Source organism: Cibotium barometz, chromosome 42 (genome assembly GCF_041138505.1).
Source record: "Cibotium barometz isolate CiBa-2024 chromosome 42, ASM4113850v1, whole genome shotgun sequence".
Taxonomy (NCBI): Eukaryota; Viridiplantae; Streptophyta; class Polypodiopsida; order Cyatheales; family Cibotiaceae; genus Cibotium; species Cibotium barometz.
This window is the reverse complement of record NC_141087.1, coordinates 14,416,197-14,488,285: the sequence shown is the minus strand read 5'-3', so window position 1 is coordinate 14,488,285 and position 72,089 is coordinate 14,416,197. Positions and strand designations below refer to the sequence as shown.

The 72,089-nt window shown below is 43.1% G+C and overlaps 1 protein-coding gene across 1 annotated transcript; it reads left to right on the top strand.

Moving 5' to 3' along the window:
* Nucleotides 1-28,613: 28,613 nt before the first annotated feature.
* On the top strand, nucleotides 28,614-67,572 carry PNSB1 (NDH-dependent cyclic electron flow 1). The gene is made up of 6 exons (XM_086780734.1): nucleotides 28,614-29,519; nucleotides 29,631-29,821; nucleotides 29,905-30,162; nucleotides 57,109-57,211; nucleotides 59,552-59,637; nucleotides 67,151-67,572. Exons 1-6 carry the CDS (start codon nucleotides 28,746-28,748, stop codon nucleotides 67,317-67,319), a joined length of 1,581 nt encoding a protein of 526 aa, XP_086636860.1. The 5' UTR covers nucleotides 28,614-28,745; the 3' UTR covers nucleotides 67,320-67,572.
* Nucleotides 67,573-72,089: the final 4,517 nt, after the last annotated feature.

Here is a 72,089-nt window from a genome sequence, read left to right as displayed (position 1 = left end):
AATGGGAGTTTGTACGATAAATTCCAGTGACAAAGGTCTTACAGGATGACCCACTTCAAGAGGTCTATAAGGACTCTTTAGAAGGATATTATGCCACAACTAGATTGCCAGAGCTAGATCTTCCTCTAGCACTTGTGGTGGTAGTCGAGAAGCTTGCAGAATACAAGAACCGAATCGTTGATAAATGGGCCAATGAATACCGAACCTTAGATTGGAAGGAGATTCGAGAGCTCACGTGAAAAGGACAACCATTATTCATGGAAGTGTTCTCAACAAATACAGCTAAACCAGGAGAGACAGCCTTTCTTGGAGAAACTGCTGCTCCTCCCCTACGAGAGTTCATTAGAGAGGGACCCTCAACATTAAAGTGGACCACTGCAAGTAGCCCAGCTCTAGCACCAAGATATTATCCTACACCAAAAGTGCGACCACAGATCACACCACAACAACGTTTTTCTCACTATGACAATCGGAGGGTAGAGGAGCCAACTCGGTCTCCCATAAATGCACCTCCTGAAATGCGGGTAACAAGATCTTTGGAGGGGGTTGGTGAGGCAGGTAATAGGGGACCCACACCAATTTGGGATGCATGTGGACCATCTTACCAAAGAGAGGAACAATTCTCACTGACTCAGTGAGAGGCCGTAGGCCCTATGATGAGTATTCAAGATAAGTAAGGCCATCAACTCTTTAGAAACTAGTAAAGAAGTACAAAGGGTCGGGAGATCCATATGACCATGTAGCAGCATTTAGGCAAGCAATTCGAGCTGAGCAAGTGGCTGACAAGCATACGCAAATTGAAGGATTTGGGCTCACTCTTGAGGGAAAGGCCCTTTCTTGGTTTCAGGCACTAGAGGCTTCAGACAAATCTTCTTTACAAGTTCTAGAAGAGAGATTCATTGTTGCTTTTTCCTTGATGGGGATTCAACATGACACGGTAGCAAACATCTACTCTTTCAAGCAAGGCGAGACTGAGAGTGTTAGAGATTGTGTAAATAGGATGAAGCAGTACACTAATCGTTGCCCAGAAGATGAGAAGCCCACCCAGAGTCGATTAATTTCTCTCTTCTTAAAAGGACTGAAAAATTCAACACTGCATACACATCTCTATGCAAAGAAGCATACAAATTTCAATGAGTGTTGCCATGATGCTATGGATTTCACAGATAACTTCAAATTCCAAGATGGTTCTGGCCCTGAGGTGCAACCTAGGGATCAGTGGGGTGTTGACCAAAGTTTAGGGTCTAGTGCGCTAGTAAATCTAGACCAGATAGCTAACCTAGTACTAAGGAGATTGGGACAAACCTATCGCCCACCCATGCAGCCACAACAACAGCAGCAGCGAATGAGGAGTGTACTACCTAACTACAGGTCCTCATCTTTGTGGAGCATGTGGCGGTAACCATAAAATCGAAGAATGTAATACCTTTTCTCCTTTAGTCACAAACCAACCCACAAAGAAGTGGTGCCAGGCTTGTGCTTGGAACTTTACCCACACCACACAGGAATGTACTCGCATTGCAAGAATGAGACAAGAGCATGAGCAGCAAAGGGGTGGAGTGACTCCACAAATGCATCAACAGTATACTAATTTTGAACGTAAGCCATCGATGGCACAAGAGCAAGCACGACCTGTTCTTGGAGCTCAACCTCCTGCTCCTGGGACTGCTCCTGTGAGGGTTGTTGACTACGACAATTCAAATATGTGTAGAGACTTGGTAAACCCAGGCTATGTGGAGGAGGAATATGCATCATATTCATCCAAGGAAAATCTCTTTGAAAGTCCCGCATATCCAAGCCAAGCACTAGAGGCTCAACCAGGGGAACAAAATTCTTTGATGTTGCTAGGCGGCTACCAACCTAGGACTTCAGGCCCCTCAGGTCAATAGCAGCAAAGGAAAGTAGAAGGCAAACTAATGGGCCCCTGTTATGAGTGCGGAGAACCCCATTGGGCTCGTGATTGTCCACATCACTCAAGGCAAGCAGCTCAATCCAATACAATAGTACCACAGTTTCCACCAATTGAAAGATATTGTCTAGGGTGTTGTGTAGAACACTTCCCAAAGGATTGTTTGCTGAAACCACATGAGGAAGGCACCTCTCAACCAAAGGTCTCACTCAACTTTGTAGGGGCAGTTCCATCGCCACCTTCATCAGAGAATGAGGATGTCGTGCCACTTAGAGTCATGACTAGATCACAGACACGAAATGCCGAAATGCAAACTGATGAGACACCTTGAACTAGGGATGCAAAGGCAAATCTAGTGGACAAGACCCTACATTTCAACCACTAGGAGGAAAAAGAACCGCAACAAGCGAACTAAAAGTGCATCCACTAGTTCTCAAGAAGCCTCTAAACAAAACATGAGGGATCAAGCTTTTACATCCCAAGAAGTGCATGAGGAGCATCAACCTCAACCTGGGCCTAGTGCTAAACAGGATGAGGCTAGTACGACCGAGGATAGTTCTGGGGGTTCTGTTTTTGTGGATAAGGTGAACAAGACTCTAGATGCCATCATCGATGCTCATAGAAGTCACATTGCAGCTTTATCTGAGCTACCCAAGAAGCTTCAAGAATACCCAAACCCTCGTGAGTGAGGAGGAGAAGATCAATCTAGCTGTACATCAGCAACTCATTAGGGACTCTCAATCAATACTTGAGGGACCACCTCCACCTATCCCTCGGGGCCCAACCTCTCTTAAGCCAACATTAGAAACCATACCAGAAGTGTCATCAAGTTGGGAAATGAAAAGTGAGCTCATCTCACAATCTCATAGCGAGAAGTCTGCACCAATTGCCACCCCATTGAAAGAAGGTATTCTGCCACCACCTAGCCTTGCCTTCCCATGCAATGATGAAGTTATTGATGCTAACGAGGACATGGCAAATGAGATGTGGGCAGTAGTTCATGAGAAAGTTAATGAGAATATGTCCTCTATTATTTCACCTCCATTATTTGAGGTGGATTTTACCAGGGACATAGAAAACAACTTTAGACGCCCAAGCATCCAGGAGGAAGTTCAAACAATTGTTTCTCCTAGAAGTAAGCATACAATGAAAACCTTACCATCATATTTGGGAGAATATGAGAACTGTTCTCAAACCTTGAGGATACCCTCCATGCATAGAAGGTTGACAAAGAAGATGGATATGGGTATCGTGCAAGCTATTTTGTTAGCACCAATGGCTTGTACCTTACCTTTGCTTGATTTGATAAAGCTTCGACCTGAGTTGTGGAATGATATTGCCACATGTTTGTCAAAGCGGGTATTGCTACAAAAGGGTCACCATCATTGTACTATACACCCTAAGACAAAGCATGTTATGCCAGTTCCTATCAACCAAGTAGGAAAATTTTGTGAGGACGATCAGGGAAATGCTACCCTCCTATTAGAAGTGTGAAAAGTAGCTTCAACTGCAATACTTGATAGTGGTGCAGGAGTGGGCATTGTGACAAGGTCCATTTAGGAAAAGTGGGGCAAACCAGCTATTAGGAGTACCAGGATGCGCTTGCACATGCAGCTAGCAGATGGAAGCTTAGAACATCCCCTTGGGCTGCTTGAGAACATATTGGTCACCACATGTGCGATTGAATATGAGCACACCTTTGCAGTAGTGGATTTTGGAAAACATCCAAACTATGAAGTGATATTGGGTAGACCATTCATGCGACAATTTCAAATGATTCAAGATTGGGGATACAATTATTTGTACCTCCAACATGATTCTGTCATCACAAGGGTCAACCTAAAGAATCACTCATATCGTGATGTAACAAGGTCTCCAATAGATGAGTTTGATTCTACTTCATCTGAGGGCTCAAGAGTTACATTGTCAGATGGGCGAGAAGATCTGTGGATGTGTGGAGCCTCATGTAGGGATTTCAACACTGAGAGACTTAAGGGTAATCGAAGTGTATCAGATGAGGCATACATTCCACAACCCTTCCCTGAGCACTTAATTGATCCACTAGAATGGAGTCATGTCCTTGCAACATTATCGACATGTGCTTTACCTAAGCCAATTCAATTTTGTGACTCAGATGGATATGACATTATTCCTATACGAATGGTACAACCACGTGACCTTCTAGATATTTTGTACTATGGGGATGCATCCACAACAGCATGTAGAGGAAGTCTCAGTGGAGGATTTAACACTCGAATCTGCTAATGATGCTGATAAGGAAGATGGATGGGACTCTGATTTTGATAATGATGTGATAATCCCTGAGGAAGAGTTAGGAAAGGCACGCCTACTCTTGAGAGGAAGGGAGGTTCAAGTAGAGATCCCTCGAAGCCGACCTAAACGTAAATGCTGTAAGAGCCTTAAGAGAATCCATAAACAAGATGAGAGGGAACGACGTGAGAGACTACAAAAAGAAAAGGAGTTTAAGAATGAACACTCTCGACCACCACCTCACTTCTCAGGAAAGAATGGATATCTATACTATGTCCAAGCATAAGATAGTATCAAAGACCAAGTAAAACGATCAGATGGATTCCAACCAGGAGAAAGGCTAAAAACTGTTAGCAAAAATCGTTAAAAAAATGAAGAAACAAAAACCAAAACTCAAGTCTAAAACCGATTCAAAAGAGAATGTCGGAAGTGCAAAGATAACGATTGAACAAAAAAATCTGATGCAAGATTGCAAAGGAGAGCTCAAAACCGCATGGTCTTCAATGAGTGATGACTCAAGTGGACAAGAACAAGGTCTCAATGTTCCCCCCAACTTCACACAGTACACTCTTCAAGATCGAAAGATTGTTCTTCAACAGCCCATGCGACAAAAGCCAAGCATGCCAGGGGTTTCATATGATGGTCCAGAAGATGCAAAAAAAAAATTTGATATCGCTAAGCCAGGAGAAGAGCTTCGCTATGTGTGGATTGCCACAGACTTGTCCTTAGATGAGGAGAAGTTATTAATTCAAACAATAAAGGAGTATCGTGATGTTTTTGCTTGGAGTTATAAAGACCTCAAAGGAGTTGATCCAAGCATATGTCAGCATACAATTCCATTACGAGAGGATGCAAAGCCTTCCAAGCAACGTCCTTATACTTACAATGAGAATTTTGCACGAAAGATAAAAGAAGAAATAGACAAGCTCTTAGAGGCAGAATTTATCTATGAGATTGAACACACTGAATGGGTCTCCCCTATTGTAGTGGTGCCCAAGAAAAATGGAAAACTTAGAGTATGTATAAACCTCAAGAAAGTAAATGCAGCTACTGTACGTGATCATTACCCACTTCCAATCACGAATCATGTTTTGGAACGAGTTGCAGGGAAAAAGGCATATAGTTTCTTGGATGGATTCTCCGGTTATAATCAAGTGTCAATTGATCCAAAGGATCAACACAAGACAACCTTTGCTACTGAAGATGGCATCTTTGCCTATCGTGTTATGCCATTTGGTCTAACAAATGCACCAGTAACCTTTCAGTGGTTAATGAGTCATGTATTCAAGGAGTACCTTAGGCAATTTCTTGAGATCTTCATGGATGATTTATGTGTTCACTCACAAGAGCGTGATGATCATATAGAACACCTCAGACTTGTGTTTCAAAAGTGTCAAGTTTATCATATATTCTTGAATCCTGACAAGTGCAAATTCATGGTAAGACAAGGGAAAATTTTGGGCCATATTGTTTCTCGCAATGGGATTTCAATAGATATGGATAAAATTGATGTCATTGTCTCATTACCTCGGCCTATCAACCCTAAAGGGGTACAAATATTCATGGGACATTGTGGCTATTATCGTCAATTCATCTACATGTACGCTGTCCTAGCCAGACCATTATATGCTCTTCTTGTAAAGTTTAATTGGACTGATGAGTGTGAGGAATCCTTTGAAAAGTTGAAGCAAGCATTAGTGACTGCACCCATCTTACGAGCACCAGATTGGAACCAAATCTTTCATGTCCATATTGATGCTTCAAACTTTGCAATTGGATGTATTTTGGCTCAATTGGGAGAACATAATAAGGATTTCCCAATCTCATATGCTAGTCGACAGTTGAACAGTGCTGAGAAGAATTATACCACAACAGAAAGAGAAGGTTTGTCCATGATATATGCAGTGAAAAAGTTTTGCCATTACCTTTTGGCAAACAAATTCATATTTTTTGTGGACCATCAAGCATTGCTATATTTGGTGAATAAGCCTTGTGCAACTGGAAGGATTGTGAGGTGGTTTGTCATCCTTCTTGAGTTTGATTTTGAACTGGCAGTCCGAAAAGGAACAACTCATCTTAGGGCATATCATTTGTCTCAAATCACCTCTGGCGAAGCTCCTATGGGTGTGGATAATGATATGTTAGATTCAACACTTTTCCTTGTAGAGACAGCTCCTAAATGGTCTGAATCCATCTTAGAAATTTTGACAAGTGGGCAGATACAACTAGCGGGTCCTATTGTGGACCTATGGCGACCATTCAAGTTAATCTCACGATAGAGATTATATCGTCAGGGTAATGATGGAGTGTTGCGGCTTATACCTAACCCTGACCAATATGAGGAGATCTTGGAATGGGCACATGCGGGTATCGGTGGAATCCATGCATCAGCTACTACTTGTGTGCGACGTATATCTCAGGATGGGCAATGGTGGCCTACCATGCATGCGGATGCTGAAAAATTTATTCGTAACTGTGCTTTATGTCAAATTCAACAGCCAATTCATAATGTCACATTATTCCAAATTTCAACTACACCAAGTTGGAGTAAGTATATTGTGGACTATCTTCAGCATGGTCATACTAATCAAAAAATTCCTAAACATCAAAAGCCTGCTATTGAAGTTAAAGCGGCCAACTATCTGCTGATAGAGAACCAACTCTACAAGAGGGGCAAGGATGGCAACTTACGCATGTGTGTATGTGAAGCTGACTACTTGAAAATCTTGACTCATGCACATGCAGGTGTTGGGGGTGGACACTTTTCGGGCAATACCACAGCTAAGTTGATTAAGTGGTTTGGGCTTTGGTGGCCAACCTTACAAATGGATGCCGAAGAATATGTAAAACGTTGTGACGATTGTCAAAGGACCAAACCTCCCATCACAAAGGACAATATGCCATTGTGGCCTATGTTAAGCACACGTGCTTTTGCAAAATGGGGTATTGATTTTGTCGGTCCCATTAAACCTCCAGCTCATCACACGCATGCCGAACACACGCATGCCGAATATATTATAGTCGCAACTGACTATTTGACCAAATGGGTAGAGACAAAGGCTACAGTTAAAAATGATGCCAGAACCACAGCCAAGTTCTTGTATGAGTACGTGTTTACACGCTATGGCTTACCTATTGAAATCGTTAGTGATCAAGGTGTGCACTTTGTGAATGAGGTCATAGAGTTTTTGCTTCAAGAATTTATGGTAATTCACAAGCGTTCTGCACCCTATCATCCCCAGACCAATGGACAAGCTGAGAGTACTAACAAGATTCTCTGCACAGCACTCACAAAGATTATTGAGGGACATAGGACTGATTGGGAGCAAAAGTTGCACTCAGTTCTTTGGGCATATAGGACAGCCTATAAAACATCTGTGGGCGCAACCCCATTTGAGCTTGCTTTTGGGCTAGATGCAATTCTTCCCATTGAATTTCTTGTACCTACTCTACGAGTTGCTAAACAATTGGACTGGACTGGTCATGAGCTTTCACAATGCATTGATGAATTGGAAAAGCTTGATGAGACCCGCTTATTGGCGGTAATGGGGATGTATGCCGAGAAGAGGAGACAAAAGCAATGGTATGATAGAAATGTAACAACTGGACGAGTGGTGATCAATGCAAGGATGCAACAAGATGGAGTTGAGCTCGAGGGGGAGTGTTGAGATATCGAGCTCATCTAGTGAGGCGGTGAACACAGATGACCCGCCTGGGGGATAGGCCCCACACTTACACCATTGGCGCATGGTTGGTGAGATCATAGGTGATATGGGGCCAGTCAGATGACAGGCTGTTGACAGCCATTCTAGAGACTGGCATAGTAGTGACAAGATTGTCACTCCAGTGCTTTTATTATAGTGGACCACACAAGATAATAGATTGTCATATCTAGAACACCCCGTCTCCAACAATAACAAACTACCAAAAATTTGAAACCCCTATGTGAGCAATGAGCATTATACCACTTGTTTAAAGACTATCCAAAACAAAACATAACAAAACTAAACACAACAAAATCAACACCACTCAACATTTTTATGTGTAATGGACGGTTAACCCACTGTACCATTAAATGTGTTAACATGGTTGCAAGCCAAGATGCAAAAACAAAACAAAATCTTCCAATGTTTAAACTTCAAAATGAGTCAAAGAAAATGTTATAACACATTAGATCAGATCTAAAGCTAAAGAATGAATCCCAAAAATCAAAATGGAAAGTAAATGGAGACAAACAAGTCTCGAAATAAGCAAAAGCTCAACCAAATAAAAGGGATCTAGAACCTCAGCCACCAGGAGCCAAACAAAACCAAGGGCAAGCAAATGGTGGAGGTTTGAACCAGATCAAATGAGGATAGGAAAATCAAAACAATATCATCAAAGGGAATCAAGTTAATTATCGATGTAGGAACATCTGCTACACAAGAAACATCAAAACTTGCATGTGAAACTATTGATATTGATAGCAAAAAATCAGTTTTGCTAGTAGACAAAGAGACTAGGGTGTAAGTGCTACATGGAAAGATACAAATAAAGACCCAAAACAAAACTTTGTTCTGTGCCACCATATGGAAAAAAGAGGGATTAGGAGCACGTGCACCCTTCCAACCAAACGAAGAAGTATTGACTCTAACTGATAATTTCAAGCATGAAACATGGGAGAGCGTGCACCAAGTCACCCGCTGACTACTCCCCATTAACTTCCAAAATGTTCATGCAAGAAACAAGACCAACACCAAGATTATCAATTTCCCTTTCAAAATGAACTAGACTTGCTAAATGAAACTCAACCTATGAGACAAGCTAACTAGAGAGATCTCAATGTGTTGTACGGAGGCAAAATAATATCATTAGCTTATTGCAATCATAAGCTACAAGCAAAAGAAACCAAAAGTGTCCATGCAAATGAGATAACAAGAAAATCAACATAACCACTGGGAAGGGGTAAACAATATGCATCTTTATATACAATCAGTGTTATGGACTCTTAAGAATGAACTTCAAATCCTTGATCAACCTTCTACGAATAAATGTAGACCTAAATTTTCTCTAGGAGAATATGAGCTTAGGGCTTAAAATAAAATGAATGAATCTAGAAGTGAATGGGAATCATTCCACTGATAAAGTTTGGTATAGCTTGCACCAAGGTAGCCCAATCCCCTCCTAGGATAAAATCTGCTTCTAGCACATGTTCTAACGCACAAATCTTACATTTCATGGCATTTATTAGTCTAAAGATGCCCAAATTATTCTCGAAACATTATTGTGAGTAGCATTGAGGCTAATCACTGCTTGTTTTTGTTGAATGTTTTTGCCCATTAGGACAGCATGGGTTGGCCTAAAGATGCCCAAATTCTTCCCGAAACGGTCTTGTGAGTAGCATTGAGGCTAATCACTACTTGCTTTTGTGTTGAATGTTGTTGCCCATTAGGAAATCTAGCCAAATTTTGATTGACAAGGCTAAGGCTGAAACTGATAGTAGAAAGTTCTTCTTAATGCCTGGCACATATAAAACTTTAGAAAGAGTAAATATGCCCCCATTTGCAACAGTGACCACAACTCTATCAACTCCTTTGATAGGATATGAGGAACCATTTGCATATGTGACGGTTCCTACACTTGGGACAAATTCTAGAGATAAGAACAATTTTTTTGTGAGGCAATGTGCTTACTAGCGCTACTATCAAAGTACCAAGCATCCGATTATGCCACTAACATGCATACATCATGAACAGAAGAGTCATAACTATAATGTATAGTACAAGCCCAATCATCTTGAGCAAAACTTACAGATTCCTTTTTCTGCACTTGGTGTAGATGCATCAGCCACCGCAGCCATGCCCGATTCTTTCTTTTTCTCCTTCTCTAGCTTTGTCTTACACTCATTTACGTAATGCCCTGGTTTCTTGCAATAGTGACACTTGCCCTTCTTTGTAGGCTTATCACCTTCTTTCTCTGCATCCTTACCTAAGGATTCTGATTTTGGCTTATAGCCACCATGCGAAGAAGCTTTACCTTTGCCTTTCTGGCTGGCAACAAAATCTTAGTCATCACCAACTCACATAATAGATCTGTTTTGCATAGACTACTCTTCTTATAAGAGTATTGAAACTAACTCATCAAATGTAAGGGCATTTGGATTTCCCTTCATCTCATGAGTCTAAGGGTAGATGCAAAACTGTGATAAAAATCTAGTAATGCATTGAGAACTATGGGCAATTGTAAGATTCCTCCCTCTAGCTTTTGAGGTGTGTAGGTATAAGAACCTCCCCTTCTGATCTTATAATTATTCCCCTCTCTGAAATAATAGAAAGATCCTATTTTGGCCTGGAGAGAGAAAATGTCTAAAGGGAGGTAATTCAAAATTAAGATATTTTTGGATATCAAAATCCTCCTAGTGTCTAAAATGGTTTCCCCTGAAATAGAAATTCAAAAAGAACTTTCCAATGTGCAATTGAACCTAATTGAAAATAGGTATGAAGGACCTTAGCCTAAGGGTCCAGATTTTTAAAAAAAATTGGATTATGGTCCAATTAAGGTTCTTATGGACCAATAAGATTAATCCAAATGTAGGGAGGAGATATATTGAAAAATAAAAGAAACCCCCCCCCCCAAAAAAAATGAGTAAATGCTCACATAAGATGAAGAGTGGACTAAGGACCAAAGAAAACAATTAAAAAACTGAATTCTGACACACAGAGTGGACTAAGGACCAAAGAAAACAATTAAAAAACTGAATTCTAACACCTCAGAGTGGGGATCTCCCTTCATGAAGGAGGCACCTTTTTTCTCATCATTACCCCTAATTTTTAATCAATAAAATGAGATAATTCATCTCTCCTCTCTCCTATTTCAAAACTAGATCCAAAAAGTAAGCTGAATTGACCCAAAAATGGTCAAAAATTCACCAAACTGATCTAGAAAATTCTATAATCAGTTTGCTTGGTTAGAGGCTTACTTTTTCCTATAAATAGAAGCCTCCCCCTTCGTAAAAGCTTAATGGTGTTTATGCACTGTTACTCTGCTGCTCCTGTGTCCTGAGCCATTTACATTGAATTTTTTAATAATTCAATTGTTTTTTGGCCTAATCCTCCCCAAAGTGAATTGGTGGCCACTTTTGCTTCAAACAAGAGTAGAACCCTCAATCCCTCAAGCCAAAGGAGAGCTTACAAGCTCTATGTAAGTTAATTTTCTTACTTGTTTAATTTTAAATCTATGGTTTTCTTGATTTTCATGTTTTACAGTTGATTGAATTAAATTCAAATGCTATGCCTTTGAGGAAAAGGCCACCCCCTTCTCTTCTTTACATTCCAACCTTTCTTAATCCTAGAAAGATTAACTAAGGGATTAATTAAACTCTTCTTATTGTTTACTCTCTTGAATTTAGAAAATTGTGTAGATTAGAGTTCTATGAATCTAATTTGGGTTAATTTAAGTTAAAAATAGAATGATAAAAATGAGAAATGGTCAGCCATAAAATTTTCTAGAATTTTGTGAAAAAGAAGGTTGTATTTATGTTATTCCAAAAGAGTAATTCCCACCATTTTTGCATCTAAAAGAAATATTCTAATTACTCCATGTACATATTCACCTATGAATACGCATGGATATCACTGATATTAATTATTAAATTTGATTTTTATGCATAGAAAGATGCATAAAGGAATTATTTTTATTTCAAAAGTGTTATTCTCATTAAATTTGATTTTTATGCATAGAAAGATGCATAAAGGAATTATTTTTATTACAAAAGTGTTATTCTCATTAAATTTGATTTTTATGCATAGAAAGATGCATAGAGGAATTATTTTTATTTCAAAAGTATTATTCTCATTAAATTTGATTTTTATGCATAGAAAGATACATAGAGGAATTATTTTTATTTCAAAAGTGTTATTCTCATTAAATTTGATTTTTATGCATAGAAAGATGCATAAAGGAATTATTTTTATTTTAAAAGTGTTATTCCTATTAAATTTGATTTTATGCATAAATAGATGCATAAAATGATTTTTTTATAAAAGTGTTATTCCCACTGAAGTTGATTTTTATGCATAAATAGATGCATAAAAATCATAAAGAATTTTTATGCATAAATAGATGCATAAAGAATTTTTATATCAAAATTAGAATTCTCTTAAATTCTATGTTTAAATTCTATGAGTATTTGATAAATGAATAAATAAAGACTCTAAGAGAGAAATTTCTATCGTTTTATGTTCACACGGATTGTAAAAAGAGAATTCAGGAAATCTATCGAGATCGAAATATTCAGATAAATGATTAATCTATTCCTCATTGGAATTCGTAACTAATAGCTACGCCGCTCATAATACGATTAAGAGTCTAGGAAGCAAAATAGCTAGAGCATGGGAAATAACGATCTCAGGCAAGAGCCATGCATAACGACTACTAGTGCCGGCTCTAGGATCTCCTGTAAACCCCCATTCGGTATATGGCGAATATTAGGGGAAGCAATGATGGGGACTACCTCGAAAGTGCTGCAGAGAGCCGGATGAGGGGAGACCTTCACGTCTGGTTCGAAGGGCGGTGGTATCTCGACCCTACTATCACTATGCTTTCGTTATGTTACTTAGATTAACTATATTCGTGACCTCTTTTGGTACGTGGAATTTTCTACTTTTTCACGTGGACAATTGATTGTATCTCACTTTCATAGTTCGTAGTTTCTTCCTATAGAACTCTTCAGTACCACGAACCAACACTAGGGGGAGGTCCAACCCCTCCCCTTTATATCTTTGAAAACAACACTTTGTGTTTCGATTTCTCTTCCATTTAGAAATCAGTTACTTGGATTAACTATATTCGTGACCTCTTTTGGTACGTGGAATTTTCTACTTTTTCGGGTGGACAATTGATTGTATCTCACTTTCATAGTTCGTAGTTTCTTCCTATAGAACTCTTCAGTACCACACGAACCAACACTAGGGGAAGGTCCAACCCCTCCCCTTTATATCTTTGAAAACAACACTTTGTGTTTCGATTTCTCTTCCATTTAGAAATCAGTTAAGTGAATATTCAAAGAAAGAAATTCATTAAAATAGTAATTGAATTATCAAACCTTTTCGAGAAAGATAGTTCAGGAAAAGTCTTGTCCGACTTGAACCTTGAATCAGACTATGACCAAGACCAAACTCTTTCGTCAGTTTCAAGGAAAGAAGGAGTGACCAGTTTAGAAAAATACACTCAAAACTCTCGCCAAATCTGAAACTAAGTTTGAGACCCTTCGAATTGATTTGTGGATAAAGGTTATAGAATTCAAGGAATTCTGGTATGAAATTCAAAATTCTGATCAAGAAGTTTTGGGGATATTGATTCAAGAAATACTCCTTGTATTCAAAAGAAAATCAAACTGAAAACTTGTATAGAAATGAGATGTGATGTGAATAGATGTGATGAGATGCGATGTGAATCACATGGATGTGAATCAGATGCGATGTGAATCAGATGGATGTGAATGAATGGATGGATGTAATGTGATGTGAATAGATGTGATGAGATGTGATGTGAATAGATGTGATGAGACGCGATGTGAATCAGATAGATGTGAATGAATGGATGGATGTAATGTGATGTGAATAGATGTGATGAGATGTGATGTGAATAGATGTGATAAGATGTGATGTGAATGGATGTGATGGGAATCAGATAGATGTGAATGAATGGATGGATGTGAATGTGTATGTGAATGGATGGATGTGTATGTGAATGGATGGATGTGGATGTGTATGTGAAGAATGGATGTGGATGTGTATGTGTATGTGAAGAATGGATGTGGATGAGTATCTGAAAGAATGGATGTGGATGTGTATGTGAAAGAATGTGATGTGACATGAATATATGTGGATGTGAAGTGATAAATATGAATGTATGGATAGATGTGAGTAGTCGTACATGTGAACGATTGGATGGATGTGGATGAATGAGATGAGATGTGTATGAATGAGATATGATGTGGATAGAAGTGATGTGATATAATGTTGATATAATGTATGTGATGGGATGAGAATAAATGTGATGGATATGAATGAATGAATGTGATGGATATGAATGAATGAGATGTGATGTCATGTGAATCGAGATGTGAGTGAATGAGATGTGATGTAAATTGGGATAGATGTGAATGGATGATATGTGATGTGAATGAATATGCCGTGATGAGATGTGGATATGAGTAGATGCGAGTGGATGAGATATGATGCGGATAAATGAGGAAAGATGTGATGAGATGGAAAATGATGTGATGAGAATAGGAATACATATAAAATAAATGAGGATTGATGTGGACAATGTGGAAAGACGAGAGTTCGTTATAGAAACTGTATTTATGACCTGTTTTTAAATGATTGTTTTATGTCAAAAATGCTGGAGAAGCATTTTGACCATCTTGTGAATGAAGTCGTGGAGACCTAGCTAATAAAGTTGCAACAGCTGAGACGGAGGAGGACATCTCGCGTAGCAAGGTCGGCCGAGGTCTTGACCAGCCTCGGTTCGATTTAAATGGTGAGCTTCCGGTATGGGGGATGAGGGACCAAGGAAGCGGCCTATGAGTGAAGCGCTAGGTGACCTGCGAAGGATCCTAGAGGGTACTGACCATATGGTGCTCAGGCTCTGGGTCGCCGAAGATACCCACACGTGCATCGGGAAAGATCTTGGAACAAGGAGTAAGAGTTGTTTTCTGAATTCGAGCATGGATCTGATTGATTGACCTTGCTGGTCCTCAATGGATGAGTCCATGGCTCTTTTATATGGATTTGTTGGTTGATCTTGCTGATCTTTTATATGGATTTGTTGGTTGATCTTGCTGATCTTCAACGGAGATTCCATTTTGATTTTTATAAGTGAATATATTGCCGGATACTATGAGCTAGGAATTATCGAAAAGGCCCTTGAGTGGACAGGTGGTGAGCATTTGGTTGCCAATGATGCCATAGGTACACCGATGAAGGAAAAATTAGAAATTAGGATTCAACCAGATAATTTTGGAGGATTATGATCAGTGATACTATAGTTTCATTAAAAGATTGTTTTAAAGACAGCTGAATCTGTGAAAAATGCAATTTCATATTGGGTGTGTAAGTGGTGTGACTAGTTTTAAGTTTGCATGAATATCCGGCTAGGGGGCCTGGGAACTCTTTTCCCTGGTACCCGAGACAAAACCTAACCAAATTGGATCCCATCACTACAGTGGTTAGGCGGTTGGCTAACCCACGAGACTGGGGTTAGGCTGGACTGATGGATCCCTAAAATGAGACTCAATTCTATTATAGTACGATAGATGAAGTAAATCTTGGATAAAAATTCTTCTATGAAAAAGAATCAACGGCTGTGCCTCTCAATGAGGAAAATAGCATTGGTCTTTATGATCCAAGTGCAAGTCTTTTTCTTGATCTGACCATGATACTTACGGGTTCGGTCAGATCAGTTCAGCTAGTTAAGGCTCTTGACTACGTTAGAGTAAAGATATCCTGGAGGAATCGCCCATGCTTTCCGGGGGCAAGGGAAGTTTTCCGAGTTCGGTTTTGGAAGAACCGAGGGATTAGTCTCTTGTCCGGTGGGCGAGGCCCCGAGTAAGGGACCTTGCCCCGCAAGAAGTGCTACTTCCGCTGCTAGCACCCTAGAATTCGTTGCACGGTGGGGACAGGGATCTTTCAGCAACAATGTACTATCAATATATATCTCATCCACACTAGCATGCTGCTCCTTAAAATCTTTGATCTTGGTCAAGAAGTTCTACATTGAGTCTCCCTCATTCATGTGCTCAAACTCCAACTATTTATGCAAATATGCAACACATGCTTCATTGCGCACCTAGTATAATACAACAAGTGCATCCCATGCCCATTTTGAAGTCTTACATGACCGAATATGAGGAATAATGCTTCACTTCACACAGAAAGTGCAAGCAATGCATGTGCATGTGTATTTCTTCCATCCCATCTCGTTTGAGGAGCAGTGGGAGGTACTGGTAGTGCATGTGGAGGAGCCACATCTGTATGAGATTCTACTTTAGAGGTACCTATAGCACCTGGTTGCACTGGTAGTTGTGAAACAGGACGAGTTTCACTACCATTGACCACATTCTAAAGGCCTTTAGCAACTAGTACATGCCTCATCATATAGGACCACAATGGGTAGTTAGTCTCATCAAGTTTGTCCTCATCAGACAACATGTTGAATGCATCACTATTGCCAGCCATGACTATCTACCAAATGCAAAATCTTTCAACACACCTGCAAGTACTCAGTATTCACTTAATGCAACCCGAATGGCTGCCAAACTGATTGAATCACCTCCAAAGTGTATGAAAAATAACACAGAGTAGAGAATAGAGTGTTACTGGCAAAAGTATGATGGTCGATGTTGTTTAAGACACTGTAGATGATATTGCACACCAAATCTTTGCCATTGCACAGCCCAAACACCCAAAATTGAGTAGAACCAATCTAAAATGACACCTCTCTAGAACATCTACAGAAACCTTACGCTGCCTAAAATGCGCCCGAATCGTGTCGCGGACCTCGAAAACTTCGTATACAACACACTTCAGTATATACCTTCTTCTTCTAAGAGGGTATCTTAATCGAAGACAGAAAAATAGGGTCATGAGGAGGGAGGCAAACTACTAGATTAAGTGTAAGGAAGTTAGCTCTGATACCAATTTTTAGATTTAGGGTTAGGGTTGCAACAATGCATATACACAAGATAGATAATAAAATGTGTGCCAGATACAAAAGATAAGTATACACCCCCAAATGAGTAGATAAGAGGGTGTACATACGCACAGAGGAAAAAACCTCCTAGTGAGGGAAAAAGTGCCCCGACGGTCCTAAGTGTGTTCACACACATCACTACCATATAATGCTACACCTTAGCCTTGCTGAAGCATGTGTCATTAGGCCTTGTCTCAAAGCTGCAATCACAACTTCCTAATCTGGGTGCGCTAGCTTGTTGCATCCTCACTTCATTATTACCACACTAGAATGCTCCTTGCTAATGGGGTGAAAAAAGAGCTCTCTATGCCTAGATGGAGGGCAGCAAGAGATTATCCTTCACGATGATTCTCTCTCACAAAAGGTAGTGTAAAAAGAAGTAGCTAATACAAGAGAGAAACCTACAAGCAAACCTATTTAAGAAAGCATCCACCTGCCATGCATGAATCCAATACAAGCAAGCAAAGTAGGGAAGAGAAGAGCTTACAAGTAGTCTATTTACAATGGAATGAGTATTACTTATTGCTAAAAATGACTTATATACAAGGGAAGATAGGACAAACTTGGAAATGGTCGTCCAACCTCGATTACTAGTCTTAGGCTTTCCCTACTTAACAGTAAGCTCAAGGTAAGGCCGCTTTGTATGTTCCAGTGCCATCTTACAAAAGATAAGTGCACATTGTGTTGGAAGGTGATATGGCAAAGCACCTTAAATCAGGTTGAGCAGGCAAAACCAAGCTAACCTACAGAGTGGTTAACACCATATTAATAAATTTGGGAAATTATGAATTTTCGCGTTTTTAGACATTGGGAATTCTAGGACCACATTAGTCATATTTTAGATAACCATGTTAAAATATCATCACATAAAAGTGAAAATATCAATTTTCACTTTTCTAGACATTGGGAATTCTAGAACCACATTAATCATATTTTAGATAATCATGTTAAAAGATCATCACACAAAAGTGGTAATAATTCAAAATATTAAAAGAAGTGCGTAGACTTTATCCTAGAATAAATCTCAACACAAACACCATCATATATTTTTTATGAATGCAATGCAAACCTTTTTTGCATTGATAAAGAAAGTCATTTAATTAAGCTGAAAGAGTTTGCATTACTTTTAAAAAGATAACAATAAAATTTTGTTGATGTCTTGTCATAAGTGGCATTAAAAAACATCTTACATAAGTAATTTGACTAGCATTGTAATAGTACTATGAATAACACCTTACATGAGTGGTATTAAAAAACATCTTACATAAGTAATCTGGCTAGCATTGTAATAATATTGTGAATAACATCTTACATAAGTAATCTAGCAAGTATTGTAATAATAACACCTTACATAATTAATCTAGCTAGCATTGTAATAGTATTGTGACTAACACCTTACATACGTGGAGTGGCTCTAACACTTTAATGCAATATGCATTTTTTATGTCTTTTAAAAACATATTGTCATTTCATAAATTGATTGTCAACAAATAGTTTCTTGCTTATGTTTGATGTTCTTGTACTATTTGCACTTAAATTTGTGCAAACTATTTATGTTATAGACTCTTGCTTATTGTCACTTCATAAATTGATTGGCAACAAATAGTTTCTTGCTTATGTTTGATGTTTTTGTACTATTTGCACTTAAATTTGTGCAAATTCTTTATGTTATAGGAGAGTAAACATAGCACACATTAATTCTCTATTTACAATGTTAGGAGTTATTGACATAACTGTTGGTAAAAGCATAATGAGTGATAATGCAAGCTTAATGTGAGCAAGGGATGATAAATGAGCTATGGTGGTTCAAGATAAGCCATGGTGGTCACATGAGCAAAAAGGTAATTAACTAGCACTTAATCAAGGATTAAGGGAACAAAATGACAGCATAATGAAGAGCTTCACATAGCATAGAAATTCATGTTTTTCTCATTAGGAGGGCCATCATTTTATAGCCAAAGTGTACAAGGTTGAGTGACATCATTGCTTACATATCATCAAGGGCATCCAAGGCCATCTCCCCCCACATGGCTCCCTAGAATATAGCCTCCAGAGCATCTTCTGAAACTCGCCTCTTCCAAGTGGGGGTTTACCCTTCATTCACCTAGATTCTCTTCATATTACATGGTCCTTTTACATTTCTTTGTGTGCCTTAACCTTAGGCCATGACATTGATCACATATTCCAACACCCTCCCTTGATCATGGCATGGCATATTGCCCTCCCTTGGTCCAAACATTACATGAAAGAAAAGAAGCTTAACTCATAAGGAGTATAGCTCTATAGTTCATAAAAGAAGTTAGCATAGCTCATAGGGAGCATGGCTTCTACATTGCGAAAAGAAAATAGCATGACATGAAAACATTCCTCTCCCATACCCCATCATCATCATAGCATCATCATCATCATATCCATGGGCATCATCATCATTTGTTGGTCATGGAGACCCAACTCCCCATCAATCCCCCTTGAGGGCTACATGGCCTACTGAGAGATATTGTGGGCATCATAAAAATAACACATAACCTACATCATCGGTGGTTAGAGGTGTCCATACATAAACATTTGGGTAAGAGAGGGCATAAACATTGTTGGCTTTAAAAATCCCAATCTGCATCTACCGCTTCATCAAAAGAGGTAGTAACATTGTTACATGCTTAAATTGCTTCTTCGGAATCATTCGAAGTGCTTGCCATATTTGCCTGGTTGGTGTAGCATTTGTCGGCGAGGTGACCTGGCTTTCCACATTTGGTGCACATTCGCTTTGGCTTGTCTTTGTAGTAGCAATTCTTGAGAAGATGGCATGTCCTTCCACAATGTGTACATTGGAGTGGTTTGCCGGCTTGCTTTTGAACAAGGTATGCCTGGGTTGAGACAAGATCAATGGCCCTACCTTTCAACTTCTTCTCTTCTTCCAAGAGAACACTCTCTATCCCCTCCAAAGTGGGATCCTGCATGTACTTTAAGGTCGGCATGAGTGTATCATACTCGAATGGCATTGACTTTAGGAGGATGGCTATGGCATCACTCTCCTTGACTGGTTCATTGATGGCTTCAAGCTGGGCCATCAAGCTCTTCATGGTGTTGATGTGAGACGCAAGTGTCTCATCAACCTTGAACTCTAGACTGTAAAAGTCTACTTTGAGACTGATTTTGCTGTGGAGGCCTTGAGCACCAAAGTATTTATCCAATGAATTCCAAGCAATTTGTGAAGATGTTCCATTACCAATGTAATGTATATAACTATCTTCAACTCCAAGGGCAATGAGAGCTAATGCTTTCTCATCCTTGGTTTGCCAAGAGACTTCTCCTTCTCGTGTGGCAGGTTTAGGTATAGTAGTACCATTGACTATGCCCCAAACTCCTTCTTTCATTAGTAAGAACCTCATTTTGACTTGCCAAGTGTGGAAGTCGTGACCGTTGAATTTCTTGATGAAAGAGGATGATGAAAATGTTGACTCCATGATTGAAATTGAACAATGCAAAGTATTAAAAGCTAGAATCCCCCATCACCATATAGATGCATGTTATTACTCAAGAATTCCCCAAACCCATAAGCCTTTGCATAGTAATAATAACTGGGCCTAGACTTGATTTTCATCCTAGGTTTTCTAATCAATGATTTCTTGATATAAGCTTCATTAGATGATTCCGCATCCGAAGGCATGATTGCAAAGAGGTATTCAACTCAATATGCATATTAAAATGTCATCACAATAGATAATTACTATTAAGTACATGATGATTAGTGGAGGTGATTAATTCAAAGAGGGAAAACTACCCCAAAAAACAGAGTGAGCTTTGAGCAATTGAATGAAGCTCTTCCCAAATGAGAAACATAAAATACTTTAAACTAAGTGAAAACCAAGGTGTTGGCTTTAAACTCTGCACTCAAACATGTCAAGATGCTGCTTCAATCTCTGGAAATCTTCTCTGCAACACAGCATGTACTGCTACTGATAAATTAGTTCAAACAGCAGCTACAGTGGACCATTGCTCATGAAAATCAACACGTGGGGGCTTCATAGCATCAACATTATGCTCACAAGAGGAATTAGCAAACCATTCACCGTACAGCGCGAATTAGACGAATTTCGCTAGAAAGCAGCGTGCTGTTGCAGAGTTGATTGCGCCGCGTAGACAGTGTGGGAGCTCACATGGAGCTAGGCGTTGATGGAGCCGGCTGCAAGCTTTCTTTTGAATCAAGAAGCTTGTGATTTGATGGATTATAGAGCCTGTATGAAGCAAAAAACCAGCAGGGGGTGAGTTGGAGCTTTAATGGAAAGCTTGCAAAAGTGAGAAATATGATTAATGGTGTTAATTACTATGCCTAAGGATAACCAAGGCTCTGATACCATGTTGGTAAAAGCATAATGAGTGATAATGCAAGCTTAATGATGTGAGCAAGGGATGATGGTGGTTCAAGATAAGCCATGGTGGTCACATGAGCAAAAAGGTAATTAACTAGCATTTAATCAAGGATTAAGGGAACAAAATGATAGCATAATGAAGAGCTTCACATAGCATAGAAATTCATGTTTTTCTCATTAGGAGGGCCATCATTTTATAGCCAAAGTGTACAAGGTTGAGTGACATCATTGCTTACATATCATCAAGGGCATCCAAGGCCATCTCCCCCCACATGGCTCCCTAGAATATAGCCTCCAGAGCATCTTCTGAAACTCGCCTCTTCCAAGTGGGGGTTTACCCTTCATTCACCTAGATTCTCTTCATATTACATGGTCCTTTTACATTTCTTTGTGTGCCTAAACCTTAGGCCATGACATTGATCACATATTCCAACAATAACAACAAGACTTTTATCTTACATGTCACCTATAATGTAAGATTTAACACTATATTTTCAAGATTTGGATAAAGCTATGAGAATCTAGTGTGTTAAAAAACACTTATTAATTCTCTCATTAAAGTAATCTAGTCCAAAAAGTTTTGCAAGGCTACAAATACATTGCTTATTATATCAAGTCTAGTTGTTCAAGCTAAGATCCAAGTTGAAAATGATAATACTCTTAAAGCTAAGACTAGCCTTTGCAAGGGCTCTTGAACTTCCTATTATATCTAACTTGTTCAAGATAATGCATCGCTTATATGTCACCTGATTGTAGTGATTGGTTGGATTATATGTGACTAGTTGGATTTGGCTTAATATCACAAGTTATGTAGGGCTCAGGTGCAATGGAGGACGATGATGGATTGTAGTGATTGGTTGGATTATATGTGACTAGTTGGATTTGGCTTAATATCACAAGTTATGTAGGGCTCAGGTGCAATAGAGGACGATGATGGATTGTAGTGATTGGTTGGATTATATGTGACTAGTTGGATTTGGCTTAATATCACAAGTTATGTAGGGCTCAGGTGCAATGGAGGACGATGATGGATTGTCTTTCAATGCATCGCTTGTATGTCACATGATTGTAGTGATTGGTTGGATTATATGTAGTGATTGGTTGGATTATATGATGGATTGTCTTTCAATGCATCGCTTGTATGTCACATGATTGTAGTGATTGGTTGGATTATATGCGACTAGTTGTTATGTAGGGCTCAAGTGCAATGGAGGACGATGATGGATTATCTTTCTAAATGAGCTTTACATTTTTTGTATTTGATTATTGCTATTCTTTTTCTCTCCTTTGTACTTGCTTACATTGGTAGTGTCTATTATTTACAATCACTTAGCCCATCCCATAATTTGAGTTACATGTGTGTGAGATTGTGTCTTGTTTTGGGTTCATGCAATGTGCATTAAGCTCCACCCATCCCCTAATCACATGTTTAAAAGAACTATAAAATGAAATATGCATTAAGCTCCTCCCATTCCCTAACCACATGTTGAAAAGAACTATACAATGGATGTCTAAAATTGCCTTGTACTTGACTATAACTATCATGTCAACAATATTCCAAATATCTCTAGCATTATCTAGATAGTAGAGGTAATGCAATAGGTCATTTTTCAAGGTATCACCATCATTGTGTCCTCTACATGTCTTGCACTAGTGGAATTAAAGATCCCTTATATGAGCTATCATCAACAAGCACTCTTCTCTCTACCAAAGCACCAACCCTTCCATACATTCCACACCTTCAATAAGAGTGGTTTCAACATAGCCCCAACTCCTCTATCGTCTAGTCTATATAATGTTCATGGTCATTAAACATAACACTCTTCTTATGCCCCAAAAAACTTTGTGTTCTATACTCCAATGGCACTGAAAAATAGGCTTATAGCCTGTCATACCATACTTGGACAACATGTCCAAGCCATACTACCTCTGCAATAACAAAATGTCATGAGGTGATCTCACCACCTCTATGCCCAAGAAATACCACAACTCACCCAAATCCTTCATCTCAAACTTTTGCTTCAAAAGCCTCCAGACATCATGTATGTCAACATCACTATCACCAATGATAATCAAGTCATCCACATAGATGACTAATAGCATGATCTCTCTATCTGTATTTTTCACATAAAGTGAAAAGTCTGCATTGAATATCTAAAATCCAATGGTAACAAAATACCCCCAATCTTGTTTTACCATGATTTTGGTGCCTTCTTCAAGCCATATAATTCTTTGCGTAACCTCACACAAAATCTAAGTGTGCATCAATCTCATAACCTGGTGGCTGGATCATGTAAACTTCTTCTTGTAAATCACCATGTAAGAAGGCATTCTTTACATCCATATGATGTAAAGACCAACCCTTTTTTGTAGCCATAGCAATGATAGCTCTCATGGTTTCCATTCTTGCAACTGGGTTGAATGTCTCTTCATAGTCAATGTCATAAGTCTGATCATAGCCTTTGGCAACCAGTCTTGCCTTATACCTACTCTCACTGAACCATCAGTGTTATGCTTGACTTTTTACACCCACTTACATCCAATTGCCTTCTTTTCCTTAGGCAAAGGCACTAACTCCCAAGTTGCATTTGTATCCAATGCTGCCATCTCCTTCATGGCATCTTTCCATTTCTTATTTCCAAGTGCCTGCTCAAAACAAGTGGGCTCTAATTCTTGTATTGCTTTAACCATGTAAGCATAATGATGGGATGTATATCCATCATATCTCAACCTCTCAGGGTACCTAACCCTCGTAGACCTGCGTACACTTGGATCACTACCAAATGTCCTCAAAACAGCCCTCATTCTCCTTACACTAGGAGTAACCACAGATGCAATCCCAAGCTCCTCATCAGGGCTCTGCTCTTAGAGCCACAAGAGTCACCATCCACATATGAGTGACCTGCTAACATATCAGGCACAAAAGGTAGATCTACCTTTTCCTCAACTACTTGACCATGGGCTAACATTGGATCCACTGCTAGATGACTCTCCAGGTCCACTAAGCATTGGTGCTCTATATGTGGTGCAACATCAGCTCTTCTTACATATGCATCTTCTTTTACCTCCACTATTGGTGCATACCAGCTACTCATCTTCTTTTACCTCCACTATTGGTGCATACCAGCTCTTCTTACATATGCATCTTCTTTTACCTCCACTATTGGTGCATACCAGCTACTCATCTCGTTAAAGACAACATCTCTGCTTACTCGGATCTCACAAGTGGTAGGGTTATAACATCTATAACCCTTCTCCTCCATAGCATAACCTTTTTAGATGTATTTCTCTACCTTTGGATCCAACTTTGTTCTTACTTCATCTAGGAACATGTACATATGCAATACACCCAAACACTTTCAAGTAAGACACATCCAGTCTTATGTCTGTAAACTTCTATTCAGGTGTCCTATTCATAATATACACATCAATTGCTACTGCTCTGCCCAAAAATAATGTGGCACATTCTTTTCAGCCATCAAGGCACGTGCCACTTCTACAATGTGCCTGATATTGTTTCTGCAACACCATTTGTGTACCTGCATGTAAATTGTCTCTTGATTCCCTGCTTTCTCAGGAAATCAGTGAACTCATTAGAGAAATATTCTCCCCCATCATCTAATCTCATGTACTTTATTTGCATGCCTTTTTCCTTCTCGACCAAGGCTTTAAATCTCTGGAAGTGAGAAAACACCTCACTTTTCTCCTTCATGAAATAAACCCACACTTTACTAGTGTAGTCATCAATGAATGTAACATAATACATGCAACCTACAATTGTTGCAGTCCTGGTTGGTCCCCATACATCTAAATGTATGACATCTAATGGCATTGCACTAACATGTTTTTCATGTGGGAAAGCATGTTTGGCCCGCTTATCAAGCTGGCATGCTTCACATACTTTATGCATACCATCAACCTTAAACTTTGGTAAACATGCAACAATATTTTGGGCCTACATATACTTGAGTCTCGCTGTATATTCACATGACCAATGCACTTATGCCATATGTCAATATCTGCAATGATACCTATTCCATGCGCAAGCATGGCTGCCTTTACTTCATCCATGTTCACATCCAAGTTAAACATCCTACCATTTCTGTTACCCTTTGCAACCAAGTGACACTAATTTTTGAAGTCTTCCACAAACCACAAAACATCCTTGAGGATTAAACCTCACTTGCAAGTCCTGCTCAACTATCTATCCAACAGAAACTAGGTTCTTTGTAATATTTGGAGCATGAAGTACATCTGCCAAGTACTTCATTTTGCCATCCTGCATAGACAATGGCACTTTACCAACATGCACAATGGGATGTGCATGCGCAGTATCATACATAACCTGGTTTTTCCATTTTTTGCATGTCTCTAAACCACTTAACGTGACTGATCATGTGGTTAGAGGTGCCAAAATCCACATACCATATATCTTGAAATCTTGACACATCCCTTGTTGTGGAGCTGAGCATTTGCTGCATCACAAACAACTACTCACTTCTGTGTCATCACCACTAGATGATGTATAGTTGCCTTGTTGTAACTTTCCACTTTTAATATCATTCCTTTGCCATGTGCCCTGGTTTGCCACAATAATAGCACTCTATGCTATTTGCACTCTGATTTCTTTGCCAACCACCTCGGTCTCTTTGGCTCCCCTTGCCTCTAGACTGTCCTCTTCCACCCATGTATGATTACTAGTGCTGTGAATTATTGGACTATTGTTGTCTAGAATTTGGATTTCCTTGTCAGCCACACCACCTTGGCCTCGACCACGACCTCTATCTCTGCCTCTACCTAAAGTAGAGTAGAAAGCATGTTCCAATGTGTTCTTGCTTTGGGAAGAAGAGTCCTCACCAAGAGACTTTTCTTCTATGATTAGCATATACACTAGGTCCCGAAAGATGGGAATATTCTCCTTAACTTCAATGGAGGTCTTGAATGGCTTGTACTCTTTGCCAAGCCCATTCAAACAGAAACTCACCAAATTATCATCCTCCACTGATACATTGATAGAACCAAGGGATTCAACAATGCCTTGATCTTTAAAGCATACTCATTGATAGACATACTTTTCTTTTCCACAGTATGCAGCTCTTATTTTAGTTACAATTTCCTTGTCTTTGTGTGGGTTTGGAACATCTGCACTAGATTCTGCCACGTAATTGCTGGAGTGTTAGCATCCTGTATGTGTCCTATCATCGTGTTTGTGACACTGATTGAGAGCTAATACATGACTTTCCTTACACTCTGGTTCCAGTCCTTGAATGTCTTTATATCTGCTGGAGTGGCATTCTCTTCAAACAACTATGGAGGCTTCTCATTGTCTCCTTTGACATAGTTTAGTCCTAAAATCCTTTACCCATTAGAAAATTGGTCATTCTGAACTTCCAAGCATGGAAGTTGTTCTTCTCCAGCTTCTCATTCGACAATCTGATTGAGTCCATCACACATGTTTTCCTACAACAATCAGAAATGTACAAACATACAATTTTTGTATGCAACCTATAACATAGAAGTATCTTCTGTGCTGGTGGTGTAGGTCAACAGATTTGACCAGAGTATATGTACATACACCTGATGTTAACAATACATGTGCAAACATTGTCTGCACTCCCAAAATGCGCTGCTACATTGTAATAACCAGATTTCGGCCACAGATAGTTCTCAACCAGAACTTCCCCGAAACTATCGAAATACCTTGCAGTGTGATAGAACGGAACTCGAAATGCGTCCGAAAGTACTGCGTTCCACACATGCATCTCCAAGCCTGCGAAGACAGCTCCTCAATCGGAGATGTGTAGCTCTCGAAGCTACCGAGGGGTGTTTTATCTAAACCAAGGAGGGAAAGAGATGATGATGCTCTTACCCGTATACTGCTTCCTTGTTTGCTTGTTCTTGCCTCTTGATTGCCTCCTTAGCTCTCACATGAATTGGAGCTCTGATGCCATAAGAGAATGCGGGGGAGAGGGAGAGCTTGAGTTCCTTACAAGAAAACACACACACACACACACACACAAGAGAGTGCAAGACACAAGAGAGAGATGGATGGCTGAATTTTCTTCTATCTTCTTCTCTTCTCTACAACCATATAACTAAAAGATAAGAGTATATACATAAAGGGAAAGTACTCTCCTACAATAACATACAATGGTCGGTCCAAAGTATGGACCGACTATATAAACTAGTGCTATAACTATGCCATAACTCTAGTACTCCAACTAGCCTGTCATCCACTGGCGGCATATAAACCATAATCTTACTAGCCATGCCAGTGACATAAGTGCAGAAGCTATTACCCATGTGGATCATTAATGCCCACCGTAGCACTAGTTGAGCTCGATATCTCAAAACATATGTTGGTGTGAAAATTTTGAGTTAATGTATCCTAGATGAGAATATACACTCCTTAGAGTTATAAATATCAGATTTGATTCCACTCCTTAGACTTGTAAATATTCTAGGTGCCATATTTGAATGATATAACAACACATTGAGATCCAATATTATTAACATTTTTCTCTTTGTTTTTGATTGCATGCACCTCTAGCACTTTTTTTTTTGGTCTTGCAAGGGACATTTTTTTTTCACAACGATAAGGGCTCTTGCCCTAAACTGCAAGGGCTTGGGTTCAATACCCAAGCCCTCCTCCTGCATGCCATTAGGCATGTGGTATGTCCGTTTTCGCACTAAAATAAAAAATAAAAATAAAAATATCCCTCATTTTTTTGGGAGTTTAAGCAGTTTAGCCCATCCATAACCCACTCGTTGTGTATGCATTTATCAACAACATAAGCATTTGTGTCCCTTGGCAACCAATTATGCCTTGGTCCTTGTCAATGTCCCATGGTAAACAACATAAGGGCATGGGCGGCCATGTGTGTAAACATTCAAACAAAAATTGAGGTTTACTTACCCTTGTGAATGCCCCTTAGTGAACATAAGGCAACGAGCAACCATGTGTAAACATAGCTTATCCTTTTGCCAAAAATTGAAGGCTTCAACTTGAAGTGCAAGAAGGGAGACACGGAACCCCCATGCAGGATGAAGACACACCCATGAGCTTGCGCCCCAAGGGGTATGGCATTTCCTACTCGGAAACCTGTCAGGTTTGAAGTTTTTTTAGTGGGTGAGCCCTGTGGAAAATCTCGAAGTACCTGCACCCTGACTTGGGCTACTTGGTTGCTATCATGCCCAGACAAGGGTCTTGTGGGGTAATCGCCTTAAGGGAGTGTGTGCAAAAACAAAAACCCAAAAAAGGCTTCAACTTCAACTTGCCCTTGTCAATGCCCGATAGTGAACAACATGAGGCAATGGGGTGGCCATGTGTGTAAAGAGAGCTTATCTTTTAGACAAAAATTGAAGGCCTCAGCTTCAGGAAATGACCAACCACCTGTATATGAACTACACCAACAGTCGAACCGAAGGTCGAGTGGGTTAACTGTTGTGGAGCTCTGGCGATGGCTGCCCATCTGGGTCTTCACCTTTCTGTAGCGTCTTTTCACCTTGAGAATCGCCCAATTAACTCATCCAGGCCCTCTGCAAGCTATCGCCCAAGTGAAGAAAACGCCCAAAAGGCACTCAGGTTTGTGCCCCCATCAGATAACACCTGCACAGAGGACATTAATGGCTATGGTTATGGCTTTGGCAGAGTATCTAGCAGTGGGGTTTGCCACGGTAAGAAGCAGAAAGATAGGATGGATCCATGCAACATTGGAGAGGACCCCAAGATGACCCATGGAGAACTATACGGCTATGGCAATGGCAGAGGACCCAGCAGCGTGATTTGCCATGCCAAGAAGAAGAAAGAATGGTTGGACGCATTCAACTATGGAGAGGACCCCAAAATGATCAATGGCAAACTCTATGGCAATGAGGGTCTGCAAGATCCGGAGCCCCCCACAATCCCCCACGACCCCAATAGTGAGCATGGATTCCTGGACTTCCCTGCCATGTACAATGCAGAGCTTGCATCCCTCCCCTTACTTGCGAGAAAAGATGTCCGCAGATGCTGCTGCCTTGTAGCAGGTGGTGTCTATGAGAACCTCTTGTTTTTCCCTGTCATCCAGCTCCTCAAAGAAAGATACCCGGGTGTTGACATTGACATTGTCTCCACTGAAAGAGGCAAGCAGACCTATGAAATTAACAAGCATGTCAAGCGTGCGTGGGTCTACGATGTTGATGCTCACTATGTTGTACCTGCCGAGTATTTGGAGTTTGTTGGCAAACTTAAGGTCAGTCCAGGCACATCTTATCTCCATAATCGATGAGCTTATCAAAAGCATCTTTCCTCTGTGGGATATAGAACATTCTATGGACTGGTTATTTCCAATCACTGGTTGCAGAATGAATATTACGACATGCTGGTTTCGACAAGGCTTTCTGGTTTTGGCCACTCCTTAACCTTATGGTTGACTAGTTCTCGGGACAAGATTGCCTACGTGTATCCAGATGTGAATGCGGCTGGATCAGGGATCTTTCTTTCAGATTATGCTAAAGCTCCACGCTTGAACTTGGCGGAGGGTGGATATCACATGTAAGCAATTGCCTTAGTGTACTACCTTACACATATAAGGCTTTTTTAGATGACGTTCATGACCCTCTTTTGATGAGTTTCAGGTATGCAGAGCTTATAGAGGTGCTGAAGAATCCAAAGCCAAAAGTACCCTTGATGAATGTAAAACCACTTGAGGTTGCAATCTCAAAAAGATTAAAGAATTTTGTGCAACAAAAATACATGCATGAGGAAGTATACAGAGGAGACTTTCTGGTCTTCCATGGAATTGAGTCGACCTCCAAGGCATCCATGCAATCAAAAGGGGATCTTGATAGTCTTCTTCCACTTAAATTATGGGCTGAGATAGCTCAAGCTGTCAGGTTCTATAAAATTACACAGTCTGTTGTTGTTTTAATGGTATTTTGGAAAAATAGAGCAAGAAAATAGCATGCATTTGTTGTTGCTCTTCAACTTTCTATCTGTAAGTCTTTAATCATGCCCCCCTTTCCTGCCTTCTCCCTCTCATCACCCCATCCTTTTTTGACCACATCAATCTGTGAAAGCATTAATATTTATGGACCAAAGTGTGGGCAGATAGAATGTATGGAACAAGAAGGAATATGGAGTATGCCATGCATTTGAGGCATTTAATTGAAAAAAGAAGCACAATTATTTAATAAAGTCAACAAATTATGCCAACAGTGAGTAGCTACGTGGCTTCTCATCGAAAATCTAGTTGGTCATGTGTAGTGTGTGATGGGTCGATATAGTTCATTATGTGTACAAACGCCTATAGTGAGGTTTGAGGAGACATGTGCCCACAATTAACCTGAAGGGCATCCGGAGGGAGACCTATGTTAACCAAAGTGGACACGCGGCCTTTTATATGAGAAAGAAATGAAAGTTATATTAACGTCTACGAAAGGCCAAAATTATCTATGAGACAAATACATAATATGAAGACCTTAGAGGTCATGACACAAACTTGTGGTCCATCAAAAGAAAAAAAAACCTTCAAAGAAGGGGGAAAGCCTACTAATCAGCTAGAAAAGCTATGATGCCAAGCATTAGGTACATTCACGAACAATCTATATTAGGTTTATTATCGGTTTTGGTTTGTTTTTGTGGGAATCCTCAATGAGGGCTCTACCTTCACAATAGACTGTCCACTTACCTTCTTTGCGAGCTGCTTGAACCTTGGCTAATTCCGTGTTCTTCTGCTTGAGTTGCATTGGGGTCAATTCCTCTGCAATCCATATCTTTGTGTCACTAGGTTTGTTTGACTGCTTGAGAACCCCAATTTTATTGGATTTGTTATGGTGAGAGATTACTGCATGGTGGCCTTGTCGACAGACATAGGCATGTACATCCCATTTAATCATTGGTACGGCTATGTGTAATTGGTTGTTTAAGTATCCTTCTTTCTCCCCATCGTCGTACCATCCTTGAGGCAAACTGCCCACCTGGATCTGAAGGGCCTTTGATTGCCTCAATTCACTTTCCTTGCTTCAGCTGTGACTTTTGACTTGATTTGTTCTTTTAAACCTTCTTTGACCATTTTTTTTGATGCTAGTAACCGTCTCTTTGGTCTTCTTTCATCTCATCTCTCACCTTGGTGTGATGATATCTAGGGTCTCGGGGGTTGGGCTTGGTTTGGTCTCCAAGGTTGCATCTCGATCTTCAAGTTTGTGAACCCATCCTTTTTAGCCGTGTGATTTACTCCAACAAATAGGTGGTCAGCTCGTTTGAGTGAGTGGCAGGGCTTTCTTGGTGCTTCTACTACAGTACCTACTGTACTTGCAGTATACCTGCTGTAGTCACCTACACCAGTTATTCCTGACTTCAGTACCTGCTGTAGCCAACTGCACGAGTTGTACTTGACTATAGACTACAGTACTTGCTGTACTTGTAGTGTACTTGCTGTGTACCTGGCTGCTCTAGCTGTACCCGATTATAGTACTTGTTGTACTTTGACTACACCTACTGTACTTGACCTATACCTACTGAGTACTGGCTGTACCAGACCATTTTGCTGAGGAGTGTGAGGGAGATTGGAAGAAGAAATCATGGTTCGGGCCATCTCCTTAACATTCCTATGCTTGCGTTCAACCACACCATTTTGCTGAGGAGTGTGAGGTGTGGAAAATTGACGGCTTATACCTTTCTGTGAGCAAAAATTATGGAAGTCTTTGGAGATGAAATCTCCTCCATTGTCGGAATGGACTTGTCGAACCTTCTGTGTGGTTGCAGTCTTGACCAAAGTTACCTACTCTTGGAAGTGGGAGAAGGCTTGAGATTTTTCTGCCAAGAGATAAACCCAAACTTTGCATGAGTAATCATCAATAATAAGCATAAAGCACTTGGCTTCTCCTCGGGTAGTAGTCCGCATGGGGCTACACAGGTCCATATGAATGAGCTCCAAAATATGAGAAGCCTCGTGAGGAAAGGTATCTCAGTGTTGCTCGACAAGTCACACAAGTGGAGTGGGAGGGTTTCAGTGATGGAAGACCCTCGATCATTTGCTGAGAAGACAACAGCTACAGAGAAGTATAATTCAAATGTATGTAGCGAGCATGCCACAAATCCGTATCCACATGAGCTACCAAGGCACGATAGCTGTGAAGAAGTTGCAGCAGATGAGATTGGGACTCATTCAAAGAGCCTCCAAAGTCCTGCAATTGATAAAGACCACCTTTCTAGATACCTGTGGCAACAATTTGCAAGGTGCTGGTGTCGATGATCTTGAGGATGGAATTGTCGAAGTGGACACTATCTCCTTTCTCTACAATCCGAAAAACTGAGAGGAGATTGTTGGAGAGCTTGGGAAGAACATGAAGCACATCCCGACGAATGGTAGAAGGTTGGTCTCCAAGTTGGAAGCATCACCAATGGACCCCGTCGAAGAGCTGGGACGAATGTCATGAAGAATGGTCCTGTCAGGAGTCATGTGAGTAGTAAAGGAGATAGCACAGGCGGAAGCATAAACAATAAACATATGAGAGAGTGCAAAGGAGATTGAGAGAGTTGGACAAGATCACCTTTTATAACAACAGTAAAGCTTTACAATGGCAATAGCCAGCAACTGAGTGTTTAACTATGTGCAAGGGATGTGGATGAATGAGTGAATAATGGGAAACTCCTTATATAGTGCAAGAGGGACGTGGCCGACTGCCTCTAGAGCTGGCCGACTAGCCCTGGACAAATAAATAGAAGTAAAATACAATAAAATACCAAATAAATGGAAAAGCCCTAAAAAACAGAGCTGCACAAATTCTAACACTCCCTCTGCAGCTTATAGTGTGCAAGAGTCGGAAGAAGATAAGTTGATGAAGATGCAACCATGGAGCCTCTAGTACTGCGAATACTGGAATCACCTCAGAGAGAGCATCCACCAATCTGTTTCCTCGAAACAAAATGCCACCATGAACAAAAAGGAACTTTACTTGGCCACGAATTCCTACACAAGTGTGCAGTGAACTCCAAGAATAGATGATGAGCTGCTGGACACACTGCGCTCATAATCCCCAACAGTGGACAGAACACATCACGTCCCAAAAGCCTCGAACAATGAACTTGGAATAGATCCAGTTCATAATCTTTGCTATACCAAAGATAACCATGTCCTGCTAGATGTCTAATGCTTGGAACTCCGAATCACGGTCCCCATGCAACAGTAAGTGGAGCTGCAATTAGTCCCCTCTCCCGCCCACAAGCCTCTTTTGGTTGGAAGCACATGGAGGGAAATTGCATGTGTACTAGAGAAGTACACCATCTAGGTTCTGAGCCGGAAGCGCCTTGGGAGCCCTAGAAGTGGAACTAGAATCTATATCACTATCTTGTGTCGTGTCTTTGTCTTTTCTCTAAGATGAAGCCTTGCCCTTGGTCTTGTCCTTCTTCTTGGACAAACAATCTTTGGACAGACGACCTCTTTTTCCACAAGTAAAGCAGCGACTCTGACCTTTCTTCTGAACTGAGAAAAGTGCCTGGTCGGAATTGTTGACTAACACCTTCAACTTACCCTGTGGAGAACCACAAGATCGATCTCCTCCCAGGCTCGGAACCCCCGAGCAAGTTTCCTTATCGCCTTTTCAAAGCAATGGAATCGGAGTTGGACCGCCAACTCTAAGAATTGTTGCAATCTGGCTTCATCCGCCCCAACGTGTTGCCATTTGCAGCATTGATCCTGTTTGTCAAGAAAAAAGACGGGTGTTCTCGTTTGTGTCGATTATCGTGCACTCAATAAGCTGACTATCAAGAGTAGATTCGCGATGCCTCGAATAGATTATATTCTCGAGAGGCTGACTGGGACTAAGATGTTCTCGAAACTTGATTTAAAGAGTGGGTACAACCAGGTGAGGATTGTGGAGGGGGACATCCCTAAGACAGCCTTCCGTACGGAATGGGCCCACTATGAATTTGTGGTCATGGCTTTTGACTTGACGAACACCCCAGCCACATTCAACCGCATGGTGATGCGTGTGTTCTGGGAATTAATTGGAAAGTGTGTGTTCATATTTCTGGATGACATACTAGTATTTTCAGCTACGGTTGAGCAGCATAACATTGATGTGGAGAAAGTCTTGAAGTTGCTGGAAAGCAACGAGCTCTATGTCAATGAGAAGAAGTCTGAATTTTATTTGTTCGAGGTTCATTACCTTGGATATATAATTAGTGCAGAAGGCATTCGACTTGATCTGGCTAAGGTGGCCGAGATTGTCAATTGGGAAGTACCTCAGAGTGCTTATGACATCAGATCCTTTGTGGGTATATGCCAGGCATACTCCACCCACATAGACAAGTTTTCTGACTCTCGGCGGATCTTACCGATTTGCTAAAGGGGGTCAAGACAAGAAGGCAACGGATTCGAATGACTCCACGAGCGTTGGAGGCATTCAAGAACCTCAAGGTGGCTTTATCAAAAGCGCCTTGTTTAGCACTTGCCTCGTGGGACGAGCCATTTCAGGTGATCACCGATGCGAGTAACATTGCAATTGGTGGTGTATTACAACAGAATGGTCATCCAGTAGCTTACATGTCTCTTAAGTTACTGCGCGCAAAAAAGAATTACTTAGTCTACGATCGTGAACTCCTTGCAGTTATACAGGCGTTGAAATATTGGAAACATTTTCTTTATGGCCGTGACTTTGAGGTTCGCACTGACCATTAGGCATTACGTTGGATTCAGACAATGCCAAGTGCACAGTGGAGTGACCGACAACACCGCTGGAGCCAGATATTCCAACAATTTGGTGGTATGATTGAGTACCTTCTACGAAAGGCCAATCCAGTGGCTGATGCTTTGAGCAGGAAGGGACAAGTGACTTTGATTCAGACCACTAGACTCGACCTTGTTGGTACGGGACTAGACGACATGAAGCACACATACGCGGATTCCGAGGAATTTAGTACACAGTGAAAACATGCATTGGATGCCACAGGACCATGCCACTTTTTGATACACGATGGTTGGCTTTTCTACAGAGGCTGACTATGTGTCATGAAGTCGTTCAGGGTAGCTCTTCTCCATGACGCCCATGACGCCATTACTGGTGGTCATAGGGGCATAAATTCGACTTTGGAGAAATTGGAACGACAATATTATTGGCCAAAGATGAGGCCAGATGTGTTTTCATACATACAACACTGTGATATTTGTCAAAAGGTGAAAGCTCCTTGTGGGAAGAAGATAGGGTTGTTATAGCCCTTGCTAATTCCTGCTGAGAGACCTTTCCAAGATATTTCGATGGACTTTGTCACGAATTTGCCTCCCAGTCCGGGTAAGCGTAATACTCAGTGCTTGACTATAGTTGATAGATTTAGCAAATTTGTTATGCTTATTCCATGCAGGGCTAATGTGACCGCCGAGGATGTTGCCCAGTTGTTCATTTGGCATTGGTACCTGATTGGCGGGATTCCTAGGACCATAGTGTCAGTCGAGATGCCAAGTTTACCAGTCATTTTTGGAGGGCATTGTTTGATAATTTTGTTACATTGAATTTTTCCAGTGCATTTCACCCATAGACGGATGGCCAGACAGAAATCTACAACCAGTTGGCCTTTGGTGTGTTGAAGTGTTATGTCCATGATCAGCAAAGTAAGTGAGAATCATATTTGCCTTTAGTTCAAGCTGTTTTGAATGATTCTTTTTCTTCAGCTATTGGCAGGACTCAATATGAGGCAGCTTTTGGACGACCATTCCAATCGCTATTGACCAGGACCTCGTTTTCAGTACCTGAAGCGAATAGAGTGACGGAGTCTTACCAGGAGATTTTGGAGTGAGGAAAGGACAGGTTGGCTAAAGCATAAGAGGTCTACACTCGACAGGCCAATAAAGACCGAAGGGATATGAAGTGTTCGGAAGGGGATTGGGTTTATCTTCGGATTATGAAGCAAAGATTGAAACATGTGGGTAAGCGATGCCCAAAGTTGTCTTTCAGGAGCTTCGGACCTTTTCCCATCCAGAGAAAGATTAACGAGGTTTCAATGAAGTGGAAGCTACCTTCGTGTTGGACTATGCACGATGTGTTCCACGTCAGTTGGTTAAAACCATATGCAGGTCCGATCCCTTCAGAAGTTAAAGACGAGGCGAAACCAGATATCATTGATGAAGCTGAAGTTATGGTTCCAGAACAGATCCTTTTTCACTGCTTCAAGCACGGCTCAGGCCGAAGACAAAGACAGTTCCTCACAAAGTTTCAAGACCGAGGGACCCACAAAGCGGTATGGCTTGACAAAGAGTTTTCGACGACTATCCGACGTTATTGACGGATTATTTGGAGGCTTTGCAGCTTTCGTCAAGTTAAGCAGAAGGGGATGTCACGTGCATCCCACACTTGGATGCCACGTAGACATATCTATACAGAAGTTACAGGAGCTGGGATGGAACACAGGTGCACCCCAAGGTAATTTACTTGCCCATCCTCAAATAATCTTCGAGTTGTTTGGCCAACTCATCTTCCTTAGCTTGGCTCATCCTGTAAGGTGGAATACTAACAGGGTGAGTACCAGGGACCAGGTCAATACGATGATCTACTGCCCTTTCAGGTGGTAATCCTGATGGCAGTTCCTTAGGAAATACATCGTGAAACAAATTAAGTATCTTCTTTAATTCGTTGCTTTCAAACACACTTAATTCATTAACATCCATAGTAGGTATGAGAAATGAAGAAAGTGGAATCAAGACACAATGAAAAGCAGCATACAAAGAAGAATCCTTTATATTACCAAAATTAACTGTATGTACAACAGGTCTCTATAATCACCTAAGATACTATACTGGGTGTTCCTATGTCCAAAAGAAAAAGTATGACTAATCTATCTGGACTTGAAGAGTCTTAAACCACTTATCCCTAATAACAAGTCTACATGCTCTAGATGCATAATATAGCATTCCAGAGTATCTTCGTAGTCTTGAATCCGGATCGGTAGCTTCTCCACCTTTCGATCCCATACTTGCCGACCCGCAGGTAGGCGTACCTCATAGGTATGATCGTTGGGTGTTGTGTCAAGACCCAATTTTTGCACAAGTCTGTAATTAACAAAGTTGTGTGAGCTACCAGGGTCTAGAAGAATGTGATTCTATGGCCCTCGGAGAAGATCATGCACGCCAAAAACTTTAGAGTTGAACAGACAATCAGAACATGAACTAGGGCGAGAAAGTTCAGTAAACTGACGTACCTGTCAAAGACAACTGGTTAGCTACCTTTGGCTTGGGTCCTGCGTTGGTCTTTACACCCTTTTGCTTCGGGCACTCGTTACGCATATGTCCTTTTTCTTTGCAGATGAAGCAACATCCCTCCTCCTTGAGCTTCAAAGCCTTAAGGAGACGATTTTTCTTCGTTGGGGTCGAAGTTGAATTCTTTGAAGGTTGGTCCGAAGACTTTTCTTCTGTCATGCTAGCCATCGGTGTGGAGAACTTCCTTTTGTGCTTGTTCCCCTGCTCGGTCACAGGTTTAGATTTGGAAGAGACCATTGTATCATCATAGATACGAGTGGAATGAATGGCCTCGTCCAAAGTTTTGCATTTGTTGTTTTTAACCTGTAAACGGTATGAGTCGGGTAAACCGGCTACGAAGAACCCCAAAAGAGTAGTAGGATCCATCTTTGTAGCTTTCATCTGCAAGTCCCTAAATTTCTGGAGATAGACCTCATAAGTGAGGTTCTGCGAGGTCATGGTCAAAGTAGCAAACCGGGCAACAATATCATAGTCATCCTTTTTCTTGAGAAATTCTTTCTTGAAGACTTCTTCGAACTGTGCCCAAGTCGTTGGTTTAGGGTTAAGTTCTTTCCACCAAAGCAAAGCTTTGCCTGAGAGGAAACCTGCTGCTAATTGGATCTTTTTGCCATCGTCATATGGATGAAACTGAAAATGGACTTGCCACTTATGTAGCCAAGTGTCCACTATTTCTTTGGTATGCTGCTTTTGTTCGCCCCCAAACTGTTCCGGAGTAATATTGGGGCCTAAAGCAGATGCCAAAGTATCCATACCCGAAAGAGTAGATAGAGTAGTGGTCAACAAAGAGATGGAGTTCTGTAAAGCCTGCATCTGCGCGGCGATTTGTGCTTGACGGTCCGAGGAAGAAGCATCGAGAGCAACTTTAAACTCTTGGTGGAAATCTGATTTTGAAACAAAATCGTCGAAAAGATCACCGGTAGGTCTTCACGTTCGGGAATAAGCTCCAACTCGGATTCTTGGGTCGACATCTTGAAGAGGGCAAGATGAGAGAAAAGGCACAAGGAGAGTGCTAGAGAGCTTGAGAGCTTGAGAGCAGAAGGAGAGTGCTTGAGTGCTTGAGAGCTCGAGGCTAGCAGCAGTCTCGCGGGCCTCGAGAGACTGCTGTCGGCCTCGGTTGCATAAAGTAGGTGCACGTCTGCACTAGATCTAGGCTCTTGACCATAGAGCTCTCACAAAGACACGGGAGACTCTATGAACTAATGACTAACCTTGGCCACCCTTTTATAGGCTCTTGGCTGATCATCGAGCGTCCACACTTGGGCGCCCGCCCGTCCATACTTTGGTGCCCGCCCGTTAGTCTATCCCTAACTTAGCTCACCAATCAGCCTGCCTAGCTCCAAGCGTCCCCAACCTCGAAGCTAGTCTTGTGTGCGTGTAGCACACGGTAGATACACAGTGTGCGATGTGCTGTTGTTCAACAACATGTTGTGTCACATGCATCCCGCACTTGGATGCCACGTAGACATTTCTGTACAGAAGGTGCAGGACCTGGGTGTCAAAATATGCAGCGGAGATGATGACCAAATCTGGGAACACGAGCAAAAAACGCAGGCAGAAAAACAGCACAAGAGAGAGAGAGATGTAGGCGTGTAACTCTGCTCTATATACACAAGAAGATCCCGAGATATGATACAAATGAGGTATGGGGGCTGAGGACCTATATATACCCCCCTAGAGGGCAGTCGGCCAGCATAAAGAAAAGCCCATGACTGATAAAAAGGTCCACGACTGCATAAATGCAGTCGGCCAGCAATCTGGTGCCCAAAACTGATCAAAACCAGTCGGCCAGCAGCAAGAGTGCCCACGACTGATAAACACCTAGTCGGCCAGCACTGTACTGCTCTTGGCACCCTCTGGCAGCCCTCCCAAGCCTCAGAAAAAATGGGAAAAATAGGGGAAAAATACGGAGAGTGGGGAAAAATGGAAAAACACCTCATAAGGGCGGGCACACCCACAACAAAGGCCCTGGTGTATAAAACTAGACAGGAGATGACTTCTAACACCCCCTCTCAGCTCCTGGCTGTGTAACCAACCACTGGGAGCTGGGGTGCCGCCTGAGCAAGTCCTGAGAGAGCGACTTCGTAAAGAGGTCCACCGTACTGTCCTCCGTCGGAACAGAACTCCAGCAAGATGTCATCAGCAACGATCTGTTCATGAACAAAGTGCATCGGGATGACCATGGGTTCCTCTAGTGGAAGCCCAAACCTGCAATGTAACCTCCTCCTGCTCCGTAAAATTGCTCCTGGGGCATAAGTAGATCTCCTCGTGTCCGGATCTCCTCCCCAAACCGAGTCACTCCAACCGTGGAGTCGGACTCCATCCAACAATCCCCCTCCTGTGTACAAGAGACCATGATCCTTCACATGCCGCAGAAACCACAGGAAACGCAATCCTGCCTCCCAAAGAGACATCTGCAACCAAGAGCTCAACTGCCTCATCAAGAAGCTCCCGTCCAATCTGGTGTCCATCAACCAGATCAATGAACCATATAGCTTCTGAGTCATAGAGACATCACACTGCTCACAAGGATCAACACCTGTTATGGTGCACAAACAAGTGCTGGAAGCCTGATGAAACCTGTCAACCACCCCCTCTGAATCCGGAACCACAAAGCTTGGAGAAACCACCTCCTTCTGCAAGTAATCACCTGTCACCTGCCTGGCTTTCCGAAAGGTCCCCGTGGAAAGAACATCCTTAACTACTGGAAGTTCTATGTCCCGAACATGACGAGACATCAGAGCATAAGTGACCTGTTCAGCTTCCTCTGACTCACGAACACAAGAACTACCAACCTCAGTACTGGAAAGTTCCTGCCAACTGCTGTCATCTACTGGCAAGCTATCCACCACCTGGTCTCGGAAAGCCCGCACCTGCAGCGTATCCACACTTGAGTAGCCATTACCAGATTGCCACTCATCACAATCCTGAGGACCTGGGAGAGAGAGTGCTGAAAGCTTGTAAACTCCATTCTCCACTCCGCCTTCCCAAACCACTTGGCCTGTTGCTTTGTCCCGGAGAGCAACAAAATGCTCATCAAACTCCACCCGTACGCCAGTCTTGCAAACCTGATGCACTGACAATAGATGAAAACCAAGTGCCGGAACATACAACACCTGGGAGGAATGCTTCCCCTCTCTGCCATCGGGAACTATCTCCATCCTGCCCTCATTGTGAACTATCTCCATCCTGCCCTCATTGTGAACTGGGATAGTGGACGTGTCCCCAGTAAGAATATGACCAGAACTGTGACATGTGAGAGCTTATGACCGTCGTAAGCACAACCTTAGTCTGACTAAACTGCACTTAATGATGTTTAAGAGACAAACAGATATGTGTCAATGCAATGCAGCTATATTAGATGAATGAATGATGTTACAATGAGATCCAAATGGATCTGTACTGCTGAATATGCTGCCTATATGCTGAATATGCGGGATGAACTGCTGTCCACTCTTTCCCTTGTCTCCTGGGAAGGAAATGCTGAAGGGAGGCTTTGGAACAGATGCTGAATGCTGATGGGATGATGAAACGCAGACCTGTTGGGCTGAACTGACTGCGTTTGCTGATGATGATGGCTGAACTGATGATGCGTTTGCTGATGATGAGGCTGAGGATGATGCGTTTGCTGATTATGCTGCTCCCAATGCTTCCTGGGTGTGATGCGTTGGAGAGCACACTGCTGAATGCTGCTATGATCAACCTGCCATGTTGAATGGAGAGGCTCTTCTATTTATATGCATGAGGGCTGCTGGTCGGCCAGCATTAATGCAGTCGGCCAGCTACTGAATGTCCACGACTGAGCATAAATACCATAAATGCCAGTCGGCTGGTCATAAATACCTGAAAAATGCCTGTAAAATGCTGATTAAATGCCTGATGACTACTGATGATGCTAATGATGATGCCATGTCACTGTACACCTGACTGGTGTGCACGTGACATTCCCCGCTGCTAAACTGTTGCTGGGTGGATACTTGGCAACCTTCGACTACTCTGCGATCCTTCTCCTCCGAACCAATGCCCCCTTCTGTCTTTTGCTGGGACTGAGGCCGTCTGCAGGAGTGAAATCCTTGAGCCAAGACGCTATGTACTGCGGGAACTGAATGGCAAATACGTGAGTCACCCTGACCTGTTCCTGGAAACCTTTCACCTACCATCTCCGTCGTACCTGAAGCTCTGAACCTCCTGAGGCGATGTTGGAGCAAACTTCCGTCTTCTGTGGAAGAGAAACTCCCTGCTGCTGCCAGTTGAAGTCCAAACTTATGTCCTCCTATGATGATGGATGTCCTTCTTCCCTGAGAGTTCATGGGTAACATGTATGCAAGACTGATTGCTAAGATGACTGCTATGCAAGCCATGTGCAACCCTAGATGCTGTGCAAGAATGCAGATGGATGGGTTACTGATGCAGACCTAAGGGAAAATCCCTAAGGGTGGCTTGCAAAATTTTGAGAACTGGGTTTAACTGTGCGGAAGCGATAAAAATGATGACTGACTGAATGACTGATGAACTGAACATGATCTAAGGCTGGTTACCCTGTAACGCTCTGATACCAATGTGACATGTGAGAGCTTATGACCGTCGTAAGCACAACCTTAGTCTGACTAAATTGCACTTAATGATGTTCAAGAGACAAACAGATATGTGTCAATGCAATGCAGCTATATTAGATGAATGAATGATGTTACAATGAGATCCAAATGGATCTGTACTGCTGAATATGCTGCCTATATGCTGAATATGCGGGATGAACTGCTGTCCACTCTTTCCCTTGTCTCCTGGGAAGGAAACGCTGAAGGGAGGCTTTGGAACAGATGCTGAATGCTGATGGGATGATGAAACGCAGACCTGTTGGGCTGAACTGACTGCGTTTGCTGATGATGATGGCTGAACTGATGATGCGTTTGCTGATGATGAGGCTGAGGATGATGCGTTTGCTGATTATGCTGCTCCCAATGCTTCCTGGGTGTGATGCGTTGGAGAGCACACTGCTGAATGCTGCTATGATCAACCTGCCATGCTGAATGGAGAGGCTCTTCTATTTATATGCATGAGGGCTGCTGGTCGGCCAGCATTAATGCAGTCGGCCAGCCTACTGAATGTCCACGACTGAGCATAAATACCATAAATGCCAGTCGGCTGGTCATAAATACCTGAAAAATGCCTGTAAAATGCTGATTAAATGCCTGATGACTACTGATGATGCTAATGATGATGCCATGTCACTGTACACCTGACTGGTGTGCACGTGACAAGAACACCTGCAGAGATCCTGTAAACCGGAACGGGAAGGAGTAATGTGCCTGGAAGCACCACTATCGAGAATCCACTCCCGAGTATCCGTTGCGGAGAGTCCTCCAATGTCCTCCCTGCCTGAAGAAAATGAAGCATCGGTGTCCATCACCTCCAGGTGCACAAAAGCCGGAGTCTTCATGATTGCTGAGGAGTCTTCACCCTTCTCGGTCTTCCGCTTGGGACACTGCCTCCAGTAGTGGCCTTTCTCGCTACAATCATTACAGGTCCTCTCTGCCTTCAGTTTCTCGCGGTCAGCATCGGACTTCTTCTCAGAAGACTTCTCCGATGAAGCCTTCCCTTTGCCCGAGTTACGGCCTTTCGACCGTTGGCCAGTAAAGGCCTCCGAACCTCCACCCTGAGGAGGGTTCGTGAATCGTTCCTCCTGGTCCAAGACCATGGGCACAAGCTTCTCCCACGTGATGGTGCTGAGCCTGCCGCTGGTAATCAACGACGAGTAAAATGCTGAGTACGAAGAGGGCAAATGTGACAGCAACGTTATGGCCATGTCTTCTGACGATATCTCCTTCCCAGCCTGAAGAACTTCCTGCTGAAGAGCTTGCAGCTTGTTAATATGCTCCCACATCGTCGACGACTTTGCAGGGCTCATAACCCGCACTGTACTTCCAAGGAAATCCTCTTCATGGGCGATACCCTGTTGTAAAGTGAGGCCAAATGCTGCCATATACCTCTGGCCAGCGTCATATGCTTTACATGATTGATTACCTGTGGTGTGCAGTTGAAGAAAATAAACGAACGGACCCTGGCGTTGACACGATCCCACATCTGTGTCTTGGCCCCCCGGTCCTTTCGGGTTGACGGTAACTCCCCTTCCTCTACTTCCGGTCGTGGAATACCAACAACGACGAAATCGGCGAGATCGTAGGACTCCAGAACGGATTCCATCATCACCTTCCATATGCCGTAGTTGCTCCCGTCCAACTGACGGTCCACCGGGAACGTGGGGAGTGTCGGGATCTTCACATGTCTCTCGGCCATTTCAAACAGATCTGCCATAGCGGGGATGTACTCTCAAAAGGGTGGGTGGCTGGGAACAAAGAAGAACTAAAACTTGCAAGTGGGTGTCCAGCAAATCAGCCCGCCTTCCTCTTGCTTCTCCTCTTCCCGATCAGCCCAAAACAGTCCACCAATCAGCCACAAAACAGTCCCCCTCTTGCTCACACAAATCTCAAGACCTATCTAGGGCCTAGGGCTCTGATACCATGTCAGAATATGCAGCGGAGATGATGACCAAATCTGGGAACACGAGCAAAAAACGCAGGCAGAAAAACAGCACAAGAGAGAGAGAGAGATGTAGGCGTGTAACTCTGCTCTATATACACAAGAAGATCCCGAGATATGATACAAATGAGGTATGGGGGCTGAGGACCTATATATACCCCCCTACAAGGCAGTCGGCCAGCATAAAGAAAAGCCCATGACTGATAAAAAGGTCCACGACTGCATAAATGCAGTCGGCCAGCAATCTGGTGCCCAAAACTGATCAAAACCAGTCAGCCAGCAGCAAGAGTGCCCACGACTGATAAACACCCAGTCGGCCAGCACTGTACTGCTCTTGGCACCCTCTGGCAGCCCTCCCAAGTCTCAGAAAAAATGGGAAAAATACGGAGAGTGGGGAAAAATGGGAAAACACCTCATAAGGGCGGGCACACCCACAACAAAGGCCCTGGTGTATAAAACTAGACAGGAGATGACTTCTACCACTGGGATGGTGAACTGGTCCCATGTGAGCCCACCAGTCCAGGACGAGTCAGCTAGGGATCCATCTCAGATGTCCGAGGTCAGGTGTGCATTGTCTTGCACAGGAGTCTAAGGTCAGGTGTGCACTGTCCTGCACATGAAACAATGCACAGGTGTGCATTGTCCTGCATAGGAGTCTAAGGTTAGGTTTGCACTGTCCTGCACATGAAACAGTGCCAGTCCGCGTTGTGAGTCTCCCTCCGGAATGATGTCAGTGGTTCTGTGTATCTGGTATGGTACCGGATGCCAGATCACTGAGTAGTTAGTGTTTAGGACAAGGGGCCAGCCCATGGTGCTACCCCAAGTCGAAGTGGGCATGGGGATGGTGTGAAACCACCCCCATGAGGGCCAGGAAGGCCTTGGCTATACCCACCAGCCATGGGTAGGCCATGGGGGGGCTGTCCAGCTCTTGGAGAGGTTTAAGGCAAGTATGGGGCAGCCCATACGGGCTGCCTAGCCTCCAAAACAGGGGGCATTCAGTGCCCAGCCTCCTAGGCGGCAGGCGCCTAAGTGCCCAGCCCTATTTCCCATGTGCGCAAGTGCCCAGCCAAGCAACAAAGTGATGCGCAGCATTTAAAAGTATTTATTGCTGTATTTTCTGGTCGTGGGAGCATTTAATGCTGGCCGACTGCTGTAGTATTGGCCGACTGCTCATGATTGGGTAGTATAAATAGCATTGCCCACAATCCCAGTCATTCATCTCATTTTTCACCTAGAGCTCAAGCAAATCAAGGGCTAGAAAAGCCAAGGGAATCGCCAAGCAAAGGGGTGGAGAACTGAAGGTCAAGGGCAGGGATTTTCCAGCCAAGAAAAGGTCCAAGATTGCTGTATTTTCTTTCAGATTTCTCATCATTCTAATAAAGCAAATACACCATCCGTGGTGGGGGCCCTACAGAGGGTAATTGGGACCCAATACTGTGTCCTCTCCACCTCTCCCTCTCCCTCTCTCTCTCTCTCTCTCTCTCTCTCTCTCTCTCTCTCTATTTTCTGCACTTCTCCTTTCAGTTTGTGCGTTAATATCCGTCGCGAAAGGAGTGCTGGACTCTGAGTATTGAAGTTACCGATTTTTCTCTGAAGCTTCCGCATATTACAATGGTATCAGAGCCTACTTCAAGTACAAAGATTCAGCAAATAAACCAGCATTTTTTCTCGCCGGTGTGGTTGGTTTTTAGACGCCGGTGGACTACCTCTTTCGGAGTGACTTTGTCCCTCGAAGGACGGTTGGTTTTTAGCCTCCGGAAGCCTCCGGACGTCTCCCACACAGATAGTGGATGGTCAGATTGCGTTCCGGAAAGGAATTGCATTTTCCTGTTATGGCGAGCTTCGACAACGAGAGAGACCAAGAACCATGGAACCAGAGTGCACCAGGCTTGAGTGTCACAAACATGTTCCAGCAGATGATGTGAGCAATCGCAGAACAGACAGCCAAGTTGGATGAGCAGAAGGCGCAGATCTTGGCTCTGGAGGAGCGTACCCGCTCTCCAGCGTCGCGTTTTCCATCTCCTCCTCCCTCTCCTTTCGTATCCCAGATTCCAGATCCTCATCACAGGGACCCTCTTGCGGGGTCACAGCCGCAGCCAAGCTCTTTGCTTGAGTTGCAGATGCGTGCATTGGAGATCCGACAACGAGAAGACGACGCCATGTGATGCGTGGAACACGAGCGTTACCTCCTCAGAGCCTTGGACGCCAGATTGACACCGGTGGCGCCCTCGAATCATTTTCCCCGAGAAAATGAACTTTAGTAAGTATAATGGTAAACTCGATCCCACAACTCTTTATTCATGGTTACATCAATTTGAAGCTTACTTTGCCGCAATTAGGAAAATAGATACTGACAGAGTGATCTTAGCCAGTTGGTACTTGGAAGGTGAGGCATTCCTTGGTGGACTCAGTGGGCTCATGCCCACATGAGAGCAGGTATGGCAGCTTATGTGTAGGACGAGTTCGTCCGCGACCTTAAGCAGCGGTTTCTACCGCCCCACTACCTTGAGTGACTCGAAGACGAGTTCAGGGGAGCGCGTCAGAACGCGCAACCAGTCCTTCAGTTTGCCAATAAAATTTCGACTTTATGTCTGCAATTAGGCTTATCTGATATGGACAAGAAAGGGCAGTTTTTGTTTGGCTTGGACACGCAAATCCAATGGGAGGTGCGCATGTTTAGGCCAGCCACCTTTTAAGACGCACTCTCGCTTGCGCAGAGTGCAGAAATGAAACATAATGGTGGCAAGCCCAAGACTTCCCAGCCGGCTTCTCCCAGGGCTAACGCCTCGGGGGGCAAAAGCCAGAACCAGACGGGATCTTCCCCAGGACAGAGCCCGGGAGCCTCTGGCTCCAAGAACTCGAACAATGCGTCAAAGCTTACTCCAGACCAGAAAGCGGAGGCAGGCAAGACTGGTGGCAAGTTAAGTGCTGATGAGGAGCTTTCTCAGTATAAGAAGGAGGGTAGATGTTTCTTTTGTCATACAAAAGGACACACTTCTTGGGATTGTCCGAAGAAGCCTCCAGAGCCCGTCGCCGCCGCCGCCGCCTCCACAGCTTCCGCGGTGAGCTCCGCTCCCACACAGACCCCAACGGCTACCCCTAGTTCTTTAAACCCCGGTGCTTCAATTGGAGCAATTATTAGCTGGGAGCTCGAAGATAAGCAGAAGGGCGCCCATGACCAGGAGTATGAGCGCAACGAATTGCTCAAGTCCTTTGGCTACATAGGTGGCCAGAGAGTCATTGTCTTGTTTGACAGCGGCAGCACAGAGGATGTGGTCATGGAACAGGCCGCTAGGCGTGCCCGTTTCGAGCTGACGTCGGTGGACAAACAGGTTGATTGTTTTAGCACAGGCATGACAACGAGCGTCAAGTATGAAGCTCTAGGTGCTAAGTTAGTTATTCAGGGCATAGAGTTTGTGCGTGATTTTATGGTTGTCCCTCTTGTAGGAGCAGACATAATTTTGGGTATTCAGTGGTTTCACAAGTTTCTTCCTGATGTCAAGTGGGACAAGCACATGTTCCAGATCAATCGGAATGTGTCACGCCTCGGTGACCATTAAGTGTGAGCCAGGAATTCCAAACTTTCCGCTCATAAGCCACTTGCAGGCTAAGCAAGCAGTCAGGAAAGGCGCACAGTGTGCGATGATTTACATCCAGACAGCGTAGACGGTGGCCAGTGCTTTCGAGAAGTACTCGGTTCTCCATGAAAAGTTCCATAAGATTTTTCTTCGGGACAGCCTCCCTCCCTAGCTCCCCCCGTCCAGACCAGAAGATCATTGGATTGACCTCCTCCCAAGCTCGGAACCCCCGAGCAAGTTTCCTCATCGCCTTTCTAAGGCAATGGAATCGGAGTTGGACCGCCAGCTCCAAGAATTGTTGCAAGCTGGCTTCATCCGCCCCAGTGTGTCGCCATTTGCAGCACCGATCTTGTTTGTCAAGAAGAAAGATGGGTCTTCCCGTTTGTGTGTCGATTATCGTGCACTCAACAAGCTGACTATCAAGAGCAGATTTCTGATACCTCGAATTGACTATATCCTCGAGAGACTGAATGGAGCAAAGGTGTTCTCAAAACTGGATTTAAAGAGTGGGTACCACCAGGTACGGATTGTGGAGGGGGACATCTCCAAGATAGCCTTCCGTACGGAACGGGCCCACTATGAATTTGTGGTCATGCCATTTGGCTTGACGAACGCCCCTGCTACATTTAACCCCATGATGATGCGTGTTTTCTGGGATTTGATTGGAAAGTGTGTGTTCATGTTTCTGGACGACATACTCAAGGTGGCTTTGTCAAAAGCGCCTTGTTTAGCACTTGCCTCGTGGAACGATCCGTTTTAGGTGATCACCGATGCGAGTAACATCGCAATTGGAGGTGTATTACAACAAAATGGTCATCCAGTAGCTTACATGTCTCGTAAGTTACTGCCCGCCGAGAAGAACTATTCAGTCTATGATCGTGAACTCGTAGCAGTGATACAGGCCTTGAAACATTGGAAACATTTCCTGTATGGCCGTGACTTCGAGGTTCGCACTGACCACCAGGCATTACGCTGGATTCAGACGATGCCAAGTGCACAGTGGAGTGATCGACAACACCGTTGGAGTCAGATATTCCAGCAGTTCGGTGGTATGATTGAGTACCTTCCAGGAAAGGCCAATCTAGTGGCCGATGCTTTGAGCATGAAGGCATAAGTGTCTACAATTCAGACCACTAGACTTGATCTTGTTGGTACAGGACTAGAGGATATGAAGCACACGTACGCGGATTCCGAGGAATTTGATACATAGTGGGAACAGGCATTGGATGCCACAGGACCATGCTATTTTCTGATACGCGATGGTTGGCTGTTCTACAAAGGCCGACTATGTGTCATGAAGTCATTCAGGGCAGCTCTTCTCCATGATACCCATGACACCATTTTTGGTGGTCATAGGGGCATGAATTCGACTCTGGAGAAATTAGAACGGCAATACTATTGGCCAAAGATGAGGCGTGATGTGTTTACATATATACAATGCTGTGACATTTGTCAAAAGGTGAAAGCTCCTCGTGGAAAGAAGATAGGGTTGTTACAGTCCTTGCCAATTCTTGAGGGTCCTTTCCAAGACATTTCCATGGACTTTGTCTCACGAATCTGCCTCCTAGTCTGAGTAAGCGTAATACGCAGTGCTTAACTATTGTCGATAGGTTTAGTAAATTTGTTATGCTTATTCCTTGCAGGGCCAATGTGACCGCCGGGGATGTTGCCCAGTTGTTCATTCGGCATTGGTACCCGATTGGCGGGATTCCTAGAACCATAGTGTCAGACCGAGATGCCAAGTTTACCAGTCATTTTTGGAGGGCATTGATTGATAATTTTGGTACTAACTTGAATTTTTCCAGTGCATTCCACCCACAGATAGACGGCCAGACAGAGATATACAACTAGTTGGCCTTTGAAGTGTTATGTCCACGATCAGCAAGGTAAGTGGGAATCGTATTTGCCTTTAGTTCAAGCTGTTTTGAATGACTCTTTTTCTTCAGCTATTGGCAGGACTCCATATGAGGTAGCGTTTGGAAGACCTTTCCAGTCGTCGTTAACCAGGACTTCGTCTTCAGTACCGGAAGTGAACAGAGTGACGGAGTCTTACCAGGAGATTTTAGAGTCAGTAAAAGACAGATTGGCTAAAGCGCAAGAGGCCTACACTCGACAGGCCAATAAAGACCAAAGGGATATGAAGTTTTCGGAAGGGGATTGGGTTTATCTTCGGATTTTGAAGCAAAGACTGAAATAGGTGGACAAGCGATGCCCAAAGTTGTCTTTTAGGAGCTTCGGACCTTTTCCCATCCGGAAAAAGATTAATGAGGTGTCTATGCAGTTAAAGCTACCTCCGAGTTGGACTATGCACGATGTATTTCATGTCAGTTGGTTAAAGCCATATGCAGGTCCAACCCCTTCAGAGGTCAAAGACGAAGCGGAACCAGACATTGTGGATGAAGCAAAAGTTATGGTTCCAGAACAGATCCTTCTGCACCGTTTCAAGCATGGCTTAGGCCATGGCTTAGGCCGAAGACTACGACAGTTCCTCACGAAGTTTCAGGACCGAGGAACTCATGAAGCGGTATGGCTCGACAAAGAGTTTTTCGAAGACTATCCGGCGTTATTGACGGATTATTTGGAGGCTATGCAGCTTCCGTCAAGTTAAGCAGAAGGGGATGTCATGTGCATCCCGCACTTGGATGCCACGTAGACATTTCTGTACAGAAGGTGCAGGACCTGGGATGGTGAACTGGTCCCATGTGAGCCCAGTCCGGGACAAAGTCAGCCAGGGATCCATCTCAGATGTGCGAGGTCAGGTGTGAATTGTCCTGCAAGGTCAGGTGTGCACTGTCCTGCACATGAAACAGTGCCAGTCCGCGCTGTGAGTCTCCCTCTGGAATGATGTCAATGACTCTGTGTATTTGGTATGGTACCGGATGCCAGATCACTGAGTAGTTAGTGTTTAGGATAAGGGGCCAGCCCATGGTGCTACCCCAAGTCGAAGTGTGGGCATGGGGATGGTGTGAAACCACCCCCATGAGGGCCAGGAAGGCCCTGGCTGTACCCACCAGCCATGGGTAGGCCATGGGGGGGCTGTAGGACAGCCCCAGGGGCAGGCCAAGGGTAGCTGACTGATTATCCAGCTCTTGCAGAGGTTTAAGGCAAGTATGGGGCAGCCCATACAGGCTGCCCAGCCTCCAAAACAGGGGGCATTCAGTGCCCAGCCTCCTAGGCAGCAGGCGCCTAAGTGCCCAGCCCTATTTCCCATGTGCGCAAGTGCCCAGCCAAGCAACAAAGTGATGCGCAGCATTTAAAAGTATTTATTGCTGTATTTTCTGGTTGTGGGAGCATTAAGCTAAAATTGGGGGAAAAAACCTCCACTAACTGAAGTAAAAGTGCCCCAGTAGCCTACTGATGATCACTAGCACTCCCCTGGGTGCATACACAGCATAAAACCCAACAAACCCCCCTGGAGTGATATGTGATCACTGTACATCATCCACCAAAAGGAAACAAATTCAAAGCAGTGCGGAATGCTTCGAATTTCGGACGTGGTAATGCCTTGGTGAAGATGTCTGCCACATTCTGATCTGTAGGGTAGTAGATCAGACTGATATCACCTGCCTGGAGTCTCTCCCGAACAAAATGATAGTGAATCTCAATGTGTTTCGTGCGAGCATGAAACACAGGATTCCTGGCCACGGCAATGGCACTCTGACTATCAGCAGAGATAGGTGTAGGCTCCTCCACTGAAATATCCATATCAGTCATGAGACGACGCAGCCAGACACACTCAACGGTAGTAGTACTCTGATATGTTTCTTGCTTAGCCAAGAAATACATGAAGAGCCAAGAAAGAAACAATTGCCACTAGTGGAATGATTGTATCAAAATCACCAGCCCAATCTGAATCGCTGTAACCATATAACTGCATGTCACCCCCCTCAGGATAAAGCAATCCAAGAGATAAGGTACCGTGCAAATACCGAAATACACGCTTCACAGCTTGCCAATGTGACAATTGCGGGCTGTGCATGAATCTGCTCAACTAAGATACGGCATACTGAATATCTGGCCGTGTAGTACGCAAGTAAATAAGGCACCCAACAGCCTGAGCATATGTAGTGGCATCAAATAAAATACTGTCATCTTGTAGTGACAGTTTCATCCTAGTCTCCATAGGAATGCAAATAGGCTTGCAATCCTGAAATTTAAACTTCTCCAGAAGTTTAGCAACATACCGAGATTGCAACAACCCAATGCCTCTGTTATCTTGCACAAACTGTATGCCCAAATAGTAGTGTACAAGCCCCAAATCAGACATGTCAAATGTTTGTTGCAGTATCTCTTTAAAAACTGCAATTTTGTCATCATTTGATCCCATGAGCAAAAGATCATCTACATAAAGACTGATGACCAGCAGATCTTTCTCTTCTTTCTTTACATACAAAGTGGCTTCGGATGGACTGTTCACAAAGCCTTGAGTGAGCAGGAAAGCATCTGTTTTTGCATACCAAGCTCGTGGAGCTTGTTTCAAACCATACAAGGCCTTTTTTAGCCTGCATACTTTCCCTTCATGACCATGTTCTGCAAAACGTATGGGCTGATATACATAAACTTCCTCCTCGAGGTCCCCATGTAGGAAAGTAGTCTTGATGTCCAACTGGTGAACAACCCAACCACGATGTGCAGCCAATGCAATGACACACCTAAGTGTCGACATACGGGATGTAGGAGCAAATGTCTCCTCCTCATAATCAATGCCCTTCTTCTGTGCATAGCCCTTTGCAACTAGACGGGCTTTGTACCTGTCAATGGATCCATCTGCATGTCTTTTCAACTTATAGACCCACTCAGTACCAATGGCTTTCTTGCCTTTGGGTAGATCAACCAAATCCCATGTTTGATTCCTTTTAATAGAATCAAGCTCATCCTACATGGCTTTGTTCCAATGCACATTGTCTCGTGCATCCACAAATGAATCAGGCTCATCATCATCCTGTAAACTGGCTGCCATAACCATATTCAAATCCATGATGTATGCATGCTCATTGGTCCGTGTCTCCCTACGAGTACGACCAGCAAGAGGACCCTCTAGATGGCTGTCCTGTAATGTCCTCAAATACCATCTAGGTGTGTGTGTGACCTGTGGAGCCTGCTGCCCCATATTTGGCTCAACTTCTGGCTCAATAGCTTGCTGAATTTCTGCACCATCTTCATGATTAGCTGGCTGTCCTGTACCCTCATGGGTTGGATCACCAACTGTGGAATGAAACTCCATAGGTAGTAGACCTTCAAACACATCATTTTCAGCCTGATTTACATCATAACCAGCCATGGATATTTTTGATTTTTCATCAAAAATCACATCCTGACTAGTGAATATCTTTTTGGATAGTGGGTCATATAACCGGTAGCCCTTGCTCTCACGGCTATACCCAACAAAAATACATTTTGTGGCTTTATCATCCAACTTCCTCCTCAACTCTTTGGGTATGTGTGCATATGCAAGACATCCAAAAGTACGAAAATGTGATACCGAAGGCTTGTGGCCATGCCAAGCCTCAAAAGGAGTACTGGAAACCAATGCCTTTGTGGAACATCGATTCAAAATATGACAAGCACACATTACAGCTTCCACCCAAAAGATATGTGGTAGCTTCTTTGCCTTTAACATACATCTGGCCATCTCCATGAGTGACCGTTTCTTCCTTTCTGCAACCCCATTCTGCTGTGGAGTATAAGGAGTAGTATACTGATGTTTGATACCTCTACTCTCAAGAAAGGAATTCAACATGTGTGACATATATTCCCCCCCTCGGTCAGAACGGAGAGTTTTAACCTTGCATCCTGACTCTATTTCAGCAAGTGCTACAAAAGCCAAAAATGCATCATATACCTGTGATTTCTGTGTCAACGGATAGACCCAGCATATACGAGAGAAGTCATCAATAAATGTAGCAAAATAGAAGCAACCTCCTAATGACTTTGTCTGCATTGGACCACAAAGATCACTGTGTATAAGTTGCAACTTTGCAGTTGCTCGTAGAGCCTGATCACGTGGGAAGGAAAACCGATGCATTTTACCCAAAATACAAACTTCACATATGTGATCTGGAGGCTTTTCCATAAGAGGTAGGTCTGTGAACATGTTATGTCGTTGCATAAGCATAAGACTACCAAAATTTACATGCCCCATGTGAGCATGCCATAACTCCGCATCAACCATAGCTGGAGTAAGAGTGAATGCATTATAAGCAGACTGATCCACTGGCTGAAATGCATCCAACTGATAGAGTCCATGACATAATGTACCAGTAAGCATCAAGGTCAAAGCATTAGCTTTGTCTCTGACCATGCATTTGTCATCATCAAAGTGGACTTGCATACCACAGTGTGCTAAAGAAGAAATGGACAACAGATTCTTCTTTATCCTTGGTACATATAAGGCATCTGTAAGGCGAAGAATAGAGCCATCAATGGCTGTGAGCTGAAACTCCCCAATGCCACGAACTAGATACGAAGCATTATTGGCACACTGAACAATTTTGCCAACAGGGGCAGGGCCTACATGACAAAACAAATCCCTGCGAGATGTGATATGCTTTGAAGCACCACTATCAAAATACCAAGTACATGCATGCTCTGTCACACTGAGTGCCTGTGAAGACCAAGAGGTATCATAGCTGCATGTGTAGAAACAGTAATCCCTGTCCTCAACAAAAGAAGCAGTCTCCGGAGGAGCTTTAGAGGCATCATTTACAGACATCCCAGATTCTCTTTGGCAATCCTCTTCCTACACTCTGTGATGTAGTGACCTGGCTTCTTACAGTAATGGCATTTGCCCTTCTTCTTGGGCTGTCCATCACCTTTCTTGGTATCCTGAGATGAACCACCATCACCTGAATTCTGATTTGAACTCTTTGGCTGAGATTTGCCTTTCCCTTTTTGACCTGTCGTAAATGCTTGTTCAGCACTTGTGTTCATATTCATGTTCTTCCTGATTTGCTCTTCTTGTAACAAGAGAGCAACAAGTTCCTGATACTTAAGGGGCTCAACAGCATTCCTCATGCTGAGGTTCAAAGAGGTATGAAAAGCCAAGTAGGATCTTGGCAAAGAGTTTAATATGGTGGATACAAGCTGCGTCTCAGGAATAATCTCATCCACATTGATGAGTTGCTCTCTCAAATCCTGTAGCTTGTTCAAGTGGCTAGACATATCATCTCTTTCATGCATTTTCTGATTTTCCAGCTCTCTTTTCAAAAACGAGATCCGAGCCTCATTATGAGCAGCATACATCTGCTCCAAAGTCACCCATGCATTCCGTGAAGAGCCATTATAGACCTGTGTACTGACAACGCAATAAGTGATAAGGCTTGTGCATCTCTGGCATCCCATGTCTTCTAAGCATTTGTTCTTTGAACAGGCAAAGGCTGTCCTGGTGCCTGTGCCTATTGTCCTCTTCCACGAGCACCCCCTTGGGGAGGAGTCTCTGAAGCCAATGGACCTGGACGTGGTTCATCACCACTAACAAAATCCCAAAGACCTTTTGCCACGAGCACATTTCTCAGCATAAAACTCCACAAGGAGTAATTCATGCCATCCAACTTGTCTTCCTTAGACAAGTACGTAAACACATCACTTTGCTGTTGATTTGCCATTATGCTAGTGCACAATGCTGTACTTGTGTATCAAAAAACCCAAAAGCAATAACCCTGAAAGCAACTGTACTCCACTGAATACAGCTGACCCAAATATGCCTGCACTCTCAATCCTCTGAATGTGCAACAAAATGCACCACTGACTGAGTAGAGCAATGAAAATGGTTCACACAATGCCAAAATGCCCAAAATTTTCTGCACCCAAAACCTTGCAAAAGCCTGTAGAGATTTCTTTGCAAGGAAACCTCCCTGTATCTGCCAAAAACTTTCACATAGAAAATGCCAAAATTTCAAAACTTGTAAAGCTTACCACAAATGTGATTTTGCAGGTACAGGCGGCTGTAGGCTGTACAGAGTAAGTGAACGGTACAGTGCAAGTACAGGTCGACTGCACGTTGTACGGAACAGCTGTACGGAAACAGGTCGACTGTACGGACGCAGCAGATACTGTACGGAGACAGCTGTCAACAGGTCAGCTCTGCAGGTATGCGCAGCAGGTAGTGGGTTGCTGTACGGAGCAGGTTCAGTCGACTGTACGGCTACAGTACACAGCAGAGTACTGTACGGAACTGGGCGAACCTGCTCTGCTGCTGGCGTCTGACTGTACGAGCAGCTGCAGAGTTTTGAACAGAACTGGTCGCTTGTTGCAGGTGCTGTACGGAGCTGCAGGTTCTAGGCGTGCAGCTGACGGTGAATGGTACGGACAGCTGACAGTTGGGTGATGAACTGTACGGACAGTTTTGCAGGTGCTGCTGGTCGCCTGCAGGTGTTGTACGGAACTGCAGGTTCTAGGCGACTATGTACGGACAGCAGCAGGGTACTAATGGCTGGGTGAACCTGGGTGCTCTGATACCAAATGAAGGAGCTCAGCTATTAGGGTTAGGGTTTTGGAAGGTACTTCAGCAAGAGTAAGAGACAGAGAGAGGAACCTGACTTCTCATGTATTGAGAGTTAACAAAAATGAATTACAATAGCCACATAAAGAAGTGACCTAAAAGGTGTGTTCACATGGTCCGGCCATAAAGTGTGCCAGGTGGACCAAATCAAGTACTTATAAACTATTATAAGTGAAACTAAGCTAAAATTGGGGGAAAAAACCTCCACTAACTGAAGTAAAAAGTGCCCCAGTAATCTACTGATGATCACTAGCACTCCCCTGGGTGCATACACAGCATAAAACCCAACATAAATAGCGTTGCCCACAATCCCATTCATTCATCTCATTTTTCACCTAGAGCTCAAGCAAATCAAGGGCTAGAAAAGCCAAGGGAATTGCCAAGCAAAGGGGTGGAGAACTGAAGGTGAAGGGCAGGGATTTTCCAGCCAAGAAAAGGTCCAAGATTGCTGTATTTTCTTTCAGATTTCTCATCATTCTAATAAAGCAAATACACCATCCGTGGTGGGGGCCCTACAGAGGGTAATTGGGACCCAATACTATGTCCTCTCCACCTCTCTATTTTCTGCACTTCTCCTTTCAGTTTGTGCGTTAATATCCGTCGCGAAAAGAGTGCTGAATTCTGAGTATTGAAGTTACCGATTCTTCTCTGAAGCTTCCGCATATTACATGTTGGGTGACCTTTAAGTTATGGGTTGTCTTGTAGATCCCTTCATGCAAAATTTGTCAATGCATGCTAGTTTTGATACTTTGCCCGGTGGGTTGGGTTGTGCCGCATTGTGGTGGGCCCCCCCTTATGTTTAGTATCACCATGATGTATGCCAAAGTATGGATATTATTTAATGATATTACTTATTTTACAATCTCATATTTTTGCATAAGTGCATGATTAGTGTTTAATAATGGTATTTGTAACTTTTCATAGAATTGTATGATGCTATGAACAGCCATTATGTAATGATATCTGTCCTTCCTTGCAGCTCCAAGTTTGTGATTGTTGTGCCATCTGAGCCAGACAAGAAGCGTGTATTGGAAGTGCTTGGACAAGAAGCTAAGGTGGTCTTTATCACCACTCCTGGTCAGGTAAGCCTTGGTTTTGGTTTCGTGAAGTCTATCAACTCCATTGTGATTTTTGAGGCTGAGGTCCAGCGTCTGTGTGAAAATCCAATCCCTTCCTTTGTGCAAAAGCTTATTCTTTAATATGCTATCTACTGTAAGTACAAGGTTGACTTTTACAAGGACCTCCGTAGTTGGGCAAAAGAGGGTGATTTGGAAGATTTGCTACATCACTGAGTGTCTTGGTATATTTGGTTTAAACAAGGTTCACTTATGTGGGGCTGTTCAATGGGTCAGGGTAAGTGAATGAACTTTTGCGGGCCTTCAGATCTCAACCAATGCATGCACCACCATAGCATGGGGCCTTCAGATCTCGACCATTTCATGGGCAGCTGAAAACTATATGTGTCCCATACCATGCATGATACAGGCAGCCTGTTAACTTGGCAGCCCTAGAGCGCCACCTCAAGGGCTAGTTTAGGTCCAGACCCACATAGTTTGGCTCAACATAGAGTTATGAGCCCACCCCTTGGCCCATAGAGCATCACCAATGCCCATGTCAAGGATGTAACTCCAAGAAATTCAGTTTACAAACACAATGGCACAAATGAAACTTTGATCAAAGCACCTACCAAATGTACTCATGCTTAGATTTTAGGAGATGAATTTTTGAAACAAAGTACAATGGTGGCATTGACAGGACAGATTTTACAGGTGTGTCCTAATCTCAAGGGCTTGCATAGAATAGCTAGCAAAGCATTCATGTTACCTTGCACTCCAATAAGCTAAAAAGGCATTGTAGAGCTTTCAACTCCTAAGGAATAATGTACACAATACTGCTATGTCAAGAATGTAATGATTTCTATCAAAATTCATGTAACATGCTACTCCATTATACAAGTTTATGAAATGGATGCATTTACATACATCATGCCTTTTGTACTGTGTATCAAACACAGGTTTTAAACTTGGAGGCTTCTGAAATTTCATCCTGTAAGTGCAAGTGACTCTAGTATGTAACAAGTTTTAACAAGCTCATAATCATGTCCACATGTGACATGTATCTAGAGGATTGATGCATGTGAAATAGTGGGATACCCAACTAGCTGGCTGGTTGGCGGACTGCTGATTCCCGCCCTCCCTGCACCCCCCCCGCCCCCCCTTTTCCCTCATCTTCCTTTCTCAGAACCCGTATTCGTCCTTAGAAGATGCTAATATGATCTATTTTTCCTTTTTCTCCCTTCAAGATGTAATCCCTTACGCTTTCTTCAGGTTTTCGCTCTATCATGTAGAGTTCTGTTGATGCACTCTACCTAGGGCCTTCCCTAGAGAATCCATAGATAAAGGCTATCTTTAGAGTTCTGAAATTTGCCTTAATTGCAGGTATCAAAGTGATGAACCATCGAGTGGCCTTTCCCACTAAGCATAGATTCAAATTTTCAATGCATGTACCTTTGTGGGGTAATTCGCCGTGCATTACATAAATGCAGCCCTCCACATACCTTCTCAGCAGCTTCACCATCTTCAATAGGTGTCTCTATCTAGCTAAGCTCTTGTCACAAGAGTGCTTGAGAAAGATAACTTACAGGCATCTATTTTATCTGGTTTCAGCACCTAGTGTCATTTTCCTCATCCAAATGGTTTGTAGTGCAACTTGAGCAGAGGTGTTATGTTTTGCTGTAGCCATCATATTTTCTTACATGGTATTGGAATTTCGGCTTTTTGCAAGACTTCTTTGCCACTTGATGCCTAGAAGTATATTTTCTGATAACATTTTGGTAACAAGGGAAAGTTCAAGGTGAAGATGGTAATATCACTCCAGATAGTGGTGATTAGAGCAGAGAAGAACTCAGAAGATACCAAAGATGCAAGTAAAATAAAGATTTTCCATACATCTCTTGGTTTGAGAGTGAGAAATGAAGGATAAAGAGACACTCTGTCTTGATGACCACATATCTTGGCACTGATTCAGGTTCAGGCCATGAGAAGCGCAGGGGAAGCCTGGACCTTATTGAAAGATCAAAGCAATGCAACAAATTTAACAAGGGTATTTACATTTAGAACAAGCTTCCACAAGAAAAGTCTGCAAAAGCAGAAACTGAGGAGTTGTTTGCCACTTGGATCAAATCCATCTCTGATAGGTGGCTGGTTAAATGATCGCAGTTGGTGCTGCAGCTTCTCTACAGCTTCTTAATATTGTATTACTAAATAATTTGGGTTTATGTGACTATATGATGATTAAATTCAAACCGATTCAAATTCCTTATATTGAGTTCCGGGTAATTGTGGAGGGATAGGTAATGTTGATGTTCTTTCTGTGATGTTGCAAGTGGTAATACTTTAGATGAATGTATCTTCTTTCTGCAGCTGGCGGCCATTATTAATGACTCATTGGGTGTTGTGACGACCAATACTGCTGCCGTGCAGCTTGCTTGTGCACTAAAGAAGCCCAGGTTTTCACCTTACTCTTACTTTCTTGTTTTCGGTCTTGATGGCTCCATTGATAGAGACATTTTACTCGCTCATTAGGTTGACTACTCAATGAGGTGGTGATAAAGTAGGCATCAAGTTTGTTTGAGATATATTTGTTGATGCATGGTAGGTAAGACTAGATTAAAAAAAGTGCAGGTGCAATGGATCGCAGTGGTCAAAACTTGGTGTTGGCAGGGTCCTGGAATTATGTTTTCGCCCTTTGCCAACCCTGTTAAGAAGATGTTTGCATGCCAAGTTGCCAGCCAACCCTTTCCAACGCCATTGACAACAACATTGGAAAGCGTTGGTTTGCAAGTTGAGAGTCAAAAGAAAGAAACTGGTGATGTGTGGCTGTGAGGTATCTAGGATTCTGAAATTACGTTTTTGCAGGGGATGATCCTTCACCAACTCTGTTAAGATGTTTGTATCCCAACTTGCCAGCCAACCCTTTCCAATGCCATTGACAAGGTCAGAAGCGTCGGTCACATGTTGCGGTCACATGTTGAGAGTCAAAAGAAAGAATCTGGTGATGAGTGGCTGTGAGGTATCTAGGATCTGTGTTCCGAGAAATGGAGGTGGGAAACGTGGAAATGCGTTTCCCATCCCCTTCAAACTTGGAAACGGCTGGAAACAGCCATGCCCTATCTTGTTACAGGAAATGGGTCCAGAAACAGCAAGAAACGTGCGTGGAACGGAGGGAAACGTGGAGAAATGGCTGCAGAAAACGTACTCGAGAAAAATCGTTTTAAAAAAAGTCCTAAACGTTTTTTTATTAACGTTACCCAACGTGTTTATTTATTAACCAGTACCCACGTTTTAGCATATCGTTGCCCAACGAATAAATATAACAACATTTAGAAAAAATGTCTCAATCAGAATCCAAGGAGTACATTTCCCCCCTTTAAAAACAGCCAGATGTGCTCGCACACACAGAGATGCACACAAGGCCATGGACTTGATCTTGATGGTCTCCTTTCTTTTGTTGCTCTAAATGTGTGCTCATTTATGCAAATTTCAGAAAGTCTGGTTGAGTTTGTAATTACTCGTTTAGGATCACTAATTTAATTATCCTACCCGTTTCTGTTTACGATTCCGGGGGTGCTGGTTTTGTTTCTGTTTCCCGTTTCTGGTGACTATGGTTCATGGCACTTTTCATAGCTGATCTGTGAGTCGGTGCAATTCCATGAATGAAAGAAAGAAAGAAAGAAAGCTGTATTAACGTCTACTAGAGGCCGAACTCGCCCTATGAGACAAATCAATGTACAACTGTCAATGTCCTCTGGATGTCCAGAAAAAAAGGACAAAATAAACATGAAATAAACTATGAAAGTACTGAGCTAGTGGGGGGATGTGATGGATGGAGCACTACTGCTAAAGGCTCAGTATGCAACCTATATGTGTAGGGTATACAAGAATGCAATGCAGATCTGTCTAGCTCCAACCAGTACCATAATGGGGGTGTAATATGCGGTACATAGGCGATGGTGAGGCAAAAATCCCTTGGAGCATGATCTCCGGGTGTGAGTGTAAGTGAGCTAGCCGCTCTTGGATATGGTGCTGATGTCCAGCCCGTATCTCTGTAATCTCCCTCTGATATAGTCAGAGAGAGAGAGAGAGAGAGAGAGAGAGAGAGAGAGACATAGAGAGAGAGAGAGAGAGTACTAACATCTGCTAAAGACCCAATGGGTCAACGAGACCAAAAAGTGTTACATATGATCCGTGTGCAAATTGAAGAACATAAACATGGGAACATAAAATTACTGAAAGAAAATGCACATGCATACTATGTGGGTCCTACATGTACAATGAAGTCTGGGCAGCGCCCCTTTATGTCGGTGGAGTATATCCCTGCTCTGTAATAACTGACAAGAGGATGGCCTGGATTTTGGATGGCAGGGTGTATGGCTTCTCTGAAGAGATGTGCTTGGTTCTTGGTGACTCCACGTGTATGGAAGGCTTGCCGGTCTCAAGTTCTTAAAGCATTCTCCTCATGAGCTCAAGTCTCTCGTCAATCCTGTCCCCTCGGGTGTCACTTAGGCTGGCACTCTCACCTAGGGGATTCCAAAGAATTGGTGATGGATGTGTGAGGGATGTCCTGCTGATCCCATCTCCCTGTTGGTGGCCGAAGTAAAGCGCCTCTGTGGTGACTAGCTCTAGTAAATATAGGTGTTACGACCCTGTGTTTTTCCCTCTGGACAACAAGCAGGTTGGCACGGGCACGGGCACAGGACACACAGTGTGGATAGGCATCAGTTGAATGTGAAAAGGAAACCCATGTTGGTGGCCAGCCCAAGTGTGAAAAGGGGACAAAAAGGAACTTTAATTTATAAGGCTTAATAACCTTAGATGATTTAAAGGCTTATTTATTTTTTGAAAAGCATGTGTTTCTTTTTAACCCTTGCTTTTGGCGTTTTGTAGAAAAAAAGCGCATCGCTTCTATTTAAATCGAAGGGTGGCGAGTTGAAGGGGAGGTGGTCGTGTGTTGGTTGCCGGATGGTCTTCACGGGCGCATCCCTGGGGTGCAGCTGCCACTGAGCACTGCTGCGCATGGGCGCTGCCGTTGCTGCACATATGGCCACCAGGTGGCGGGTGAAGCTGTTGCGCAGGAGCCATAGGCGACTGCCGCTGCCGCCGCCGCCGCCGCCGCCGCCGCCGCCGACCGCCAGGAATGCTGCTGCCGCCATTTGCTGCTGATGCTGCTGCTGCTGCCGCCATCTACTGTTGCTGACCGCCAGCTATGCCAGCTATGCTGCTGCCGCCATCTGATGTTGATGCTGCTGCTGCCGCTGCTGCTGCCGCCACAGGGTGATGTTGCTGCTGGGTGCTGTCAGGCAGGCTGTGAGTAGTTCTAGGCACCAAATGGGTTGCTGCCAGCAACAGGACACCAAACAGGCTGCCAGCAACCATCAACCAGACAAGTGGGCAGCCAGGCAAACGTCAGCCAATCGGACAGTCAGTTGGACAGTCAGGTGGACGCCAGGTGTGGGAAAGCGGTGCAGAGGATGGGCACACAGTAGTGAATGTGGCCAGGTACTGGTGGACGTGGAGCAGGTTACTTGTATGTGACAGCCAGGTGGGTTTTCTTGCATCATGGAGCAGACCGCATCGCTGAGGCATCTCCATAGCCAGACTGGACAGGTTTAGACCAGCATGATAGAAGCAGGTCTATGGGTTTTTGGCATCGTGATTGATGGTGCACATGTGGATTTATCTGTCATGGAAACAGGACATTGGTCTTTCGAGAAGAAACAGGACTTTGGTATGGAGGATACAGGCCTATGGTTTATGGATACAGGTCTTTGGTTTATCGGATACAGGTCTTTGGTTTCGTGTGGAAAGCATGTCTCTGGATTCATGTGAATAGGTTCTAGTTTTCTCGAGGTTACATGCAAGCTGTGACTGTAGGAAGGACATATGGTTTGGTATAGCCCTACTGCTGTTTGGGAAAGGGTTGTGGGATCCATGATTGAGATGGAGAAGACCTTTTAAAGCAGGGAGGTGTTGTACAGGTGTGCCTTCTCTATGGAATGCTTTGCTGTACTAAGCGAGAGTTCTTATTTGGAAAGTCCTGGGTGAATAGCTAAAAGGGATCCTATTGGTAAAGGATTTGACAAGTTGTACTTTGTACTCATTTGTTCAAATAAAGAAATACCGCAAGTGGTGCCACTGCGTTTTGGGGCCAATCGGTGTCCTTGTAGTATTTGCAGGAGCACTCTAGCTCCCCTGTTTGTTTTACTTTTCCAGGTTCCCATGGGTGATGAAGTGTTTTGTGTGTGAGTGTTTGTTCCACCGCCCGTCCGATTTCTGAAGGCCGGTTTCAAGAGGCCCGAACATCTTTGATCTTGATAATGCATCACTTGTGTGAGAGGACCAAGAGGCAGTGGGAGTTGGAACCTCTTCACAATTGCATTTCGATTGGGCATCTAAGCAAGTAGTGCTCCTCAGTCTCTACCTCCCCGGTCATGCAAGAATCTGCATAAGCATGCTCATAGCTGCATTCGGTACTTGCAGGGAATCATATGATCCAAACAGCACATTCCGTACTGATCCATACATTCCGTAAGGATATAGATATATTTTTCCCTCTTGTTTGGGTCATTTTGCCTTGTTCTTTGAGCAATCCACACGTTGTATCGTGCTGCCAATTCTCCCTTGGCCTGCCAATTTTTCAAATTTCCCAGAAATTGTTTGCCCTAATTTTTCCAATCTCTCGTATTAACCTTGCCCAGTTTTTCTTGTTTTCTCCCAAATTTCTTCCATTTTAACTACTCCCAATTTTTCTAAGTGCCTACAATTTCTCCCCGTCCCTTGAGAGTGGGGAAGGGACTTGGGGAGAAATTAAGATTGGGGAAATTGGGAAACTTAGAGAAAATTGGGGGAATTGAAAGAAATTGGAGCACTCTGGGAAAATTGGCCCCCCCCTCTAAAAAAAAAAAATAAAAAAAAATAAAAATAAAAATCCCAAGTCCTTGCAATTCCACTAGTTCTACCTAAATGTTCTCAACCTCTCCCGATTCCCTCATTCCCCCCAATTTCTCCCAATTCCTCAATTTTTTCACTTCATGCTAGTGAAGGAACTCAAAGTACTTATCTTGATGCATACTTTGCGTACTCGTTCGGGATGCATACGGAATGCACTGTACCAAAGAAGGCAACCCCTTGAACATGGCCCGTGTGGTGTGCTCTTTGCTCTCACAGTCTCTATCCACCAAAGGCGGTGACACCCTCAATTGATCAATGGAATTGTCCTCCGCTCCCAAGTCTGGTCCGAAAGGAGTGGCTGTACCAAAGTGTTGAAGAGCCAACCTTCAGTATTGTGCTCTTGAAAGTGAGCTTGGAAGCACTGCCCCTTCAACGAGGCCAATGTGGCATAACCCTCGCCAAGTAGGCTTGCCAGCCGGTCGCATGCATAGTCACGTAGAATTTTGGGTTGAGAAACTCCAAAACCCCGAAATGGCAGAAACGTGTTTCAGAAACGGGGTTTTTATTTGTTTCTAAAAAAAACAAATTGTCTTTTTTTAAAATTGTCTTAAGTGTTTTTTTTTTAATAATGTTGGTCTCTCTCTCTCTCTCTCTCTCTCTCTCTCTCTCTCTCTCTCTCTCTCTCTCTCCGTGCGCGACTTGCAGCCCAAACATCCTCTCTCTCTCTCTCTCTCTCTCTCTCTCTCTCGCACGCGATTTGCAGTCACCTCTTCTTCTTCTTCTCCTCCTCCTCCTCCTCCTCTCTCCCCCAATTTCTCACAAATTCCCCAATATTCCCAATTCCCCAAATTCTCAATTGCCCAATTTCTCATAAATCACCAATTTCTCACGAGTCACAATTCCACAACTCCCCAATTGCCCAATTGTGACCACAATTGCCTAAGCTTCAACCATATTTTAAGTGCCTAGCTAGCACTAGACAGGCCTACAAATAATTCTACAAACTACAAGTTCTAAACGATTTTGTATTTGTATAGAAAAAACTACGAAACCTCCACGTTTCTTAGCTGAAAGACAAAACGTTTTGCCCCGAAACGTCAAAAACCCCGAAACGTTTCTGGTGATTATGGTCGCATGGTGAAGATAGGACCCAGGAAAGTCACTCCAAGGTAGAGGTCTGATGTGACTATCTCAACTACGTCACCTTTGTATGTGAAAGTTTGTCTGAATGCAACTTGCTAGGAAGTGTTAAAGATCCTAATCTTGGCTTTACCCAGATTCAGTGTGAGATTCCTCTTGCTGCAAAAAGTCTGCAAAAGCATCCAAGAGTCTCTGCAACCCCTTTTAATCAGAGATAAGAACTATGCCATCTGCATATAGGAGGGGGGGCATGACTGCTTGGGCTAATCGTTATCTGGAGCCTCCCAACTTGTCAAAACAAAAACGAAATCTCATCAATGTACAGCCCAAACGGTTTGTGGGAGAGTGGGTAGCCCTGTTTGACACCAATAGTGATGTGAAGCTTGCTTGAGAAGCCTCCTGGCACTCATATAGGGTCATCACCCCCCCACATCTCCTGTGACCGGACTTGACCGATCATGGACTTATATAAGGTCATAACCATATAAGGTCAACACTATCCACATAACTCAAAGAAAGGGAGAAGAGAGAAGCAGCAGGAAAAATAGAGAGAGAACGGGAAGAGGAAATAAAGAGGACAGAGTGGAGAAGATAGGAGAAGAAATACAGAAGAGAGAGAGAAGATCTCACCAAGAAGCATAAATATTGAGAGGTGTGCCATCCGTGTGAGATTTCTGAGCTGTGAATGGCAAAGTATGTGACAGGCATGAGGTTGAGATTGAGGAGCACGGCAGTTTTAGATGCCCAGCATTTTATGAGATTAGAGGTTGCTTTCATTGCCTAGGCCCTAATTAGAGAGGCATTTGCCCCTCTTTGCCGAGTCATAAGGGCATGAGGTCTTATGGTGTGTGGCACTCTTTTGGCATGAGATACAAAGACACACTGACTCATGAGGGGACAGAGGAGACGAGAGTATGAGAGCTAAAGCCTATCCTTCTAGAGCATTGGACATGCTTGAACCAGAGAGCTGGGTGATGAGGGGTAGATGCAAACCAGATCAGAGCATGCATAGAGAGACTCCAACTACAGGGAGTTTCCATTGTAACCCTCAGACAGTTGGCTGCTGCTAGACGCCTCAGACAGCACTCACAATGCACCGGGGGTTGAGAGCTCAGCAAAGAAGATCCTTCCTTCCAGGTCATGCGACACTTAGAGACCCATTCCCCGTCCGAAACAGGACCATCATTGATCTTATGGCAATCCATGAGTTGTGACTCCCCCTCACGTGCATCAGTCTTGAGATTGCTATGTAACCCTGCGAGGCTTCGACAAATGGTACCCTCAATGGTGTACTTGTTAGTTTCCACTTTTCATTATGCTTTGTTTAGGATTTCGGGCGCCCTACGCATCTTACACTGCAGTATTCACACATATTGTATCATCATTGGTCTCATTGGCCATTCTGGCCTCTTGCAGTCATTAATGAACCTCCCTCCCTCCCTCCCTCCCTCCCTCTCTCTCTCTCTCTCTCATGTTATCGTACCCCTTGCAACTGTCATACCCATGTTTTCTTAAGCTAGATTGTTTTACCTCTATTCCATGATACAGTTTTTCACGGATGTATTAACTCTTTTGGTCTCATAGACCCTTTGGTCTCTTGTGGCATATGCGCTCATGGACATGTATTGAATTTCAAGTATCCCAATTTAGTTAGTTGCTTAGAGCAAACTTAAGAGCCTATTCAGTGAGTGCAAAATAGGCATCATGTCGTATCAGTCATGTATTGGCATGTCACCAAAGTTGTGGGAACTTCATGTTTTTAAGCTTCCATTTGTTTTTTTAAAATTTTGGATTGTCACTTCCTTTTGTGTTTCTTACATTTGTATACTGCCTTGCTGTATGAACTGTGGTACATCACATTGACTTTCAGGAGAGGAATGCACCTCTGATGCAACTGACTTTCAAGTTTTAAAACTTTGTTGTTTGTTGCAGTGTTGCTCTTTTCTCATCAGCAGAGAAGGCGTCTCTGTTTGTTCCACATGCAAAGGAGAGACGATGTACGGTTGTTTCGTCTGACTCAGGAAAACTTCTTGATATTGATGTGAAAGCTGCCATCAGGGCAATGAAGGCTATTGAAGAAGAAGTGCTGGTTGCAGCTTAGCATCTTTCTGGTTAATGAATCTGTGTTTGACCTTCCTCCAGTTGACCTTCAAGATGTTGGCTAAACATGATGCTGATGCATTAGCAGGCTTTCTTCCTTCCCTTAACAGAGCATCATGAATCACGATTGAACTGTATTATCAGCAATGTAATGTATGCTCTTATTTGTTGCCAGCCCTCCCTTGCTTTAACCAACAATCATCATTGGAATGTATTATCAACACTGTAAAATGTAAGCTCTTATTTGTTCACGATTGGTTCTGCCCCTTTGTTGAAGGCTTACATGTGTCATTTCATTGTTTTTTTTATAATATCTTCTAGGTGTTCGCTTAACATGATGCTGATGGTTTAGCAGGCCAGCCTTCCCTTAACAAAGCATCAAGATGAACTGTATTATCAACACTCCAATGTATGCTCTTATTTGTTGGCATCCCTTCTTTGCCTTAAACAAACCATCATCATCTTGTCATTCAGCTAGTTGCTTAGAGAAAAAATCTTTATTGTAATATATGATATATATGTGTGGTGTTTATCCATGTGCGACCCAACATTTGGTATGCTAGTAAAGCTCACTGGAAAGAAGCTTGTACGAGAAGCTAATGCTTTCTCGCGAGGATGATGAAAATATAGGAAGCTTGTAGAATGTGAAGTTGGTGGCGGCTTGACGGCTCACTTTCAACAGCTTTGTGGTGATTCAGCTCCAAATACCTTCTTTGACACGAAGGATTCCAAGGATTTCTATGTAATATTATGTACTCAGCGTGAGAATGGGTTGATTATTCATTGTAATTACCATGTGTATACTTTATAAATACATTGGTATTGTTTATTGTATATAGAATTGGTGATGAGTTATAAAATAGGAGTGGGCCTTATGTCTACATGGCATGGTAATTCTAGTAAAATTAAGATGCATAACACATGCGAAGCTTGTGGAGAAGTGTGGAAGGATGCACAAGAGAAAAGAATCCTGCTAGAAGTTTTATATGGAGGATCAGGAGACTTTTGACGTGTTACTTGTGGAGCCTTTGTGTGGGCTTTAGCGGGGTTGAGTCTAGGCAACAAATCTTTGAATTAAGAAAACACAAGTCAAACTAGCTAAGAAGGATGTGCTAGTGACATCCGTGCTTAGGTAATCCAAAGTTAGATGGTTCTTTATCTCTTAATGTAATTCTTGAGAAGAGGGTGAGACATATCTTGTATAAAGAGCCCTTGAGGTATAAAGTTTTCTTAGATAATAGAGCTATACCCTTCTCTTATAGCTCATTGTTTCTCTACTTGATGTGTGATTTGATCATCAAAAATGGAATTCTAACATACTAGTATATGAAGCTATAGAGTTTTCTTAGATACCCTTCTCTTGTAGCTTATTGTTTTTCTACTTGATATGTGATTCGATTATTAGAAATGGAATTCTACTTTCCTTGGGTCTTGATGATGATGCTTTAACTTGGTAAGCTTGTCTAGATCTTATGATGTGATTGATAAGTCAAGATCTTACCTTACCCTTGTCGAAACATGTGTTGGGTTTTGCCTTTGAGTTGCAAATACAACTTCCCATTATGGGTGCGTTAGCTCGTCCATTGCATTCTTACACGTTGTAACACTAGATTGCTCCTTGCTAAAGGTGTGAAGGAAGAGCTCTCACTACCTAGATCGAGGTAAGAAGAGTTTTGTCTTCGTTGTGTTTCTCTTTCACAAAAGAAGAAGCTATTGCAAGAAGAAAACTTGCAATTAAACTTATCTAGCATGCATCTATAAAGAAATCAAGATTTAATAGCATGCAAGCAAGTAAGAAGGGAAGCCCACAAGAGAACTATTGTAAGGGAATGATTGTGTATTGCATTTTATAAAAATGGCTTATATACAAATGACTAGTTTTCACACTAGGCTGGTCAAACTTAAAAATGGTATGACCTCTATTACTAGTCTTAAGCAACTATGTATACTAAGTCTATAAACTTTTCCTATTTGAAATTAAGCGCATGGTAAGGCTGATTTATATGTTCTAGTACGGTCTTACAAAAGTTAAGTGTTTGTGTGTGCGTGGGTAAGATGGCAAAGCATCCTATCGAAGGTTGGGTAGGTGAAACCATGTTAACCTATGGAATGGTTAACGTATCCCTCTTGCTAATAGTGAGCATGTTCTCGGTTATCGAAGTTAGTGGTTGGTGAAGCTGTTGTTGGGGTTGAAGGTGTAGATGGTCTAGGATATACCATGAAAGTTGGCGCCTAAACTTAAAAATGGTCTGCTCTATTACTAGTCTTAAGCAACTATGTACATTAGGTCCGTAGACTTTCCTTATTTCACATGAAGCATGTTCTAGTGTCATCTTACAAAAGTTAAGTGCTCATTTGTAAGGTTGCTTTATATGTTCCAGTGCCATCTTACGAAAGTTAAGTGCTCATTTGTGCTGGTAAGATAGCAAAACGCCTTACGAAAGGTTGGGTAGGTGAGTGAAACCATGTTAATATGCAGAGTGGTTAGCATATCCCTCTTCTTAATTGGTGATTGACTGCATCCTTGCGTCACCACCCAAGTAGGTGGTGAAGATGCTATCGAGATGGAAGGTGAAGATGGACGCCATGAAGTTGACAACCACTATGAAGTGACCCATAGATTGGGATCAATCTGTAGATGGCGGTAGCGCAAAGTGATGGGAAGCTTTGGGTAGCTCTGATGGTGCAGGCAGCTTATTGAAGCGGCATAGAAAGTGATAGATAGGGAACATAGAGGTTCTTCATGCATGTGTTGGTTATGGAAGTGGCGTGGACCCTTCATCACATGAGGTAGTTGGTAGAAGGGGTCTGCACCTTACGATTTGTGGAATGAGCGTAACACCACCATATAATGATTTTCATGGATAGATGGTAATTCAGAACAACTTGGCACGATACGGGAGTATGTCCCAATCTGACAGCGAGATGAGGCTTCTTCATGGCGAATACATCACCTAGGGCGAGGTCGGGAATTGGAGTCGAAGAAGAAGAAAAATGGATAAAAGCTCGTTAGAGGTACCTACAAGATCGAGGGTTCGTTGTACCATAAGTGAAGCTTGTGCCTCGCATGGTCCCTCCATTTGAAAATGTACTTGGAGGGTTAGCATTGGATGAATTTAGTTGCAGGTGCAAGTGTTTGTGTTGTGTGCCATGAGACGTGGCAAGTGTGATACTCGTAGTGAAATATATAGGTGACGTGGATGGGCAATGGGTGAAGGTGTTCTCATGTATGTGCCACTGCTTCAACACAGAGTTCTCTAACTCAACTACTTTCTTCGTCTCTCTTGTTACTTTCTTTGAGATTTACATGATATCCCATTTCGTGGGGAGTTAAGATTATTAGATTTTTGGAGGTATGACCTCGGTATGACAGTGGACATGTGTATAGCTTTGCCCACAACAACTGCAATAGAGCTGGGCAGCCTCGATGGTTCAAGGGGCTTGGCATTGTCGAGAGTACTTAAGATAGAGGTAGTGTGGGGTGGTGTCATCGAAGACGAGGTGATGCAAGGTTTCTATTAATTTTAGGAAGGTCCAAGCGATGGGTCATATCATGGGCTAGGCTTGCACACACCATGCTCCCACCATTTGGAAATATACCTCGAGGGCTATTGATGATGATGCTCAATGCAACTTTGTGTGAAAGAATAGTGCCTATGTGTCTAATATTTACAAAGCCTATGTAGATATTGCAGGTGGTGTGCATGGGCATTGGGCAAAAGGTTGGCCCATATAGAAGCTTCTTAAATCTCCAACGTTGCTTTCTTTGATATATTTTTGTCCGCTTTCTTTGCCTCACACATGATTTGAAATAGGGGTTTCGTGGTGGTTGATGTGTAACGATGCGGGCCGATACGGCGGTGTGAATCATCATCCATGAGAATGGAAAAATTTGGGGCACCTAGTCTAGCAAGATAGTGGTAAATCACGAACTTCTTGGGCCTCTCTATTCGGCCTGCTTGAAGCATGGCAATGTTGATGGACAAAAGGAAAGCATTACAGAGTGTTCATAGCTTGGGGATGAAAAGTGGGACTGCCAAACAATGGTGATCTTGGGCATGCGACATTACTTTGATCTTTTGGAAATCTCCACCTTGCTTGAGTAGCACGGATGTAGTAATGTTGTGTGCCTTGTAGGGAGATGAAGAGCGTGGTTGATTGAAACACCACATTCTGTGAAGATCTCCATTTGGGTGCATGGATCCGACAGCTCCATGGATGATGATGGGGGTGCCCGTTTCCTTGGACAAGATGGAGGATTCTCCGCCAGGCATCTTCACAAAGTCCAAGTGTGCCATACATGGATGGAAGGCTAGTAGCCCTTATGTATGGTTAAGCACTGGAATTGTGATTTAGGGATGGGAAGAGGACTGGACTGAGGAAGACAACTGCATCGAAGGCAATCATGTAAAGTGTTAGCATGGGGCTCGGATGCTGTGTGCAAGAATGGGATCCAATGTTAAGAGTGCCTTAATAAGGTGCAATTGAGACCATTAGGTGCACTAAAGGCATGGTTGCATGGATGGGTGCTGGGCTACAAGGTAAGACGGAGGGTTAGTTCTATGTGCCTAAGTGCCGGTGGCGATATATGTGAGTGAAGAGGATTGACTGTATACTGGAAACTTGCAAGGATCTGAGTGGATGCTGATTTGGGTTTGGTGGTAGAGGAATTTTACTTTGGGTGTATGGGTTGGTTTGGCAATTGGACTATCCGGGTAATGTACTTGCAAGTAAACCCAGTTGTACTAGCTCTATCCTCTGTGGAGAGCGC

What these genes read in the sequence shown, in the direction of transcription:
- PNSB1 (XM_086780734.1), top strand. Translation starts at nt 28,746, where the DNA reads ATGGCTGCCCATCTGGGTCTTCACCTTTCTGTAGCGTCTTTTCACCTT. An exon ending in AGTTTGTTGGCAAACTTAAG is followed by an intron (nt 29,520 to 29,630) that starts GTCAGTCCAGGC and finishes CACTGGTTGCAG; the next exon opens with AATGAATATTACGACATGCT. An exon ending in GCGGAGGGTGGATATCACAT is followed by an intron (nt 29,822 to 29,904) that starts GTAAGCAATTGC and finishes GATGAGTTTCAG; the next exon opens with GTATGCAGAGCTTATAGAGG.